Consider the following 72,089-nt stretch of genomic DNA (forward strand, 5'->3'; position numbering starts at 1 on the left):
GGAAATGTGCTGAGGCATCGCTGTATTTCCCTGAGGAGTCCCTATGTTTTGGGGAACATTCAATCATTAGGCCATATTCAAAGAAACCAGGTTCATTTGAATGTCTAATCACTACATCCCACATTCATGGATATGCAGCCTCTCTGAAAGGCTGATCATCAGTGCACATCAAATTTAAATAAACAAGGGCAAAGTCAGGACTTGGGGGATCATATCCTGGTACAGAACATAGGCATAATTCAATGAAAATATTTTATTCTTGTCAGCTAATAAACTCACATTTAGATATTCATGTTGATATTTGGCAAAGGGGTGGGGATCACAGAATTAAATTAAATGCAAAACTTAGATTTATTTTATTCCATTTACTGATTTTTTTAAATCTTCAAATTAAGTGTGAACTTCCACAGAACATTATATCTTAATTATAAGGCTATTATAAGTAGAGTGTTTTGACACTAAATTTTATATAAATATAATCAACCTTCAAAATAATCTTCAGTTGGACTTATTAAGATAAAATTAGATAAGGAAATCATTCTAGTTTGAACAGATAGCTTTATTTTTCCCTTCAATAAACTTTTACTTTATCTAATGTCTGCTCCAGAGAGACTTTTTAAATACCTAATCCCAAAGGCAATGAGAATTTCAGAAGTTACTGCCTTTATTTTTTTAATTATTAAAAAAATTTTGTTAGAATCGAATAGCCTCATGAATGACATCACAGATCTTTTGGTAGTATTGTAGCAAAAAGATTCCATGTTCATCTTATTTGCTTTCCTACTACAGAATCCCAATGAATTACTTCCCAATAATCTAAATAAAAATGTTGTTTGAACTTAATTTTTTTAAGTGCCCAATGGGAGACAAGGCAAAGTAGGAGAATTCAGATGTGTTGAATGTTGTTCCTTTCTCAAGCTATTCCAGTATATTTTCCTATTTGCTCAGAGATACTTTACCGTTTTTCTCTCAAGTCACATAAACTATTGGAACAGCAGATCTCCCTTTATAAATAATTTAACTATTACTTGTTTAAATGCACTGTGCTAAAAACATACTCCACCTTATGTGTAAAATAACAATGGTAACTTTGACCAGAAATTTAGTAGACATTCCATAAAAGACTGTTTTCCATTTTCACTTATTGTTCTCAAATATTTTATTCTTATGTGGAGCTGAACCAATGCCCTATGAACTTGAATAGTCTGGGCAATACACACAACTACTCTTTGAATGAGAATGAGATACAAAGCATGGTGCCACTACCAAGCTAAACTGAATATTTCCCTGGACTAGTGCAGCCCAGTTCAGTTTAATCTTTTATACTTTCATACTGATACATTCAGAAATAAAGAGATTAAGTAGCAAGCAGCTACTGGAAAAGAAAAATTATCTCTGCCAAAATCAAATATGCAATACTAAAATGAAAATACTATCTTTATCCCCTCAACTCCACTGCAACTGATCTAATTGTTACTACAGAAAATTACAGGGAGCTTTATTCTCTTTATAATTGTTTTCTATAAGATGGAAAAATATACACATGTAAGTGTATATACTATATAACATGTGTAATAATATGCATAAATACACACATATGCATCTAAATATCCACATGTATACATACAGCATGCCATGACACATGAATGCACATGTGGACATACATGAGTGCATATATGTAACTACAGAGAAGACCAACAAACCCACTACCACCTAGGTAGACTTTCCAATTGCCTTCACTATAGGAGGTGTGGTCCAAAACTTTGCAATCATAGGCAGGATCACTGAGGCTGGATTAAATGACCTTAGAGAGCCCATCCAACTCTGACAATTTGGTGAAAATGCAATCCTAGCATGAAGGGAGACACTCCTTCTATCTGCCAAGTTTCAGCCTGTTGTTTCACCTCCTTCTTTGACAAAATAATGACCAGTCCCCCTGCCCCCTTCACACACACACACACACACACACACACACACACACACACACACACACTCTTAGACACAGATCTGCGTCTGCTTAGCATTTCCATCTTCCAAGCTCTCCTCTTTCTTCTAGAGATACATCATGTCTTATTTCATTAGCTTTTTGCATTTTCACTCCATCCTTACCTCCAAAAGCCTTATTTCTAAGCTACCCAAAGTTGACCTGTATTTAAACACACCAACTTTTGCAGGCTTGCCCTTCCAGCTGTGCAAACCCATGGACCATGCCAGAAATGAAACAGAAAGATTACCTTTGCCTCTGCCAAGTTCTGCTATGGCTGAGGGCTGGGTCTCCCCGGTGGCTGCTGCTGCTGTTGCTGCTGCTGTTGCTGCTGCTGCTGCTGCTGATACTGATGCTGGATGTTGATGCTGATGTTGATGCTGATGCTGATGCAGATGCTGATGAGGATACTGATACTGGTGCTGGTGCTGGTGCTGATGCTGATGCTGCGGCTGCGGCTGCGGCTGCAGTTGCGGCTGATGCAGAGCTCTCAGCCGCTTCTGTAGGCTGCCTCAGCCCTACTGCATTGGAGCACCCCCTTCAATGCCGCCTCCAGGAGCAGTAGAGGGATTGAGGAGTGTTCAAGTTGCCACACCAGTTTGTTAATGAGCTCTTTGCTCAGGCGCCTAGTGATGTAGCCACAAGGAAAAGACGATAGAACAGCCACAAAGGTGGCGGTGCGAGGTTTAGGAGCCAGATCACGCAGTGAGTGAGTTGGGGGGAAACGAACTTAAGGGGCTGGTGGGGGGACTGTGAACAGATGCTTCATTACAATGACAAGTGAACGGGAACGAGCCTATTTGCTTTCTGATTTGTGGGGAGATTTGCATGTGGGACTTTCCTCTGGAAAGGTAAGAAAGGAGATCCCAGCACACTGTGAAGAAGAGAATGAATGCAGTGATGTTTTTCTTTTCTTTATAATTTGGGAAGTCTGCACAGGGAAACAGCAGCATCTCAGACCACGTGATTCCCCACATTGGTAGGCAATGGGTTTGCAAACTGACCTATGAACTAGTTCCATGAGGCCAGGGGAAAGGCACCAGAGTTGACCACGTTTCCCATTCAAAGTAATTATTTTCTCTAAATCCTAAAAATGCAATCAGAGTCATATGATATTTCTCACTTGTCTTCTTGCCACTTTTCCATTGCAAATCATCTCCATCCAATTGTTCTTATGCTGGCAAAACCCAAAGTGATATTACTCGTGGAGCGAGTATGATTTAGACCACTCTACTTTCACCTGTTGTTCTGAGTTTCTTTCTCCATCATATTTTTTTCTTTCTTTCTCTTATTTCATGATTTGCTAAATTATATGTCACAAAGATTGACTTGTATTGTTTTTTTCTTAAAATTTGAGTTCCAAATTCTCTTTCTCCCTCCACCAAAGCAAATTTACAGAGAATGTATGCCTATTTTTAATTTATTTCCCATGTCTCTTTGAATTTCCTTTGATCATTTCTTATTTTCTATACCTATCTTCCTTTTATTTATTTGAATTGGCATTGTTTAAGTGATATTTCATTCTACATTCTAGTCACAATATAATGATTCATCACTTTTTATCATTTTACATGTTGCTGTTTTATCTTTCTTGGTTATGTTCACTTTTTCCCCTTTGGAAAGGTTAAAATAATCATTAAAAATTATGTGATTTTAATCAATATTTTCCACTCATCCTTTATTTTTCCTTTTTCTAATTTTATTTCTCCTCATCTTTCTATATATCCTCTCTCCCCTTTCTTATTCCTCATAGATTTCTTATTTCTCTCCTGATCTCCTGTTTGATTGATTTTCTAGTCATCTAGCACTTGAATTTATCAGAATTTATTCAATTAAAAAACTGTCTTAAGAAGGCAAGAGTGAAAGTAGTCACTGTTCTCAAAAGCAATGGATCATTATGTGAAGTATATACCCAGCAACAGAGCAATGATGCTGTTTGGTCATGTCTGACTCTTAATGACTCCATTTGAAGTTTTCTTGGCAAAGATACTGGAGTGGTTTGCCATTTCTTTATCCAGTTCATTTTACAGATGAGGAAACTAAGACAAACAGGGTTAAGTGACTTACTCAAAGGTACATTACTAGAAAGTGTGTGAAGTCAAATTTGAACTAAGGAAGATAAGACTTCCTGACTCCAAGCCTTCCCCACCATATTCACTGAGCCATTTATCTCTCTACAGAGCAATATCCAAATTGAAAAACATATTCCAAGTCTATAATCCCATGTGAGGAAAAACTTAACTTATAGCACTATGTACTGAACAGTTCTTACGTAAATTCTATTTAAGAAACATTTAAAATTTTCCTTCTGTTCATAAGCAACTCTCAGGTAATGAGGATACAAAAACAAAATGAAAAATAGTTCCAGTATTCCATTAAATTTAAAAGTATATTAATTACCTTTATACCTTATATTAACACTAACAAGTCAAATTATTATATTTTACTTTTAAATACAGTCAACCAAACAGAGCATACATTTGGAATTTTTCAAAATAAAATAAAAGTGCAAAATATTTTTCCATTTATCATAAAGGTCACATAAAAGGATTCTGATAAATAAGGACATATACTGAATATATATTGAATATATTGAAATATATTTGAAATATATTGAAATAAACATAATTATGATATGCACAGAAATTTCAACTGATATTCTATAGAAATTTTCTGTAATCATACATAAAATGATACATTGGGAACCTTTAAAAAAGAAGTGTCATCATCAGCTTTAGAACTGTATATGAGTCGTTCCAAAGATAAGTGATCAAAAATGTTTATAGAGTTGCAAGAGTCAGCTTTAGGTTCTGGATTAGTCACAGCTGCCTTTGTCCATCCTTTTATACATATCCTCTATAATGTTATATCTGTTCCTAAAGAAGAGAAAATGGGAATTACTGGTATAATTTCTCTTTCAAGTCTGGAAACTGTTAGACTCCTTGTCATCACCATTATTTAATAAGTGATGCTGCTCAAGCAGATAAATTCTTGGCGCCCATCCCTAAGTCATCCTAGTCTTTCTAGTGAGATCAGAGATACAAATATTACCATTAAAGTCTTTGGTTTCATTTGGAGCCTTCTAGAATTCTGCAGACTCGGTTGTATATGGTATGTATCCTTAAATTAAATCATACACATCTTCAAGCAGTCAACAGACTCTCATAAATGCTTCTTCCTGTTGCTGTCATTATCATCATCATTATTGTTTTGGGAAGTAGTCTCCCTACTTTCCTCCAGCCTATAAGTGCATTGACCTCTCTCATGGACCTGATCGCACAATTAATTAGCACTTGAACTGTGACTTTTTTCTATTTTTAAATTGGGTGGGTTAGTCCCTCCTTAGGAAGCTAGTTACCCTCTTCTCCTTTTCCTAGGTACTTATTGGCTCTGGATTAAGTTTAGGTAATCAGTTTACCCTTGTGCTGATCAGATCTCCTGAGCTCAAGTGATCCACCAGCTCAGCCTCCCCCAGTAACTTTGAATAATGGTATGTACCATAACTCACAGCAATTTAGTACTGTGCTTCTTAGCTTTTTATCAGCTCTGTGCCATCTGGGGATACTGAGCAAGAAAAATAATCCCTGCCCTTGGGAAGTTCACAGGTTCCTTCCAGGTTAGGCAATAAGCAAAGACAGAATTTTATATTTGATACCTGAGGTAGCCATTGGAGTTTATTGAGTAGAGAGAAGGGGAAAACTGTTCAGAGGTGTGTTCTTCATAGGATTATACATTTAGAGTTGAAAGGGACTTAACAGTTCATAGAGGCTGGAAGTGACAGATGTGTGCCCTGCCCATGAAATCTAAAATGCTCATAAATGGATCCTGAAGCAGATTCAAATATAATTGAGAAATGTGTAACAAAATAAGTAAAAATATAATAAAACATAGATAATGCTAATATGTGGTTATCTAAGTCAAAATAAGCCTATAGGGAGCCTCCATTTCTACATGAATTTGACTCCACTAATCTAGTGGAACCTTTCTATTTTATAGATGAATTTCTGAACTTCAGAAAGATAAGTGATTTTCCTAGGTCCCACAGTCAGAATTGGGATTTATATTACTCATAATTTTTTTTCTTTCTTTCTCTTCTTCCCACTCCTTCCTTCCCTCCTTTATCCATTTCTTTTTCCTTCCCTTTCCCACTCTCCCTTCCTTCCTTCCTTGTTTTTCCTTTTCTTTCTTTTTCTTTCTTTCTTTCTTTCTTTCTTTCTTTCTTTCTCTTTCTTTCTTTCTTTCTCCTTTTCTTCCTTTTTTTCTCCTTTTTTACTTTCTCATTTTTCAGAAGCACAACAGTAAAGTAGAAAAAAGCATTGGCTTTGAAGACAAAATACCTCAGACATAATTCCAGTTCTACTACTTTTATCTTATCATTTAGGGCAATTTCCTTCACCACTCTGGGATTCAGTTTCCCCACTGGAGAGGAGAGAACACTTATTAATAATTATTATAGATTGGGTGGCTAGGTGGTACAGTGGATAGAGCACCAGCCCTGGAGTCAGGAGTACCTGAGTTCAAATCTGGCCTCAGACACTTAATAATTACTTAGCTGTGTGGCCTTGGGCAAGTCATTTAACCCCCATTTGCCTTGCAAAAAAAAAAGACCTAAAAAAATATTATTATATATCAACCATTGGGCCAAACACTACAAATAAAAAAAAAAAACAAGCAAGCCACACAGTCTTTGTCATCAAAGAGCTGAAATTCTAATGGAGATAAAATAATAAGAAAAAATGCGTGGAAAGGAAAGGCAGAATGGTCTGGCCCAAGATCTTTGGTAAAGTTGGCTCAGGAATGGTTTGGGACTTGGAAATGGGTAAGATGAAGTCAAAATTTACCTTCAAGGGTCCTGAGTCCAGGATTCTGGTGAGGAAGTTTAGAAGGTCAAAGTGCAGATAGCATAATCAGAAGATGCCTGGGCATTGGTATGAAGGCTTAGTTCCTGACAAGCCAAGGCAAAATTTCCCCTTTCAGAGTCCAGAGATGCACCTGAGAAATGTAGGAAGCAGATTAAACACTTTCTGAAGTCCCTTCCATCCCCAGGTTTGTCCACCTTCATGCCACCTTCAAACACAACAAAGGTATGTACATCTAAGCAATCTCTCTTTGATAAGCAGATATCCTAACAAATCTATTGAATTATACTGAGAGGAATTTGAGCTTGATTTTTATGCTTAGTGACCTACCCAACTTAGATGGAGAATGAAGCTTATCTGGGCAACCACTATTGGTTGTAATCAGCCTGCAACTAAACTACCTCATTCAACACTTCACCACTCCCCTGGATCTAATAATGTTACCAAAAATCAGAAGCAGACCCTCTGAGTTATGGGACTGTGATAGCAGTTCAGGGCTTTTACCTATTTGATACTTTTCCTTCCCTACCTACAATTATCTTCCCCATCCCTTCTGCTTTTCTCTGTAAGCTTCCTACAAATCCTTCAGATTCTATTCAGATCTCAACTCCTGGGACTTGACCAGGAATAATTCAGTAATAGAGAACATTCCTTCACTAAATTAAATAATTTAGTGTTTGTACCATTCATTTGACAGCAAATGAAATTTATTAGAAACAATAAAGTCGATAGTACAGAGGGTACAAGCTTGAAAATGGAGTTAAGGTGCTTGGCTTGGGTGATGGTGTTGCCAGTTCTAGGTAAGTGAACCTTAAATTTTCAATTCACTTATCAAATTAATGGGACCAATGAGACCAACAGGCATTCCTGTCCTCTCAAAGTTGTTTTGAGGATTCAACCTCTAAACCTTCAAATGATTCAATAAATATGAAAAATTATAAAAATGGAATGTTTGATCTAAATGTATGATCACTTGAACTCAGATATTCTTTCCTCCAAGGATAGCCCCTTACTTTTATGATCCAAGCTGTCTCTCCTCTAAATTTTGAAATGAATACTTGTTTTTCCATTTTCTAAGCTTCAAAAATGCTATGTGAGATTGAGTGTAGTAATAGCATCTATCCATTTAATGTCACTTTAAACTTTGCAAAGGACTTTTACCAATATTTTTACCAGCATTTAATGTTCCAAGGAACCTCTGAGGCAGGTACTACAGTACCATGCTCCCCCATTTTCAAATCATAGATCGACAGAATCAGGTTCTGTTTCTCTGACAGAAGGGTGTGGTCTTTGCCCTGAAAATGAAAGATCAAAATGTCCAACAGGGAAATGATACCCAGTACCATAAAGAAGAAAGTTAAAAACCATCTAACACCTTTGGAAGACTCAAGACATTGGCCCACATGAATGAATTCAATCCTCAAGGACAGAAATAACTGACAAGTATGACTGCTAAGCCTCTATTAACACTATTAAAAAGAAGGAAGCTGCCAGAGGGATTTCATGTCCTGATCTTCAAAAAATGAAAGACAAGTCTAAATACTATGGACCAGTGACCTTAACTTTAAATCCTGAGCAACTTCTAGAGGGAATCAATTAGAGCTACTTAGTTAATATCTGGCAGCAGTAACCAAGAGTCAGCATAGTTTCATGAAGAATATTACCTTTTAGACTACATTTACTTCCTCAATGGACATAGTTACTATCCGGTAGCTTGAGACAAATGAAAAACACAAGGCATCGAATTAAATGGGTAATTAATAACCAATTTATTAATTAGGCTGATTGATAATTAGTAAAGTGATGGGTCAATGGTTTCTTTAGGTAATCAAAGACAAAACCATGAAGATACCTAAGTGCTCAAATATTCTTGGAAAGCGGGCTGTCCCTGACAGGTGAAAATCAAATCAGATTGATGAGTAGTTAATGAAGTGATAGACTTTCAAAGGAGGAGGTTAGCTAAAAGCAACTCAGGTGGAGAACATGGTTTGATCATGAGACTCCTCCGACAATCTGGACAAAGGAATCTATTTCTACTCAATACTCTGGTTGGCTTTTTCTTTCATGAACTGGGTTACCCTAAACTTCAGGAATATAATGGGATGAGTTCATTTGGGACAGAAATTCACCTAGATTAGATTTTCTGTTTATGCTCTAAAAAGAAGAAAACTATTCTGCTTGAGTGGGGTCTTGACCAAGAGAGATGAGAAGGTTCCTGGAGGATTTGAGCAATCTCATCTATCAGCAATGTCCCTCAGAGACTGACTGAATGAACAAATAAAAAAGCCTGAATCCTAATTAATAACAAGTTATTAATATAATAGAAAATAATTTCTCTCATGATCTAGGAAATGCTGCGCATAGTTTTATCCAGACTTTGGCATAGAATTTTATAGAATCTTTATACTATTCTTATAGAAAAATATGGAGAGATATGTCTTATATGATGACATAATTCTATGGTTTTAGAACTAGTTGAATGCCTGAATCCATAGAATAGTCATTTAAAATTAAATATCAATTTGGCAGAAAGTCTTTTTTGAGTTCTCCAGGGACCCTGTCCTGTTTAATTTTTTAAAATCAATTTGTGTCAAGACATGGATGGTGGGCCCTTAAAATCTTCAAATGACACAATCAGAGAGTGGACTGCTAACAAATGATGATAGAACGAGGATCCAAGAAGATATTGGCAGGCTATCACATTGGTCTCAATCTAAAAGAAAATTCAACTAAAACTGCACTTGGGTTCAAAAAAAATCAAATTTGCAAGTATGAGATAAAAAAGGCATGGTTAGATAAGAGCTTGGTAATTTAACTGGGAGATGAATCATGGCAGTCAAAAATCAAAAGTGATCTTGGAATTTAATGAGGCTTGACTTCCATAAATAAGGAAGCAATAGTATCTCTATATTCCATCTTGGTCAGATAAGGCAGTTTAGGAAGGACATTGATAACCTGGAAAGCACCCAGAAGATAGCAAGTATTGTGGTAAAGGACCTTGAGTTCATATTATATGATTACTAGCTGAGGAAAATTGAAGATATGAATTTGCCTGAAGAAGAAATGTGAGGGATTTTCAGGAAACTATAGCATCATTAGATGAAAGTTTATTCTTTTGCATTGGAAAAAAATTAGTCTTCCTCAGATTGTCTAAAAGTAAAATAGCACTGTCTGGCTGAGAAATCAGACCTGTTGCTTAGAGACCAGAGAAAAGTTTAACTCAGGAAGTAAAATTATGCTGACAAGAAACATACTCATATCAAAGACTGATATAAGGAATATGTGTTTTCTTCTCTTTATGTACACTAAGCAACCTACAAGTCTTATATGGAAATTGTCTCCATACTAACCAATTGTTCCTTTGATTGAATTTTATACAATATGCAACTTACAGACACAGGAGTGGGAGATAGTGGCACCCCCTCTTTTAACTCTTTCCTCTGTCGGATGATTAATAAACTTTTTTTCTAAATTATTTCTCTTTGTGAGGTTTGTTCTCAGCTAACAAGATTTTGTTAGTACTGTCATATGAAAGTATTCTTCTTGGACCCAGAGGGAAGAACTAGTAGCAGTGGATAGAAGTCTGAAAGAACCATATTTGACCCTGACATTAAAAAAAAAAAAAAGCTTGTTAACAATTAGAACTGCTCCAAAGTGAAATGGGATGATTCTGGGGAGACTGGAATCTCTCACTGTATTCTATCAGAGCTAATTTTCTGAATATTGAGTTTCCTTTGTTGCAAAAGAAATCTAGGACTTAAAAGAAAAAAATTATTTGAGATTAATTATAAGCAGTATGAACATTTCTCCATCAATTTATATTTCCTTGATTCAGAGCTTATAAAAATTATCCAGTTATATATGATAATGTTTTTGTCTAGGAATTTCTCTTAGCTCGGAAATGCCCTTTGAAACCAGTAAGGGTCAGATCAATGCTGTGGGATAGATTCATAAAATGTTAAAGTTATTAGTAACTTTAGTGATCAACTTATCCAAAACACTCATTTTTAAAAAATAAATTAGTAAACTGAGTCTCTAAGAGGACAAGTTCATCTAGCTAGTCAGTAGCACAACCAGAAATGAGAAACCAAACATTTTGATTTCACTCTGGCTTCTGTCTCCATATCAAAGTCTATCAACCCACAATACCACCAAATTCACTTTCAGTGATGCTTATATTTTAAAATATTTTGAGAGGTCCAAAATATTGACCAAGTCCTCAAAATGAACAGGAAGTTGTTCAAAACAAGAATATTTACTTACATTGGAGTCTAACCTGTAGCCTGTTGTTGGTTTCCTTTCTCAAACAAAGCTTGCAAGTGAGGAGGAATTGAAATTGTTCAAGCATAATGTACTTTATTCAATTGGGCCTCTAAATTCAAATTAAGATCAGAGTTAGTTCCATTGAACACTTTTTGGGGGGATGTGGTTTGATTGAATTTGTAATGTATTTTAATGCATGTTTAGCTATCACCTTCAAGATCCAGTGGGAAAAGAAGCCAAACAAAATGAACTTTCTTAGATGAAAGTTTATTCTTTTGAATTGGAAAAATCAGTCTTTCCCAGATTGTCTCAAAGTAAAATAGCACACACAGGATTTAATGTATTAAAAGTAAGAATCCACTTAGAAAAATAGGCAACTTCAAGAAGGGAAGTTATTGACATTTAAGCTATGATCCTCACAATTCCAAACAATTATTTTAATCATTTTTTTTGAAAGGATCGACCATTTGTTTAGCAAATTTTCTCATTTCGAATCAAGAAATAGATTTCTTTTTGCTTGGAATAATAACTTTATAATCATGGTATATTGAAAACAACGGGACAATTTTGTGAATTTCGCCTAAAGTTACAACTTTTCTGAAGAATATAATTCAACACTAATTTCAATATATATTTTCAAGGTATTGCATAAACGTTTTCTTGTGAAAGAGATTTTTTTTTTGTCTAATATTTCACCCAACTAGCAGTTTTCAAACAAATAGTGACACAGAAGGACAGAGACTCTAAGACTCTAAAATTAATAAATGGGAGGGAGTTTGTAATTATTTCTTGCCTTCTGACTTCTAGCACCAGATTTGCTGTTAATAAAGATAAATGTAACATTTCCTGGGAAATAAGAGCCAATGGAGGCAAATAAACAAACCTACAATGGAGACCATCTAAGTAAACACTAAGGTTGTAAAACCTTCAAACTCCAATATCCAGAGCCCTGCAAATTAATGCTGTACACAATAGACCCTTTGGAAGCAACTTAATCCACCCCCCTGTATCTACATGAGGGCAATGCATAACAATGCAGGAGCTGAATTTCCATTAGAGTTTCCTCTGCAGGCTGTCAGTTGTTTGAAGAAATAACAATTTCCTAGGCATGGAAGCTTTTTTTCAGAATGCTCCCACTGATGTGTAATAAAAGTGACTTTACTATTTTTCCCCTTAAAAAAAAAAAAACTCAGATGTGACTTTGAGGGGAGAAAGGGGTGGACTAAGGCCATGGGCCCCCTACTAGTTTACCTTGCCTGGATTATCTGAGCAGGTGTTAATATAATTGAAGGTGTGGTATAAGATACAGCCCTCTAATAGCTTTTCCTATATGGAGATTACCTAGGTAGAGAAAGCCAGACTACCTGAAGAATAGGCGAGTGAGTGCCTTATTAACATATCACCATTCAGAGGCAGCTGCATATCTGGAAGAAGAAAAAAAAAACCTTTAAAGAGCCTATTCATCTATGTTAATGGGCCCATTGCACAGTACATTGTCTGAGAAATTAAGTCTCTGGCTGTGAACTTCCGGTGCTCTGCAAGCTGCCTTGACTCTTTTTTATTGCTCCAGTGTTATTATCTCTTCTTGGAAATAAAAACAATCACGTTCTCACATTGGAGGAGCCAAAACATTCTGAGATCACAAACTGGGGATGCTAGGAGAAAGTTTCTTTTGTTTCCCTTAAGTGAAAAATATGTTTTGAAATTAAAGCCAACCCTAAATTAACATCAAAGACCATCAAATTAGCAAAGCTGTCACAGACCCAGACAATGCTGAGTCGTTTTTTTTCTTGTAAAATACGCAACTTAAATGGCTCCCTTATTTTTTTTGTTCCTGCCTCAGAATTAATTTTTGACACAAAATATGTTAATTTATTCAAATTAGACATGATTTTTTTTGAATGTGTAACTGGCAAAAGAACTGCTTTCCTGAGGGAAAACTAAGAGAAAAAATAACGTGGATTTTTTAACTTTAATTTTATTATAGTTATTTTAGATATTTTCCCCTGAGTAAATATGTTTAATTTCAAGGAAACTTGATAAAAAAAAAAAATGGACAAAGCAGATTAGGGGGAAAATGATCTCTGTTTTTGTGCTAAGCAGAGTGCTTTCCTAAACTTGGTCCAAATCTTGTAGTAACCACATTATATAAACCGGGGTTTATTTACCCTGAAAAGAGATTATCATGAAATTATTGGAACCCATTTCCCTCCTTTCTGTGGGCAAACTGAATCATTATCATCATCATCATCATCATCATCATCATCATCACCACCACCATCACCAACATTATCATCATCATCAACAGCCTCATCAAGTTCATAAAAGAAATGGCTAATGATCAATACTGATTGCAACTCAATTAACAGAGATCCAGTGCATTTTTAAAAAATCCAGCCTCTATAGTCCTTAAGCATTTTGAAGTTAGGTTAATATGTTCCACTATTTAACATGTTTAATGAGCCTGTCAGAATTTAAAGAATACCATAATTCAATCTGCTGCTGCATCACTTCTCTAACGCCTGTTCTTTTTCCTCTGGCCAAAATTTGTCTAAACAGCACAATAATTATTAGCTGATGTTTCCAAGGGAAGTAATTATTAATTTGTGCTTTAAAGTACAGTAAAGTCAACACAAAACTGAAAGTCTAGGTGGGAGAAGGATGACACATAGTGAGCAGAGAAATTTTCAGTAAACTTTCTTCCTTTCTTCTTTTTGGGATTTTTTTTTCCTTTTCATAAGATAAGGAGGAGGAGGAAGAGATCAAACAGATCAATCAATGAATTATGTAATGACTCTCCAACTGCCTTTCATTTGGATAATAGTTAAATGCATCTTATAATGAAATGATATACCTTTTCATCTTTTTATAGATGTGGAAAATCTCCAAACATAGGTTCACTTCAAAAAGGGAAAGGGAAAAAAAGGAAAGAAGAAAATGAGGAAGGGGGAAAAAAGAAGGAAGGAAGGAAAAGGAAGAAAATGGAAGGGAAGAAAAGAGGGGGAAAGGAAAAGGAAGGGAAGGGAGAAAGGAAAGGAAGGAAGAAAAGAGGAAAAGGAGGGAAGGAAGAAAAGAAAGAAGGAAAGAGTTTTAGTGTTAGCAGTGGAATCAGTTGATTTCACTCACTGTAGATTGCCTGGAATTGTCTATTTTGTTGAGTTCCAGAAGGGATTATTAGCAGGCTTCCCACCCTAGAAAACAGACTTAGCAAATTAGAATGCAACAAGAAGAAAATGGCACTTTCATTCTTCCTTTAACAAATATTTTGTATTTGATTCGCTACAGCAGTATAAATATAGCATACAGTAAAAAAAAAAAAATGTACCTTGACTTCCTACTTCTTTCTGATTACAGGATTTATAAACTCAATGTCTAGTATGCATAGTTTAAATTCTAAAAATGGATTTTTTAAAAGTATTTCGTATTCAAGGGAACTGACATTCCATGGAATTATAAGACTTGTTGAGTGTTTCAAAATATACAATGAAAGTTCACACTGAGTATTGTCATTTGGCTACAACAATAGAACTATTGGCATTTCAGAAATCATAGAGACCAAAAATATGGAGGAAACCCCCCCCAAGATAATTTAAAATAATTCCTGTAAAGTTAATTTAGATTAATAGGGCATTTATGGTCCTATAGTCTACTAACCAAGTATACACAGTGTGTTGAGAGACATTGTTGCCAGCACAAAAGTGACATCTCGTCATCAGAAATTTTCCTCATTGGCATCAGAAATGCCAGCCACATCACCTCTAACTGTGTGGCCTCTACATCTATTAACCTTATTGATTTGAAATCATGCTGTGCCACACTGGAAATCTACTCCCTGCTGAAAGGCAGAAGTGGATCAATCCTGAATCCTGAACAAGAATTCAATAATACAACACAGTGAGGACCTTTAACCATTAAGTATTCCTTAAAGTAAATCAAATTAAGGACCAAGCCCAAGATGAACCTCCCTAAAGTTTCTGAGCAACCAATTGATTCTATGTTCTCAAAAGTAGATTCTATTGATAAGGATTATGGGAGCATTGGAAGAAACAATCGTAATATGCTACAACATAATTAACTCTATATGATAATGAACATTAGTTCATTTTATCATAAAGTATTAAATGACGTGGGAAAAGAAGTGATTCAAAAGTTAAACTTGAACATCCCAGCATCATTTTCGTTACTGAAAGAATCTAACAAATTTCTGCTTAACAAAGAAGGCAACAATGAGATTGTAAAGCTTCCAAACAATTGACAAAAGTCAGAACCAATCTACAAAGGGATAACCAAGATATCTATATTTTAATGTGATTGGCTTTGGAATTCCTTTTTCATCTTTCTTAATAATATGTCCTCCTCATTTCAGATTAGTACTGGAACTTCTATAATTTTTTTTGCTTGTGTAAAAAAAAGCAATATGTTTCCTCAATGAATGAATCTGGTAGTCTAATATCTATCAAGAAAGATCCCTTTTGAATCAATTTAACTCATCTCAACTCAAGCAAATTCAATTCAATTCAACAAATATTTATCAGAAAGTTACCTGAATCAGAAAGCTTCTTTTTGATTTACAAACTCTCATGCTCATGACAAAAGTTTCTTTGAGAGTTTTGATTAATCTTAAATCATCAAAAATTTCACTAAATTTTTTTCAAATTGTCTGCCAAAGTATTTCTATTTTTACTTTTTTACTTTTTATTTATGTTTTTGCAAAGCAATGAGGCTAAATGACTTGCCCAAGGTCATACAGCTAGGTAACAATATCTGATGCCAGATTTGATGCCAAAGTATTTTTTTTAAAAGCAAAGGATAATGTTCACAATAATCCAGTGTGTACCTGTTCTGGTATATTTGATCATAAAAATGATAACATTGGGTTTCTAAATTTAGCATTACTTATTCTCCAATAAGAAGAATGTAATGGGAATAACTATGCAGAACAGATGCAAAATTAACATTTTAGAAAACTGAGTTTTATTTAATTGAACTTGAAAAATAGCTGATCTATCCTTTTGGAAACTGACCCTAATATCCAATTACCTTGGCAGAATTAAGGCCATTTATGTAGGGGAAAAAACTCCTAAGATTTCCACGTATTTCTCAAGTTCTACATTTGTCTTTATGCATTAACATACAATATGTGTTGAGAAGAAAGCATTGTAGGGTGTACATATATCATCTCTATTTAGAGCCTCAAGGCAAGAAGAGTGTAAGGGGGAAAAAAAATCAAAATTACTGTTTTTCTTTACTGACAGCTCTCTAAGGAATGCATTGGAATTAGTTCTGTCTGCCCATCTAATTGATAATTATTTAATTAGCAATTTATAATGACAATGGGATTTTACCCCCCACCAGTCCATCTTTTCTGGAAGATAGAAGTAGACAATCTTACATGTTTTACTCTAACTTGAGGTAGTTGGCACAGAATGATGGATGCCAGCAACCAGATTCCCCCAAGTGAAACTGGGAAAGCATCAGCCCCCGCCAGCTCCTTTCATCCACAGTGTTTCCTTTTCCCATTCCTGGGAGTGACTGGCGTGTTCACAATGGGTGTGGGTGCACAGCCCTGTTGGGTCATTGTGGCCAGTTCTAACAGCAGCTTCATTAGTTCCTTTTCCAACAAAAGAGAGGGGTTTTTCCTGCCTTTTTCTTTCTTTCCCTTAGTTGGCAGGCAGTTTGAATTTTTTTTCCAGGGACCCCCGCTTGACTTTCTCTCCCTCTTTTTTTTTTTCCCAGAACTCCTTTAGAATGGCCCAGCTATTCGACCTCTAAGAATTGTAACTGATAAACTGTTTGCAGGAAGACTCTGGAAGAAAGTTCTCTTTGTTCACTTTCCATCCCTCAGGTTTGCCAGTCCCTCCCCCCAACCCCAACCAAACAAGGAAAAGGAAATCCACTTTTAATTATACATTGATGGGAATCACTGTAGAGGGAAGTTGTGGGGACTGTAGAATGCCCATTTATACTTTGTCACCAGCTAAAAAGAGGCACTTGCTTCTGAAGAACAATTCTTGATTCCTGAGAAGGCCCAGGTTATTTGACATCCTGTTCTTCAACAGGATTTCAATTTGCATAACAACTTCTCAAATTAAGAAGGACTGATTTGTGACTTAAAATAAATACATACCCAAACAACTGCATTCATTAATAGCAAGAAGCTTATTTTATAGAGTATGGTAAAGTCTGAGCAGCACTTTTCACCATAGTCCCTTAAGGAGAGTATTATTATGATTTCCATTTTTTAGATGATAAGTGAAAATGATTTTTGTTAATAAAATTCTATAGGTTTCTGAGGCAGTTGGAAACTTTTTCCTGACTTCAGGTCTATAATATTCTAACAGTTAATTTATACAGCTCCTTGTGCAGATTGTTTGGTGCATGTGATAACTATAAATCTGGTTAAATCACTAAACTAAATTGATAATATCTTATGAGATTTGACTGCATAAAGACTTCCTTTTTCTGTTTTTTGCAGGTAAGAGCATTGCGCAAGATCACACAGATATTTCCTAAGACTAGAATGGTATCAAGTCTTCCTGACTTCTGAGCTTTATCCACTTTGCCAGCTAACTGCCCCATCTTTCCCTTTCTATGTAAAGGAAGAAGTATGTGATGATGATGATGATGATGATGTTTGTCCTTGAAAGAAGAGGTATGTGGGGGATGATAATGGTGATATTGTTTGTCCCTCATTTTCAATGAAGACCATAACATGAGGGGAGGTGATGCCATGACAAGAAACTGAATGGAATTTGAGTGAGGAAAGCAGGGCTATGTTAAATCATCAGCCTCAATTTGGCCTCCAGAGCAATCTGGATCCAGTGACCAGAAATGAATGAAGATGATTGGAGATGACCCTGGAAGTGAGACAACCAGGGTCAAGTGACTTGCCCAAGGTCACACAGCTAGTCAAGTGGGGTTGGATTCAAACTCCTATCCAAAGTCAGTACTCTAGCCACTGAGATACTGAGTTGCCCTTAAGTGCAAGATACAGTTAGAGAAAGAAGAGTAAAGGATATGCAATTTTAATCAGAATTTATTAGAAAAGGTTATTTTTTTCAAAAGCAAAAGAAACACTAAAGGTTAAGAGATGGACATTTATATGCTCAGTTGCATTTATCTACTTATATGATGAAAGAAACATAAAAGGAATATATCCATTACCACATGACTTGAAATTACTGTCTTAATTTCCTACCTTCTTAAAGTAAGTTGGAAGAGAGGACAAATAAAGGAAAGTCTAGAAAAAATAATAGTTCAGATCAGCAAATTTGTCTCAAATTGGGAAGCAGTTCACAGGTTTCATGTGATCAAAAGGCTAGAGCTAGAAGGGACTAGAGTTGCAACCTAGTCATTTCATCCTTCATTTTCTAGGCAAGAAAATGAGGTACGTGGAAGTTAACTACATAAAATATACAGACCCTAGAAGCAAAATTCAAAGCTATCTCCTGTGACTCCACAATTAGCATCCTTTCCACCATACCACAGGGTGAATCAGTAAGTGGGAAAGACTTAAGATCATCTAGGCCAACCTTACTTCATACACACATACAAAGAGGGGAGTCGAGTGCCTAACCTAAATTAGTGAGAATTAAGATTTGAACCCATATGCTTTGACTCCAAATCAAAAGCCCATTGCATTATGCCAGTAGCAGACAAATGAAAATAGAAAACTAGAAACACGTTTCGGGCTAATCTCTTCAGTACTTTCAGAAATAAGTTCTTCATTGCAAATAGCCTTTTTCCTGAATATTAAAGAAAGGCAGGTGAACCGAGTCTAAGGAGCAAGAGATCAGTGAGATTAAAGTACACAGTGGAACAAATAACTGCTCCCAAATATGTAGTGAACTCCTTACTATGTGTCTCAGTATGGTGTCTCCCTTCAATGAATTTTAGGTGTAAAGAGTTTTGTAAACCTTGAAGTGCAATATAAACCCTAGCTATTGTTTTTATAGGCCATGATCTCTGTCCTTTAGAAGTTTATAATATTCTTTGGGGAGAGAAAGTTACTAAGTTCCCCATTTACCCAACCAGGTCATATAACATAGCCAATAGATGAATGGAATTTCTATTACCAACATTTTAATGATTTGTCTATTGATCTAAATGTCGGATGTAGAAATCCTCTTACCAATACTTGTCTGTAATTTGCCTTAGTAGCTTGAGGCATTGAGAAATTATTTAACTTATCCAGGTTCATACAACTTTATATCTATATAAGTGGATTCTAAAATCAGGTCTTTCTGACTCCAAAGCCAACTTTTTATCCAGTATAGCAAACTGAATTTACCAAATATCTCCATAGCAACAGACTTTTGCTTTTAAAAAAAAAACTCCTTATATTTTAATTTTGATGTCAGTTAATTAATTAATCCCATTTAAAATATGAGATTTAAAAGAACAAATGTCTTAGAAAAAGGTCTGAGCATTTTTTTTGACAGTGACTTCCTCAATAGCACATTAGGCCACCAAGATCAAAGAAAAGAGAGGGAATGCTTTTTATTTCCTGTACACTCAGGTGTTGAGCCCAAGAATTTCTAATTCAGCTTTTAATAACCAAAATATACCAAACCAGAGAATATAAGAGTAGTGAAAATTTAAAGGACCTAAATGATAGCCTTTCAGAGCTTCAAAATAGTGGATTTCTAAAGTTATAGTATAAAGATCTAGAACAGGAGTAAACTTGAGTTTGGGGATACAAGGGTTAATTATAGTAAGTACCAGTGACTCAGGGGGCAGTGTGATATGGTGGTTAGAATGATAAACTTGAATTCCCTGAAGACCTGGATTTGAATCCTGCCCTATACACATACTATCTGCCTCATCCTAAGCAAAACACTTCTCTTTGGGGTCCAGTTTTCTCGAGTGTCTCAAAAAGAGTTTGGGTTTTACCTCCAACATATCTTCCAGTTCTAAATCTGGAGTGGTCATGAAAATCGTCTGAATTTGGCATTTATTGAGATCATGAAAAATTTAGAGAAGATGTAGGCTGTATATTGGCAAATAGAAGAACTTAGATTCAAATTCCAGTTAATAACATAAAGGAAGGATGCCATGGGAAAAAAAAGCACACCAAAAACCAGTTTCCAAATTATATTTCATATACTGGCAACGATAAACTCTGTTATTTTCTTTCACTGAAGTTCTGCTTCAGTCACCACTGCCCTGGTTCCCTTACCCTTATTTTTACTTGTATCTCTTTTCTTTCCTAGTCTGGTTTGATTTTCCTCTATATCCAGTCTTGAAAATGTTTACAGAATTAAACCGAACACACTCCACAATCTCCCATGTCAATGTTGAACTAATTAATAATTAAGGAAGCATAACATGACATGGTAAATAGAACAATCGACCTGCAATTCAGGTCCTGCCTCTCGCAATAGTTAGGAGTTCCTTTTTAAATTTTATTTATTTAAGGCAATGGGGTTAAGAGTGACTTACCTAAGGTCACACAGCTAGGCAATTATTACATGCCTGAGATCAAATTTGAACTCAGGTTTTCCTGACTCCAGGGCTGGTGCTCTATCCACTGTACCACCTAGCTTCCCCAGTAGCTAGGACTTCTAACACCAATGCCAACCCTATCATACAGACATACTAGCCAAGGAAACTTTGCTCCCACTTTCATATTGTCATAGCTTTTAAATATATCTACAAATAAAATTCCCATTCCTGGAAACACCTATTATTTAATTCTTCCTTATTTTTTCTATTTCTTATCTCCTATTCATTTTCAGCATCACTGGGAAAGACAGGAAATTGAGATAGTTTCATCCTCTAAAATTTGTAAAATATAACTTCAGTTGGAACCATCTTGCTACTCAACTGGCATTCTTACCTTATACATTACTTTTATGTTTCTCTCTAAGGAAATTATTCTAAACCTGATTCTCTTTCCCCTCACCCACAATCAAACTTTCACCTCCAGAGCAATCATTTTGTCTTCTACTTTTCAAATAAGATTGGGATTGTGACTCCATTTTTGGAGGGGATTTGTCAGCAAAGAGTGTTGAGTGATTTGCCTTTAAAAAAGAGGAAAAAGAAAAGAAAGAGAAAAGGAGGGAGGGAGGGAGAGAGAGAGAGAGAGAGAGAGAGAGAGAGAGAGAGAGAGAGAGAGAGAGAGAGAAGAGAGGAGGAGAGGAAGGAAGGAAGGAAGGAAGAAGGAAGGAAGGAAGGAAGGAAGGAAGAAAGGAAGGAAGAAGGGGACAGAGGAGAGAGGAAGGAAGGAAAGAAGAGAAGAGGGGAGGGAAGAAAGAAAAAAGAAAGAGAAGGAAGGAGAAAAGAAGGGAGAGAAGGATGAAAGAAAAGAGGGGAAGAAAGGAAAGGAGAAGGGGAAGGAGGGAGAGAGAAAGGAACGAAATAAGGGAAAAAGGGAGAGAAGAAAGAAAAAAGAAAGAAGGAAGGAAAGGAGGGAGGGAGGTGGGAGGGAGGAAGGAAGGAAGGAAGATATCAATAATGTGTTTATAGCCTTTCTAACTACATCTATGACTTATATCTTTAATCTTCTCCCAAAAGTAAGATAAAGGCTTAAATAAATTCTTCATTGAGTTGGGATTTTTTTTTCCCCCAGAATATCTACAATGTTCCTGGTCACTTATTTATTTTGACTACTAAACAAATTTCAGAGTTTGCTATATTGACAATTTAGGTACCAAAATCTTTTTATTTGATGAACTATTTTGTCTTTCATATTAGAGCCAACTCACAACACATTAGACAGAAAGGGGAAAGGGAAGGGAATGGCAATCTACGCCTGGTACAAATAGTCAGGGTTGCCAAGTGGAGACTGAGTTAGTCAAATGGTCTGATCTGGCAGCTGTCACCTCTTGGATCTCCTCCATTTCATCCTTGAACTATATTCATTTGATTTTTTTTGAGTTGGATGTTAGCCAACAGCTTGATCTTCATTTGTATATTTATATACTCCAAGTATCACTGCTGGTTGTTCTTCAAGTCCCTGATTCAACCATCTTCTAACCTCTGCTGACTATACATACAGTTAGGAATGAATCTGGTGTCCCCAGTGATCCTTCTATTCTAAGAGGGGAGTCCTACCTATTGTACCTGCATCAGGGCTTACTTTTTTCTACTTCTTAGGCTACTGGGCACCCCATGGTTTGGGAGAAGTTATTTCCACTTTATTGTTTCAGTTTGAATAAATTAAAGCAAACAATAAAAATCAGCACCAAATGCAAATAGTATGGAGAGATGCATTTCATTAACTAGCCTGGCTATATTAATATAGGTATGGAGCTTGGTCAGATCTATATATCTAATAAGTAAAGAGTGTAAATTTGTCTCATCAATTCAGACAGTATATGCAATCTGCATAATTTAACATTAAGGAAAAATAATCAGGGATTATGACTAGCTCTATATAGGTCAATAGAATCATGTTTTATGGGCTTAATTTGGAGGAAGTTTTAAAAATTGCCTGTTGCTGAAAAGTAATAGGTATAGGAACAGGACCTGTAATTTCATTGACATGGACAATTTAAGAAAGTTTCATAGAGCACTGAGAAATTGAATAATTTACCCAGGACATGAAGCAGAATATTTCAAAGGAGGACTTGAATTCAGATCTTCTTGGTTTTAAAGTCAGCATTGTATCTATCTACTGTGACATGCTGAAAAACCCTCAACATTCCATATGGTTGAACTGTTATTAGAAATATCTGAATTTCAGAACTAAATCCTGCCTGTCCTTCATTCACTGATTTATTCATTCATTCATGCTTTCTTGTATTTGTTCAACAACAATTATGTATCTACGGAGAGAGGCATTAAAGTATAGTGGATGGAGACTGGCCTTAATGTGGACAACACCTGTATTTCATCTTTTACTAGTCCAGGAACCTCAATAAGACTAGAAGCTATTGCTGGGTTGCCAGTCTATCTAAATGAAAGGGATATCTATACCAAGGGTTCTCTGGGTTGTTAAGATCATACAGAGCCTTCTTATAGTTGCTCAATCATATCTAATTCTTCATGATCCCATGGATGATAAAACTCCAGGTCCTTCCATCCTCCACTATCTACCAAAGTCTGTCCAAGCTCATGTTCGTTGTTTCTATGACATAGTCTATCAGTGTCATCCTCTGCCACTCCCTTTTTCTTTTGTCTCTTCCAACCTCAGGATTTTTTCCCATGAGTTCCAATATCTCATTATATGGTCAAAGTATTTAAGATTCAATCTCAGTAATAGCTCAAATTAATGTTTTTTAAGTATTGACTGATTTGATCTCCTCGTTGTCAAAGGGACTCTCAAAAGTCTTCTCTGGCACCGTAATTCAAAAGCATCAATTCTATTGTTCTCAGTTTTCTTGATAATCCAAATCTTATGGCTATACTTTGTTACTGAAAGAAAAATTGTAGCTTTGAAAAAATTGACCTTTGTTGGCAAGGTGATCTTTGTATTTTATTATGCTGTATAGATTTGTCACAGCTTTTCTTCCAGGGAGCAAGTGTCTTTTAATTTCATATTTATGGTCACCATCTTCAGTGATATTTGAGCCCAAGATTATAAAATCTGACACTGCTTCCATTTCCTTTCCCTCTATTTGCCAAAAAAGTGAGGAGGCCAGGAGCCAAGATTTTAGATTTTTGATGTTAAGTTTCAATTCAACATTTATGCTTTTCTCTTTCATCAAGAGGCTTCAAAATTCCTTTACACTTTCTACTATGAAAGTGATATCATTTGGATATAATTCCAGGTTTTTGTTAATCCAGTCCAACATATTTAGTTTTGTTATATATTTATTTATTTTTGAATTTTACAATTTTTCCCCTAATCTCGCCCCCCCCACCACAGAAGGCAGTCTTTTATTTAGTCTTTAAATTGTTTCCATTCTATACATTGATCTAAACTGAATATATTGAGAGAGACATCATATCCTTAAGGTAAAAAAAATAAAATATAAGAAATAGCAAAATTACATAATAAGGTTATGATTTTTTAAATTAAAGGTAATTGTCTTTGGTCTTTGTTCAAACTCCACAATTATTTCTCAAAATACAGATGATAATTGCCATCGTTGATACACCCAAATTGTCCCTGATTGTTGCACTGATGGAATAAGCAAGTCAAATTAAGATTGATCATCAACCCCATGTTGCTGTTACAGTAGACAATGTTCTTCTGGTTCTACTTCTCTCGCTCAGCATCAGTTCATGCAAATCCTTCCAGGCTGCTCTGAATCCTATCCCTCCTGATTTCTAATAGAATAGTAGTATTTCATAGCCTACATATGCCACAATTTGTTCAAACATTCTCCAATTGATGGACATTCACTCAATTTCCAATTCTTTGCCACCACAAACAGGGCTGCTATGAATATTTTTGTACAAGTGACCAAGTGACATTTTTACCCATTTTCATAATCTCTTCATGGTATAGACCCTAGTAGTGGTATCGCTGGATCAAAGGGTATGCACATTTTTATTGCCCTTTGAGCATAATTCCAAATTATTCTCCCGAATGGTTGGATGAGTACACACCTCCACCAACAATGTATTAGTGTCCCAGATTTACCACATTCTTTCCAACACTGATCATTGTCTTTTCTGGTCATATTGGCCAGTCTGAGAGGTGTGAGGTGATACCTCAGAGATGCTTTAATTTGAATTTCTCTAATAAGTAATGATTTAGAGCAATTTTTTGTATGACTATGGATTGCTTTGATTTTCTCATCTATAAATTGCCTCTGCATATCCTTTGACCATTTGTCAATTGGGGAATGACTTTTTTTTTATAAATTTGACTCAGTTCTCTATATATTTTAGAAATGAGTCCTTTGTCAGAAATACTAGTTGTGAAAATTGTTTCCCAATTTACTACATTTCTTTACTCTTGGTTACAGAGTTTTTGTCTGTGCAAAAGTTTTTTTAACTTAATGTAATCAAAATTATCTAGTTTGTTTTTAATGATGTTCTCCATCTCTTCCTTGGTCATAAATTGCTTCTCTTTCCATAGATCTGACAGGTAAACTATTCCTTGTTCTCGTAGTTTGCTCATAATAGTATCTTTTATTTCTAAATCCTGTATCCACTTTGATCTTATTTTAGTTGTAAACATTTTTCATGATAAACTCTGTATATAACTTAAATTAATATCATGACAATATACAGCCTTGTCATAGTCCTTTCCCAATCTCAAACCAAATCATTTGCTCCATATTTGGTTCTAATAGTTGCTTCTTGACCCACATATGGGCTCCTCAGGAGAAAATTCCATCTCCCCGAAGACTTGTCACACTTTGCTGTGATCCACACATTCAAAGACTGTAATGTAATCAATGAAGCAAAAGTAGTTGTTTTTCCAGGACTACCTTGCTTTCTCCATAATTCAGAGAATCTTGGCAATTTGGTCTCTCATTCTGTTATCTCTTTGAAAACCAGCCTACTCTTCTAGTAATTCTTGGCTTTATCTTACAGAATCTTAAGCATAACTTTGTTGGCATGTGAAACCAATTCAATTGTTCAGTAATCTGAACATTCCCTTGCATTGTCCTTCTTTAGACTTCAGTTATAATTTGATCATATCTAATCCAAATTTGCTGGCATACTGTGTGACACTTTAACAGCATTTTCTCTAGGATTTTAAATAGCTCAGTTGGAATTTTGTCTCCTGAATGAACCCTATTGCTCACAATGTTTCTTAAATCCCATTTGACTTCATTCTCCAGGATAGCTGGTTTTAGAGCAATGAACAATCAGTTTTATTGGTGATGTGAAGATCTTTCTTGCATGATTCCTTCAGGTGTTCTTTTTATCTCTTCTGCTTCTGTTAACTCCCTCCAATTTTTTTTTTGTTTTGCCATATCCATTTTTTCATGAAATGCTCCTTTGTTAACTCTAATTTTCAGGAAGAGATTTCTTGTACTTCTAATTTTGTTGTTTTCTTCTATTTCTTTGCATTGCTTAGGCAAGAATATCTTTGTTTATCTCTCTTTACTGTTGTCTTAAATTCTATTTTTCATTGAATCTCTCTTTTCCTTTCTCTTTTACCTTTCATTTTGCTGTTTGCCTTAGGTATTTGTAAAACCTCGACAGACAATCATTTTACTTTCTTGTTCTTTTCCTTCGGAGTATGTGTAGTTGTTGTCATTATTATTGTTGCTGCCTTCTGTATAATATTGTGAACTTCTTTCCATAAGTCTTCGGGTACTCTGTCTATCAGCCTGTATTCCCTCAGATTTAAACATCCATTCCAGGCCACTTCCAGTCTTCCTGATTTATGTCACTGGTCCCAGATGACTCTGGAGGAATGAATGAGACTGGTGACATTACTCAGTTCTGCCTCTCTTGAATCCAGTTCACCTGCAAGTCACAACAATAATTCATGACCTCCACTTCATTTTCACAAGGGTCTGGTGAGTTCCTCCTACAAAAAAAACCAAAAATTATGCAGATCCCTGTGCTAGGTGATGTGAAATGATAAAAAAAAATAAACTAAAATATAGTCCCTGCCCTCCAGGAATTTATACTCTCTTGGGGAATGTGGTACATACACAGAAGTATAAATTCCAGATATTAATACTTACAAATAAGGGATTGCTTCATTTTTGTCCTAACATTTCTATAGCCCAGAACAGCGCCTGGCTACAATGTAAGCACTAATTAAATTTGTGTTGACTGAATATTTGATTACAAATTACAAATGAGACAGACTATGATGAGCATATCAGAAAAGGGAAGGGCCATTCTGAATTTTACCCCATTCTGAATATTACCCAGTAATAAACCTGTGTTCCAGTTCTCCTCAAGATGGTCTAGCACTGCTTGTGGGCTAGTGAGGGGGTCCCTTGGATATCTGTAATATGTAGGCCTGACCAGAGTGTATCAGTGATTTCCACGATGAATTGTAACTGGTTAATTAAGTACTGACCAAGAGTTGTTAAGCCTTGAATCTTGAACTAAGAGTGAGGAGGATTCTTCCAAATAGCATCAATTGGCTCCCCAGACAGCCTGCATCAACTCCTCAACCATTTGGTTTGTTAGTATGCTGTATTTCTTGCTTTAGTATGCTGACATTTGAATATAAGTAGAAAGGGAAAGAAATCTATCACCCTATCAGCTATGGACTCAAACTTCAACAGAACTGAAAGAATGATTTTTGATGCATTTTATTATAGTAAAGAAATGTGTAGCCATAAAAATGTCTCAGAGTACTTTTCCTAAAGAAACAAAATAAAGGATAGTAATAGCCTTTGGAGAATAAATAAGTAATGGAAGAATTTTAAAAAGGTACAATGTTATTTATGACCTATCCAATCTTCTGTCTGCAAAATTGTGCAAGAAGAGAGAATAGGTTTTCTCATAGGTTTTCTTCCAATCAGGAGGAAAATATCTCTAGGAGAGTCTTACTCATGGATTTCAACATATCTAATCACACACCTAGGCAGAATCTGGAAGTGAAGAAAACTATGAAAAATTCATGGAAGAATTTATGTTCCTATCTACGTCCAAAGCAAAGACATTGAAATAGAACACATAAATCTTATTTAATTTGAGTTAGTTGATGCCTAATAATTTTAAAATTCTTAGTATGTATGTGTCTTGAAAAGAAAAGAAGTCTGAATTTCTAGATTCTATTTCCTATAAATTTTTATATAGCATATTGTTAGTATTATGTTACTTTTACCGTTCTGTTCATATTCCATGGGTTATTTTTCAAACAGTCAAAGCATTATATTATGGACGCTTAAATAAACTGGTGAAAACCAAATGTTCCATTTTATATGGAAAAAACCTTTTGAGAATGGAATGATGTCACTAGTCAAAAGTAAACTATTGCTTTTGATTCCAAATTGTGCATACAAGAATATAAAGGTGAATACTAGATAATAAAAAACTTAGTATTCAGAAATCTTTCTGATAACAGGACATGCAAATTTGTTCTGGATACTTCGTTAAATTTTTCTCAATTACACTCCACTTCTTGTCACACTCCTGAGTTAGATTCTTCTATTTGAAATCTTCTGCTGTAATAGCATAGATTTCCAAGAACCCTGTGGACCCCTTTGGCAAGATGGGACATTAGAGTAGGACCTTAATAGAAGCTATATGCACAATGTATTGGATTCAATAATTGTTTCTGTCTTTACTGCTACTCATTAACTTAAGGACTACTGGGTTCCTCATTAATAGAATTCTTTAAGCAAAGAATGGATGACAATAACATAGTTGAAAGAACTCGATATTATGTACAGTTTGGGGTAGTTTTGAGGTCCTTTCTAACCCAAAATTCTGTGATTTTGTTAACAAATTCATGTAAATTCATACAATGCAAAAATGTATTTTATGTTCAAAAAGTCTCTGTGATAGTGCTGAAGTTCGACTATATAAAACACACACACACACACACACACACACACACACACACACACACAAACAAACACACACGCATTCTGTCCTGTCCACAGGTATACACATAAAAATTATAACAATACATAAATATACAACAAAGTAATACTATTCAAAGTGTAATATTAATGTTCAGAACTAGAAAGGGACCATCCCTCCCTCTAAACATCTAAAAAGGTATGTGCCAAAGATCAGCGTGGAATGTTTAAATAGAAAGAGGAAGATGCCTTGGGAAATTTACTTAGCAGGTCAGCGGAAGTTGCTCTAAACAATAAACCATCAGAAATATATAGGAAATTTTAAATAGGGAAGACAATAAAGATGAGAACAGTTGATAAAATATTATGGAAGTCTAGATAATGGGTAATAAGAGCTAGAAAAAGGGGTAGTGGAAAGAGGAAGTGGGTATAGGTATTCACACAATAGAATCCAATGGAACTTTCCAATTGATGGGATGCAGGAAAAAGGGAAGAGTCAAAGGAAACTCAACTCCAAGATCTGTACTTACTGGAGATAACTGGAAAAATGATATTGCTATTACTTAGACTATTAAGGGTATCCAGTATTGAACCCTCCCCCCCCAAAAGAAGATATGCTGTTGAGAAAAGAATTGAAAGCAAAATGTGTAATTCAGTCTTTTTATCCCCTTTTCCTCTTCTTGCAATTTACAGGGAGTAAATAGAAGAAATGTTTCAGTATATATGAACTATCTTTTAACTCACTTTGGGAAAAAAATTAAGATTTTTGCTTGTTAGTTTTTTGAGATTGCATGCATATATTGAAAAAAAAGATTAGTTTTTGTTTGTTTTTGTGTTTTTTAAAGAAGGGAGGGAGAAATTGGACCAGACCAGGACCTCCTATTGATGAAATATCCTTTACCAATACAGATCAGTATCAGTCCTGACATTTATAGTCTCAGAGTGAAATCTGAAGACACTTTAGAACTCAAAGTGACTTGTGTAGGGCTACACATACAATTTCTCTGAGAGGTAAGACCTGAATAAAACTGTAACAAAAAATTCCACTATGCCAAAGTTAAGTAATCAAATAACAAATTATTGTGTGTGTGTATATGTATGAGTGAGAGAGACAGATGGAGAGAGAGAGAGAGAGAGAGAGAGAGAGAGAGAGAGAGAGAGAGAGAGAGAGAGAAAGAGAGCAGATTTCTCCTTGAAGATGGTGGTTGATAATATGCTATTGCTACAATATGGCAATATTCCAAAAGTACTCTGGAAAATGTCTGTATCTTAAAAGGTCTTTCTCACTTCTTCCTGTATACTTAAAAAAATTAATTTGTCCAAACTGCCATCTTAATCATTCATCCTTTCCATCTCTCTCATTTATATAATGCTCTAAGATTTGCAAAGAATTTTTCTTATAATAATGCTGTAGAGCATAAGTTTGTGGAGGACAGAGACTATTAAACCCACTATCTGGTATCATATCCTATACAGAGTAATTTTTTTTCTTTTTTTAAATTGAAATATTTAAATAAATGGAAAATAAGGAAAAAATCATTTTCATCTGTTCAGCAAAACATAGAAGATTCATACCATAAATAATTTAAATATTTAATAAGCTTTTATTAAATTAATGTTATATATTAAGACATAATGGAAGGCCAGTAAAGGCATATATTTTTGCTATTATATCAATGTTCCTTATATAATGAAAATGGTTTCTTTACTTAAGTACTGGATCTTCTTTTGATTATAAAATCATTTATTTACAATCCCATGTAACTTTGGATAATTCAATTAAATAAATTATTAAACTAGGTATTGTATATCCAAAGACAAAAAGAAAATAATCTATCTGGTGAATCACTTTATAATCCCTTGCTGACTAGACAATCTCAGAGATTTTACATATATATATATATATATATATATATATATATATATATATACATATATATGTGTATATATATATACATATATATATATAATCTATGAATGTATGAATCATATCCCTTGCACTTTTTGTTGAACTAAACTTTAGAATTCTGTCTATATAAAGATGAAACCAAGATGACTTTAGATTTCCAGATCTCCCATGATGTCAGAACCAAAGATGATTGGCCAGTCTATTGAGTGAATCCAATCTTTCACTTTGAATGTTTTTCCTGATTATTCTACCACTAAATGTTCAGACAGTCACCCAAACCTGAAGTATAGCCTTTGTTTACATTTCACAATTTTGAAAATAAATGCAAATTCTGGAGTGTCTCTAGGAAGTCCTCTCCTCTACTCATCTCATCAGTATCAATCCTGAGTAGCTTGTGAAATTAAAAAAAAAAAACAGCCTGAGGTTCTATGTCTAAGAAGGTTTTCCAGCTAAATTTCTGGCATGAATTATAAACAAACAAGTCAGAGAAGAAAATAAACTAATAGCATCAGACATGACTTTTACCTGAGGCCATTCGGATTCATTTTGAAAGTCTGTTAATCTGTTTACTATTACAAAGTCAGTAAGCACATTAATTTTTTTTCCCAGGCAATCTCTTTTCACAAGAATTGTGCTAGAGGAATTAAGAGGCAGAGATGGTGCTGATGTACTTGTAATTGAACATGGGTCCCCATAGCAATGACGCTGGGCTTTGTCTTCTAATGAGTGGTTGGGATGCTCAGTGGGAGAAAACTCATTCTGCCTTTGTCTTTACTGATCTGATAGAGCATACTCTCCTGCCAGAGAGTGCAGAGCACATAGCCTTTTCTAGTTTCTTATTCCTTTTACAGAATACTCATCCCCTTCTATAGCTCTAAAAAGGAAAGTTTTTTTTTGGCCACCTGGTCTGGTATTTTGAGTGTAACTTTACTTGCAAATCCTCCTTCCTCACTTTGTGTGAATCATTTTCATGCTTTCAATCAAATAATAATAGAACCATGTTAAAATATTATTTCTTTGGGAAATATTAGTCCCACATAAAAGGGATTTGTTTTCATTTATACCAGGATATTTGAACAATATATGAGGATGAAAATATATCATAAGGACTTTATAAAAATCACATCTATATTCCTGTAATCTGGTGATATTTCAGCTATAATGAATGCCCCCCCCAAGGCTCACTAAATTTGTGTTTTAGGTGATCTGTTATCATGGACATTGAAATAATATTTTAAAATTATTCGTTCTTTAGCAGCAGCTTATTTTAGCCCTTCCAAAGGGACAATTTCAATCATGCTAGAGACATTGGCTTCTTGAAATTTTTAGAGTATTTTCATTAACCAAATTAATGGTGATCATAAAAATCAATCAGTTTTAAAATGATAATTAACCATGACACAAATGTAAATTAGAGGGCACCCAAATGGGCACAGGAAAATGGGTGACCTTGATTACAGGCATGGTGATAATGGGCAAAAGAGAATTAACAGAAGCCAGCTGCTCCCAAGAAAACAAAACTCAGAATCAAGATAAGGATAACAAAAATTAAGCAGGCAAGATCATGAAATGACAGAAAATTAATAATAAATTTAGATTTTTATAAACTAAATTACCATCTCTTATTCTAATTAAAGGAAATGGATAATTTTCTCTTCTTTTTGGAGGGGGAGTATAGGAGAAAGAAGAGCAATAAAATTGGTAACTTTTTAAAAAATCAATTCCCAGTATAGTAAGTTATTATATATTTGTTTGGATAGGAAATGTAGTGTCATTTAGACAGTTAATAAGACACATATGTTTCTTTTTTCTTAAATTAATTTCAGAACTGGTTTCATAGGTTTGTGGGATTGTAGTTTTAGAGCTGAAAGGGATCATAAGGATCATCTAATTTAATCCCTTCATTTTATCGAAGAAGAAATTTTGGATCAGAGAATTAAAAATGACTTTTTCAAAATTCCATTGGAAGTAAATTTAAGAGCCAAAGTTCAAATCCGGGATTTCTGTCATTACATCTAACAGTCAACATTCAGTCCTTCCTCATACATTAATGTAATTCCTGCTATATTCTGAATAGCATGCTAAGGGCTTCTTTCCAGAACTTGTCCAATTTTGTCCAATTCCCCTCCCCGAGAATTTTTGAATGGAGGAGTAGCAAAGAAATGGAATTGGCTCTATTGTCTGTCTTAGATAGCCTTGGATCTGCAGATACCTTAAGACTCAGATACCAGCTGAAATTAGGTAAAAGACAAGAATCTAAAGAAGCTATTTTATACCCAAGAAAGACTTGAAAAAGAAATGAAAGCAAGGAACTAGGATAGTATCAAGGACTTTGAATGCCAGACAGAGAATTTTACATTTCATCTTGAATTAATAGGTAGCCACTGGAGTTTATTGAATGAGGGGTAGGGTAGGGTATGGCAGGAGATAGGATTTGTATTTTAGAAAGATTAATTTGACTGAGTGGATAATGGACTAAAATGGGAATAGACAAGGAAGGAAGACCAAACCAGCAGGCTATTGCCTTGTTTAGCTATGAAAGGATCAGAGCCTACACCAAGGTGATAGAAATCTCAGAAAAGAGGAAACCTATATGAGAGATGTCAGAAAAGTAGAACTGATGATAGTTGACAATGGATTGGTTATCAATAGAGGTGAGGAACTAAAAAAAATGATACCTAGTATATGAGCCTGAATACTAGCTGGAATTGTGAGACTAGAGATCAGGAGAAGGTTTAGATCTGAGTATCATAAGCATAGGTACAATGACCAAGAGAAAAGTCATAGAGGAAGAAAAGAAGAAGGTATAAGTCAGAGCCTTAGAGGACTTCTGTGATTACTAGGTATGACCTGGATAAACATTCAGAAAGGCAACTGAGAAAGAGTAATAAGAAAGGTAAATAAAGAAGCAAGATACAGCAATGTCATGAAAATTTAATATGGAGTATTAAGAAGAAGAGGTTCATTTAATAGCATCAAAAGCTATGGATAGGGGTCAAGTACAATGAGAATTGAGATGATTCATTAGATTTCCAATGGAGAAATCTGGTAACTTTTGAGAGAGCAATGTCAGAAGTCAGATTGCAAAGAGTTGAGAAAAGACTGAGAGGTCAGAAAGTAGAAGCATCAATTGTAGATATCCTTCTTGAGGAACCAAGAAATTATCTATTTATCATCCTCCTGTCCTCTCTCTTTTGACTTCACATTTTCACTGACTGACTCCCATGACTACCATGATCTCCCTCCTCATTTTAATCACTTTAGAATCAGCTCAAATGGAGGATGTGAGAAAATTGAGTCATTAATGTATTGCTGGTGGAATTGTGAACTGAACCAGTCATTCTGGAAAGCAATCTGGAACTGTGCCCAAAGAGCAATAAAGCTGATCACACTCTTTGATCCAACAATGCCAATATTTAAAAGAACAGAAGAGACTCACATATTCAAAAATATTTATGACAGCTCTTTTTGTAGTGGCAAAGCATTGGAAATTGAGGGAATGCTCATCAATTGGGAATTTATGGTATGTGAATGTTATGGAGTACTATTTTGTTCTATAAGAAATCATGAGTGGTTAGACTTTAGAAAAACTGATACTGAATGAAGTGAGCAGGACCACTGTACACATTAATAAAATATTGTGAGATGATCAACCATAATGGATGCAGCTCCCCTCAGTAGTTCAGAGATCAAATACAAGCCTGAAAGACCTTCTAGGGACAATGTCATTCACATCCAGATAAAACATTTAATGCAGAGCAAAGCATATTATACTCATTTAAAAAAAACAAAAAACTTCTTTTATGTTTTTCCTTTCTTTCTCATGTCTTTTTGTTTTAGTTCTAATTTCTTTTTCACAACATGATTAATATGCAAATATATTAAACACAAATGGACTTGTACAATTTTACCAGATTGTTCACTGCCTTGGGTGGGTGGGGGAAGGGAAGGCGTTAGAAAAATATAGAACTCATATATTTGCAAATGGATAAATATTGAAAAACTGCCACTGCATTTAATTGGTAAAATAAAGTAAAATTTCAATAAAAAGAAAAAAATCAATTCAAATGCCATCTTCTACAACAGGTCTTTCCATCACCCCAACTACTAGAGTCTTATAAGATTGTCTTCCATCTGCTCTATACATATCTTGTAACTTCCTACTTTTATACATGCTTTCTCCCCTATAAAATGTAAGTTGCTTGAAGGCAAGTACTGTTCTTGTTTTTCAGGGGTTTTTTTGCCTTTTTTGTACTTTTTCCAGTACTTAACATCGTGACTAGTAATATTATAGACACATGAAAAAGTTCTTGTTGACTAACTGACCTTTCTTAGTTTAACTCCTGGAATATTCTGAGACATTCCCAAGATTAACCCTCTCTCATCTGTCTGGTGTACTAGTGTTCCCAGAGCTCTAAATTTGTCTTCCAAGTTGGGGTTGGGACCTTGACTGCTGGCCCCCATTGGTTTGCTGAGCTTTGATCTCAGCTGCACTGTGGCTAAGAGCCTCCCAATGGCTTTCCAGTTCTGCTACCTATTCTGGATTATACTTCCCTTTTACCCAGATGGGACTGACCTTTTCTGAAGTCCCTCCAGGATATCTTGAGTTGAGAAATTGTTTCACTCTGTTTTTTGGTGAAAATTGTAGTTTTAGGTTCTATGTAGAGGCTTCATTTAAAGTTGTTTTGGAAAAAGCTCGTTTAGATTCCTTGCTTCACTCCACCATCTTGGCTCTCCTCTCTCATCTGTAAAGAAACATACTTCACTATATGCATCTTTAGGATCCTAGAATATTATAGATTCAAAGAATTTAAGAGATCATTTCATTCCATTTAAAAGATAAGGAAAATGAAGCTCAGAAAAATGCAGTAACCTAGTCCAAGGTCACATAGTTCTTTTGCCTAAAAGGCAGGGCTAGAAGTTAAGTCTTTTCCTTCCCAGTCTGGGTGTTCTTTTCCATTGCTCCAGACTAAGGTCTGCAGCATAGAAAAGATGACAGACTTTGTGTTCCTCCTGAGAGCAAAGCTCCAATCTGTGAGTATAAATAATGAGGAAGCAGGTGTCGGAACACCATAAGGGAGAACTTTCTAATGAATAAAACTGTCCAGCAATAAAATGAGTACCTTCAATGGGTACTGTGCTTCCCAGCAGCAGGGCAGTATTAAGGCAGAGTCCTGATGACAGCAATACATCATTTTCAATGATTTGAAAAGTATTTTTCAAAGAGAAAGATAAAAGATTACTGTTGCTATTCAGTCATGTCTGACTTTTTGTCAGTTCATTGAAGGTTTTCTTGACAAAGTTACTAGAGGGATTTGCCACATCTTTGTCTACTTTCTTTTACATATAAGGAAACAGGCAAACAGGGTTAAGTGACTTGCTCAGGGTCACACACACAAAAAAAACAGATGTCCAAGGTTAGACTTGAACTCAGATCTTCTTGATTCCAGGTTCAATGGTCTATCCATTGTGCTGCCCAAAGACAAAAGATAAGTAGAATTTTGAAAAAAAGGAAAAGGAAAGAAAGGAAGGAAGGAAGGAAGGAAGGAAGGAAGGAAGGAAGGAAGGGAGGGAGGGAGGGAGGGAGGAAGGAAGGGAGGGAGGAAGGAAAGGAGGAAGGAGGAAGGGAGGAAGAGGGAGGGAGGGGAGAAAAGAAGGGAGGAGGAAGGAAAAGAAGGGAGGGGAGATGGAAAGAGAGAGGGAAAAAAAGTGAGGGAGGGAAGAAGAAAAAGGAAAAGAAAAACAATAGGCACAGTTTTTATTCAGGCTTGGGAATATTCTCCCTCTTTACCTGCACCTTGTAGAATCTAATGGCATTTAGGTGATAAAGTGCATACCATCACTGGATCTGGAGTCAAGAAAACCTGAGTTCAAATCAAACCATAGACACTGGCTTTTTGTGTGACCCTGTACAAGTCATTTGACCTCAATTTTCTCTGTTGTAAAATGGAATAAAAATAACATCCAATCAAAAGAGTTATTATTTGTAAGATGCCTATGTCATAGTAGCCATTACGTAAATTCTAGTTATTGCTATATTATTAGAGTCCCACTGGTCCTTCAAGACATGGTACAAGGGAAATTTCCTACACCCCCCCCCTCAACTCCCAGCTAACTGTGATCCCTCTAATCCCCAAATTACTTTTCCCAAATATTGTTGGTCTCTTCTCTGTCCTACCCTTCCCTTGCAGGTAGAACATGAGATATTTAACATTTTGGTAGAGTTTGCTTTTGTCCTTATATCAGGAGTACCAAGAGAAAACCTTGGTACCTGGTAATCAACCTAGCAGTCTTTGGCACAAGTGGGCTCCCAATAAATGATTGAATAAATGAATGAATGAATGAATGAATGAGTGAGTGAGTGAGTGAGTGAATGAATGAATGTGATGTCTATCACCTCCTGTTGTGCCTAATATGTAAAAACAAACAATAATTTCCTAAAATACATGAAGATATGAACTTACCTTCAAAGAAATGCTATGGTCAAAAGAGAGAGAGTGTTTTTCTTTTGGAGGAGATCATAGAGGGAGAATGGGTAGGGAGATAAGACTATTGACCTAAAGACAAACCTGTGACATTATTGGTGAGCAATCTTCTCTTAAAAACAAAGAAGATAGATAACTATTTTGTAATTTGTAGTCTAGGAATATTCATGGGCAGTGATAAGTTAAAAGATGAATCCAGGATCACCTGAGGCAGAAGATATCAACCTGTGCTTGGTGGGGATGGGGTGAATCCAGGATTTTGTAACACAAAGGCAAGATATCCATTACACACCAATCTGCCCTAAATTTACTGTAACTAATAAAAGCATACTAAACATTATTTTTAAATGAGAAGATACGCTTTTATCTCATTTTTTTTTCAGAAATTTCAATTATCTTTATTTTTAGTTCAAAACTGTTGGATATTGTTTTGTGATTGTTAAATTGGTTTGCTTTTTAATATTTGGACACCCAAATTGGTATCTGATTTACTGGAGTGATTAAAATCCACTCCCAAATAAAGTTGTTGCGTGACATTTCAAAAAAGATTTATTATAAAGATGCTTCTAAGCATTTTATAAAATCCAGTTGCAATGGGTGAACAAAAACCATTTACATGAACAAAACAAAGGACATATTTTTCATTTAATACCTAGGGAAAACTAATTGAAATGTAGAATCCGGCTGCTTTCCTGTAGAGTACTAAAAGGGATTGGAATATGAAACAAATCTCTTAAATCTAACTACTCTATCCTTCTCTTTCTCCCATTCCCACTGTCAACTCTCTTCCTATCTGGTGATATTTAAGTCTGCATTAATGGATTAAAGCCCATATTGATCTCAGTTGGAAAATATGAATCAACGTTGCTGATCACCCTTCAATGTTGCCAAAGCTGTCTCTTCTGTTATAAAGTCAGAGTCTATTGAAGTCTATCCCAAACAGTCATCTGTATAAACAATGATATGTGATTCTAAGCTTTAAACACATTTCCTAACCAGCTGTACTAACCATTTTTATGTCATTTTTATTTAAGGCTTGGCCTCCCATGCCATGATTTTTTTAAAAAAAGAAAGAAAGACAAAAAAGAAGAGATCATTTAGGGTGTTTTTTTAAAGATTTTTAAAAAGCATTTAGAGTGCCTAATGAGCTACACCAGTAGATACTTTTCTTTTAACACTGGTTCTTAATATTCCCTATGTTTGACCAATGGTCTCCTAAATCCCTTTTTTGTGGGATCCTTACAAAATCCTTAGAAAAATGACAAAAGAATATTTGTTCAATATGAATGGAATAGAACTATTATGGACTATTTAGTGATCCCAGCACAAACCTAGTTCAGAATTAGTTGTTTTGTTTTTAAATGATAGAGCCTAGTATAGTGTACTGAAAAGACCTCTAGCCTTAGAGCTAGAAGATATATGGAGTTAAATCTTATTGAAGTTAGTTTCAATGTGACTGTATCCAAGTAATTAGATAACAAAGAACCTGTGTCTTTTTAAAGTTAATTTAATTTTATTTAAGGTAATGGGGTTAAGTGACTTGCCCAAGGTCATGCATTTAGTACAGATTTGAAGCCAGATTTGTACTCAAGTCCTCCTGACTCTAGGGCCAGTGCTCTACCTACTCAGGGTCTTTATTTTTTTTAGTAAAATATACAAAATAATAACTCTAACAGGGTTAGAGCAAGGATTGTTGCTGTGACAATCACACAAGATCATGGTTGGAAAGATCTCTAGAAACAGCTCTTATGATTTAAAAAATATTAGAAAGGCAATGGATATTTACACATTTGTTATTTCACCAATATGGATATTTCCTCCAGTGCTGAAGATGTCAGAATTTATCTATGTCCTTTCATTCTAAATGAATCATCCATTTCCTTCCACAATTCCTCAGTGAGGAGTGGGGTTCATCCAATATACCTAAGACTTTTCCTTAATCCTCTTAACATAGGACTAATATCAATTGAACATCCAAAAAATATAAATTAACCCCAAATAAGCCATCTGTTAGGAAAAAAAGAAATACAAATCTCCTTTAAAGTTGTCTGCACTTTGTTTGAGATTCTGATAAAATCTGAATGTTCTCCATAATAGTTAAACAGTATTCCTTCTCTGTTTTTTAAAATTTGTTTTTCATCAGATCTGATCAAATTGTTGGGTCCTTAAAATTTATTTGCTCTATGTAACATTAACCCTTGTAACATTTCCACTAGCAAATAGACAAAATTGATCAAAATTGATATGAGAATATACAATAGTCTTAAGTTCAATAGATCTTTTTTATGTTAATTCCATTTCATCCCCTTCTACCCCTCTCCAACTGAACTCTCCTGATCCTTTGAACACCTCCTTAACCATGTCTTAGTCAGTTCGACAGCTCGTTAGGACGAAACCTGTCAATAGTCTGGTCACAATCCTGGACTCCTGTATATATTCAAAACATACCTCTGGTCTCTTGCCTATAAATAAGACATAGTATGGCCTTCCTATCGATAACTGGACAGATCTCTGGATTTTTGTCTAGTCTGGGGATAGGTTACAAACCTGCTGTCACTCATATTATCATCAATATAAGTCCTCCTGATGAATTTCTTCATATACTCTAGTCAACTGATTTGAACTCCCTTGTTTAATGTCCAGTGACTATTCCATAGATGTTGCCTGGAACAGGTCATAAAATAATACCAAAAATATCTAATAATTGATTTTATTTTCAAAAGCTCAATGTTTATTTTTTCTCCTTAACAGAAACAATGGAACAATGAAAAAAAACGTTTCTCTCGCTTTTCCTTTCTACCATTCCCATTTCCATTTTGCTCTCACCATTTCCATTCTAGTGATTTTCTATACAACAAATCCACATGTCTATATACTATAAAATTCACTTGGACCATGCTTTAGGAAATTTTAGAAAAATAATGTCTTTTGGGGTAAGAATAAAATGGATCTTTTCAACACTAAAACAGAAGCCACACATTGCTCACTTGATGGCTGTGTATCATTTTGAAACTCATTAACAGTTGAACTGCTAATCTAGGAAACTCTGGATTCAGGTTTAAGGCACTGCTCTTTCTAGAATCTACTTTTTCCTGTGTAAAGGAGGTATCCTTCCCTAATAAATGGTTATCAAAAAAAAACCATAAATAGTATATAAAATAGCTAAAAGTTGGCAAGTGTAATAGGATCATTGATTTATAGCTGGTAGGGACCTTAGAGGTCATCTGTCTCAACCCTTTTATTTTACAGATGAGGAAGCTTGATAAACTCATTTTAATAGACACCAATTTAGCTTCTAGTCTCCTAGGAATCTCTATTGCTTACTTGAAAATTACCTCAGTAATAATCCTCAGGATGTTTTTGTTAAAAGAGGGGTGTCTTAGTGTGTTTTCTGTACGTGTGTGTGTGTGTGTGTGTGTGTGTGTGTGTGTGTGTGTGCTTGGCCTTCACAGCAGATAAAATGCCCAGGCAAAGGTCATGACTGCATCTTAATTTAAAAATGGCTAGTTGGGAGATTTTTATTACGTTTTAAAGTGGCAAATAGTCACTCACTCAAAGTAACAGTGATTCTGGGGCACATAATAAAGTGCATTGATTTGATTTATTTTACAGCCTGTACACTTGCTAAAAGAGCAGGCCAATAAAATAAAAATAAAAATAAATCATAGGCTAACAAATCTTTAGTATTTATTTTATATCTATATCTATACATATGTATATAATATAGAGCTAAAGGCAGTACTGAGATTTTATACATGTATGTATTTATGTGTGTATATACTTATATTTGCAAATATACATGCATTTATATATAGAGAGAGAAAATATAGAGACTAAAGGCAGTGCTGATATATATATATATACATATATATGTATATATATATATATATATATATATATATATATATATATATATATATTACACACATGCAAAGACTCTCATCACTGCCCTTCTTTGGATGTATTCTTGCCTTTCAAAAGTGAACATAATGAATATTCCATTGTAACTATCAAATAATGTATACCCACTGATTTTGAAGTTTAATGTATGTATGTGAACAGGATAAAAGACCTTTATATCCACATTAAAAAAAACAGTCTAGCCCAATAGCTTCATGCAAGAAGGCAATAATATACTAAGAGGTCTGCCTAAGAGAATAGGCAGTTGAATTTGTATTCATTTCTGGATTATCTCAAGAAATGGATATTTGTAGTTCACCTAAAGAAGGAGCTTAATGTAGTGACCATAGAGTCAGAAAGACCTGCATTTGATTCCCACCTCTTTTACAAATTGTCCATATAACTTGGGAAAAATTACTTAAGCTCTCAGAATCCGGGACAGCTCTCTAAAACCACATTATCTTTGGTTTGGGTTGGTAGAGTTTCCTAAACCAATGAAACAATTCATCTTGACTCCCTCAAAAACATACCTATTACTATGTAAAGGTTCGCAACATTCCTTCCTATACCTATTACCTTGTAAAAAGTTGCGACATTCCTTGCTATTACATAACAGTTTTCATGTCTAAGACAATGGGGAGCCATGGCCTCATTCTTATGGAAGAGTTTTCCATGGAAGGATCAAGTACTGAAACTATGAAATGCATCTTCTTTTTTTTCAAATATAAGAGAAGAAAAATATTTCCTCTATCCAGAATATGGTGCAAGATAGAGTTGGATTGTAACCTGAATGGTAATAGTTTCCAGAGTTATTGCAAAATCAAAATCAGGAAATCTTTAGTAGACAATCAGAAAACTATTGAAATAAAGGCTATCCAGATAGCAGCATCCACAAAATGAAGAACTAAGCACATCATTAATATCTTTCAGAATGCTAATTTTCAAAGCCATAAGCTTCCATTATTGCTAAGGATGATTATCTAATGCTTCTTTTTCCTCCTGAAAAATCATGGTGACAGATCATTTGGCAGCCACTGAACTCTTGATAACCTTTACCATCTCCAATATTAGGTGGTTTAAGGAATGGGAAGACAGGGCAAAGGCATAAAAAAAATCAAAAGAAGGAATTTGTTACTCAAAAGAATTGAAAAAAACAGTTTTTTTTCCTCCTAAGTGAGCAAGATACCTGGTTCTAAACTCTCCTTCCTCTTCAGGTTAATTCTACAAATATTATAAAACAATATAAATATCTAAGTACATATTTAGTATTCTCTCACTATTTAACTGTTACTGTTATTTGTTTCTCCCTTTAAATATGTGATTTTCTATAGTTTGGTTTGCCTTTATTTTTATCTCACACATGGAGTGCATCACTCTCTTTTCATTGGATTCAGGCTATTTTCTCCTGTTCTTCAGGATAAAAGCCCTAATTATCTCCTTAGCCTTTCTTTATTGCTCTGTGAGTATTCATTGCTCAATCTTTATCCTTATCCAATAGATAAACTTCTTAATTTCTTCTTGACTTAAAGATCCTCTATTTCTTCTCTGCCTTGTGACAATGATTTGCCCTTTGACCCAATGTGAGAACACTGCCTAAAGCATGGTTCATCTTCATTCCAATTTATCTGACATCTACAGTTTATGATCTGCCAACATTTTTAAGGGGCCTTGATCCCCTAAACCCATTTTCCAGCTTTTTTATAATCATCAAGGAGTGAGGTTTAAATAGATTTATATAACCTTCATCTTAAATAGGCTTTATAACTTCCATGAAAACTGGCAATGCAGTGACCAGTTTTGTGGTAATGGAAACCCATGAATTGAGTTAAAACACAAAATATTCTTCAGTCCCGTGTGGTATTCTTTGGATTCTGTAAAGTCATAGACAATTGAAGGAATTGAGATATGCTAGGAATCAGTTTTGAAATACTTGTTAATGTAAAATTAATTATTAGTATCCTAAAAATGAGATCCTTTCTTGTTTCATGGTCAACAAAAGATCTCAATATTAGAAAAACTGAATCCTATTACCATTGAAATGAAGCTGGGAGACAAAAGTAATGACAGTTAATTAAAAGAATGGATCACACATAAAAATCCAGCAGGATTAGTTTTCTTTCGCATCCAATAAAACATCATTTCATGAGACATTTGTTCAACATGAACTGTAGTACACAACATAAAATTTAGAATAAAACCACCATAAATGTCATTGTAGCTTTTATCCCACTATCTCTTGCAAAGGGTAAGGAGCTAAAGAAATATTATGAAAAACTTGATGAGACCTTCTATGCGACTTCTTAGGTGACATCAGTACAAAGATAGACCTTTAGTAGGTGGGTAAAAAAATATGCTGTCAAAAAATGAATAGAAACTAATATAGGAAATAAGAAATGGCAAAAGTTTAAATGGAAGTCTCATATAGATATTTAATGTATTCTTTAAGGGAAAAAAATGTCAAGAAAGTTGTGTGAAGACGCAATCTCTATAGTCTTTCTAATCCCTCTTAATACTGGTTCCTTTTCTCTTTTAATTAAATTCCATTTACCCTCTGTCTACTTGATTTGGAGATTCACATGTATCTCCAAATCAGATATATTTACAAACACACACACACACACACACACACACACACACACACACACACACACACACACACACACACACACACACACACATTTGCTTGTTATCTCCCCTACTAAATTTCCAGGTCCTTGAGGGCAGAATTTGCCACACTGTCTGGCACATATAAATATTTAAAATGTTTGCTTCCTGGCTGACATGTAAAGTACTAAGTAACATCACAGGAAATTAAATTGATCATATTTAAACAGACATGAAAAACTTGGTTATGAGGATGTGAATCATTTTCAAACCAGGTATCTATAAGTCAAAATATATTACAAATTAAGAAAAAAGATTAAAGTGATAACATAGGTTGTGCAATTGAATCAATTCTGACTTGATGTTTCTAAACAAGATATTTAGTAAAGAACAACATTGATAAAAATTGATAGCAATGGATAAAAGAATGAAAAAAGACCTAGACTATCACCATTTCCAAAGGAAGCCTAATCATATTAAATAAAATGCAATAATGAGGAGATCAAATGAAACAAATCATCTCACAACACAGCTATTTGAACATTCTGCTAAGCAGAGAAAACAAAGGAATAATATTTTTTGCCAACCAATGTAAACATTTGCTAAATTATTACTATGTTACGTATGCTGTTTGAGACATTGTAGAAAAATGAAAGTAGAATTATCTCTGCCCTCAAAGAACTTACATTATATTGGGTTAGGAAAAAACAAATGTCTACTGAAAAATGTATTCAGAGCAATGTTAGGAGTAGAGGGCATTATTATTGAGGATTTAGAGAAAAGTTCCTAAGAAAATGGGACTCAAAATGACTTGAATATATCAAAAATGGTACAAGAAAATGGCACTCTGATAAATTTGATCCAGAGGTTAAATAGAAATTAGAAGAATTCACTGATCACCTCCTGAAAGACATTCCAAAATGAAAACTTCCAGGAATATTATTGTCAAATCCCAGAGCTTCCAAGACAAGTAGAAAATATTTCAAGCATCTAAAAAGAAATAGCTTAAGTATCATTGAGCAACAGTCAGGATCACATAAAATTTAGCAGCCTTACACAATAATGTAGTGGATGGCTTGGATTTTACTATTAAAACACAAGGCTAAAGATAAGTATAAGAAATAAATATGAAAAAGAAATCACAAGAGACTAAATAAAGTTAAATTGCTTACATTATGGGAAACAATGCATATAATTCCTAAGAACTTTATCAGTATTAGATTAGGGCAGCTAGAAGTAGTCTACATAGAGTGAATGGGTATGATCAATTATGTTGAAAGGATATTTTTTTAAAAATTGAAGCAGTGAGCAAGAGGGATGGATTTGGGAAAGGAGGAAGGGAGAGACAGATGTAATAAAATTATTTCTCGTATAAAAGAGGCATGCAAGAAAGAACTTTTTTTCAGTGGAGGGAAAAGGGAAAAGTGGGCTTTGAACTCCAGTCTCATCAAAACTGGATAAAAGAGGGAAGATTAGATACACAAACACACGCACATACATATAAGGACACACACACACACACAAACACAGTCAGTTGGAATAGAAATTTATCCTACCCAACAGGCTAATAGGAGATGAAGAGGATAAGACAAAGGGGAATGATAAAAGTGAGGACAGATTAAGGAAGGAAAGGAGTTTGGGGAAAAAAAGAGATTTTTGAAGATAAAAAGTGAGAATGAAAAATAAGAAGAAAATAAGAAGTAGTCAAAGACATAGTAATCATAATTGTAAATGTGACTGGGATAAATTCATCCAAAAGTAGAAATGGATAGCAGAATGGTTTAGCATTCACAATTCAATAATATCTTGTTTATAAGAGACACATGAAACAGAAAGACTTACACATAGAGTTAAAGCAAGGAGACGGAACAGAAGCTGTTATGCTTTTGTTGAAGTAAAAGAAAAAAAGGCAGGGCTGAACCTCAGGATCTCAGACAAAGCAACAACAAAAATAGACCCACTTAAGAGATCATCAAGGAAAATTACATTTTGATAAATGGTACCACAGACATTGAAGTAATTTCAAAAAAATTTATAAGTATATCTGATAAAAATAACCTCTTTTCTTTAGGGAACTGAGAAAATTCTTAGGAAAAATAAGAGGCCTTCCCCAACTAATAAATTATCAAAAAAAGAACAGACAGTATTCAGAAGACATCAGAGGTATCAATAGCCATATGAAACAAATGTTCTAAATCAATACTGATCAAATAAATGCAAATTAAACCAACTTCAAGGTACTACTTGACATCAAAAATGAGAAATACTGGAACAGATGAATGAAAATAGACACAATAATGACTTTTTGAAGGACTAGTGAATTTGTCTAACCATTATGGAGAACAATTTGTAACTAACCTTAAAGAACTATAAAATTATGCAAATACATTGAGAAATAAATGAACAATTCTGAGTATAAAATCAAGTATAATTGTCTCATTTTCTTTATTTTTCTTGCTTTTTGAGAATATGATTAATATGAAAATATATTTCTAAGATTTTAAATGTATAACTACTATCATATTGCTTACCTTCTCAGGAAAGAGATGAAAGTGAGGGAGAGACTTTGCAACTCAATGTTTTTAAAAAAAATGTTTAGGGGGCAGCTAGATGGCGCAGTGGGGGTGGCTAGGTGGCGCAGTGGATAAAGCACCGGCCTTGGAGTCAGGAGTACCTGGGTTCAAATCCGGTCTCAGACACTTAATAATTACGTAGCCGTGTGGCCTTGGACAAGCCACTTAACCCCATTTGCCTTGTAAAAACCTAAAAAAAAAATGTTTAAAAGAAATTAATAATAAATTATAAGTAAATAAGGATAAAAATTTTTAAATCAGCAGATGTTAAATGACCTGCCCAAGAACACCTGACATTCTTCAAGTCCCAACTAAAATTGCTTTTTTTGATACCTCTTAATTCTACTGCCCTTCACTTATTGATTATCTCCACTTTATCCTGTTGATAGCTTCTCTGTACAAAGACACTTGAATCATGTGTCTCCCATTAGACTTGGGGCTACTTGAAAGCAGGGACTATGATTTATTTCTCTTTGGTTCCTTGGTATGTAGGGCTTCTTAATCCCAAATTTACTTCTTTGCCAACTACACCAAGTTCCTGTTTAAAACTTATTATTCCAGGTAATACAGCACCACCTCTGGAGTAAGGAGGACCTATCACTTAACTACGTGACCATGGGCAAGTCACTTAAACCCATTGCCTTGATAACCAAAAGTTACATATCCATATAGTTCTCCAGATTCTTCAGTGTTGTAGATATTTCATAATAATTTTCATAATCCTATGGTATGCATTTATTGTCTATTTTTCTCCCTCACATAAATTGAAGGAACCCTGAATTAACAGGTGACACATGGATGTCAATTGAAGCTCTTCCATGCCTTCCACTCTATTTCTTAAATGAAATAGAAATTAAACATATTTATAAATAGACCAATGAATGAATAAATAAATAAAAGTTAGGTAGATTTCCATAATAGCTTGTCATTTCTTCCCTGAGTACAAAACCTATTTTCAATATAAATGATTACTGGTGAGGTGTGAGTGAACAAAAGGGAGTGTGGGCTCAAGAGTGCTTTTTTTAATTGCTTTGCTCTAATTACTGAAAGGGCTAACATCAGCTGTCATGACTTTTGCTCATGACATCTGAATCTATTTAAAGTTAGTCCAGAATATGGTTTCTCCTTTCTCTGGTTTAAGCTATGAAACATTGTCATGACAGGATTAAAAAAGACACTTCAGAGTTTTGCAAATATAAATGAATAATTTCATATATATATATATATATATATATATGCTTGTCTGTATATGATTATGTATATGGAGATAGAGAGAAGGAAAGAGAGACAGAGAGAGAGAGAGAGAGAGAGAGAGAGAGAGAGAGAGAGAGAGAGAGAGAGAGAAGAGGGAGAGGCCAATTCTTGGGGCATTTCTTTTCCTACACATCATGTGTTTATCTCTCATTACCATGTAAATACATAGAGGATTATTTTGTAAATCTAATCTTTTCGACCATCCTCCAAATCCTTGCATCTTGAGGGGAAAGACTGCATGTGCAGCCTTGGGGCCCAGGTAGTTGTCCCGCAGATGGTGTTAGAGCTGGGGAATCCCTGCTTGTGGCTGGTCTGGCTGGATTCGAACTGTGGTCCCCTCTGGTGCACTGGCCAGGGCGCCTTCCCCATCCCCAGCTCTGTCTGGCACTCCACAGCCAGTGTTCCTTGCTCACAGTTGGAGAAAAATGCTCAGCTAGGGCAAGTCTGTAAACAGCTGCTTAATCTGCATTGGGGAGAGGTACTGCCAGCCTCTCCCACAGAAAAAGCCTCCCAGACACATTCCAGCAGGAAAAGTCCCTTGAGTTTCTTACAAATGTTGGCAGATTTAGACTGGGAAGCACTGTCAATGTCAGAAGGTTGCAACAAGACAAAAATGTCTATTTTTCTTTTCTTCGAATTCAATCTTTAAAGGTTAAAAAAAAGATTGATAAAGCCATTTCCCCTTTATCTGTAGCTGCCATTCACACATTCATTTGGAATCATTTCATTTATTTAAACTGCCATTTCCACAGAATTACATTTTACCCTTCTCTCTCCGCCTCTCCTTTTTTTTTTTAACTGAAAATAAGTTAAAGTCACAATCTATCCATATTTTGTCTTCTGCTGACTAGCTTGGGTCACTAAGGATGAGAAGTTCCCATCCTGCCTCTTCCCTTGATTCTTGTAGCTTCGTTCCCTCATCAATTAATCAGAGGATTGATTAAATGATCACCAAATCTCTTCCTGACCATTATTCTAGTATTATTCTGGTAAATATACTAATATAAACTTTAGTAGAGGGGCAGCTAGGTGCCATAGTGGATAAAGCACAGGCCCTGAAGTCAGGAGTACCTGGGTTCAAATCCTGTCTCAGACACTTAATAATTACCTAGCTGTGTGGCCTTGGGCAAGCCACTTAACCTCATTTGCCTTGCAAAAACCTAAAAAAAATCAAAAAAAACAAAAACAAAAAAAAAAAACTTTAGTAGAGTTCAGTTCAACTAGAGGTATCAGGAGAAGTATGAGGAACAGGTGTGACTGCACTCATAGTAAAAGAAGAAGGAAAAAAAGCAGAAATCTAACACCCAATGTAATTAACCCCTCCCCCCAAACACTAGTTCTAGAGTTCTATCTATGAAAAATCATAATGCTAAAATATAATGAAAGGAAACCCCAAATCACTTGTTTGAGGTTTAAATAAATTAATCTAAAGGGAGCTAAATTTGGCTTCAGTCTAACTTTCTAAGCTTATAATTATTTGTCTTCATGTATTCTATATTCTAACCACATTGTGCTATTTGCTCTTCCTTGTAGGCTGCATTCTCTTTCTTATCTTTGTATTTTTGGTGGGGCAGGATTTGCAAGGCAATGCAGTTAAGTGACTTTCCCAAGGACACACAGCTAGATAATTATTAAGTATGTGAGGCAAAATTTGAACTCAGATCCTCCTGATTCCAGGGCCAGTGCTCTATCAACTGCACCACCTAGCTGCCCCATAACTTTGTATTTTTTGCACAAGGTGTCCACAATGTTCCCTTTCTAACTCTGTCTCTTGGGTTCTTCAATTTCTCCAAGTCTCTTCAGGTCATTTCTTGTTTGTCTCTTTACAACTTCTTTCCCTTTCTAGTACCTCCTGGGTGTTACCATTTTTCCATTAGAGCATAAGCTTCTTGAGGGCAGGAGCTGTCTACTTCTTAAGTGGTTATATTTATATATTTACATTATATATTTATCATTATTAAGTATCATATATTTATAGTGCTTAGTATATAGTAAGTATTCAATAAATGCTCTATCTACCTGTCTATTCTCCTTTGTGAAATTATCCTTGTTCCCTTCAATTATTTTGCTTTTACTTATATGTATATTGTTTTATTTATTGGGAACAGTCTATAATTCAAAGGAATTTCCTATGGTAGAGACTTGGTGCAGAATAGTTGCTATGCTAGACAGAAGAATATGCTTAATCTTATCTGTGGATGACTTCTATTTGTTTCTAAGATGTGATATTCCTAGCTTTTGTAATCCAAGGAGCTCTCAATCTACCTTTATCGGACAGAAATAAAATTTCCATTCACATGCATGTAGCATTTAACATAACAGAATTAAAATGGACATCCTTTTGACCTGCCCTTAAACTGAGGTTTCTAGTTTTATCATACTGGCACCATGAGATTTCAGCAGAAAGAAACAGGTTAAGATCAGTAGAGATACCATTCTTTGCCTAGGGGAAATAACGATAATTTAGCTTGCAGCAAGAAGATGCCAAATCAAATAAGACCCAGTGGGCACAAGTCCTGGGAGAACACCCTGATTACACCCCAGAAAACATCCGTGAAATTGCAGTACCAAAAGTATGAATTGACTAACCATTCATGACTCAGTCAATCAAAAAAAAATACTGTCTACAATGTATGAAACACTGTGCTATACAGAAAAAGATAAGACAGTCCTTGACCTCAAAAGCTTTATAATCTAATAAGACAAGAGGCAAAGAAATATATATATATACACATATAATTATATAAAATACATAATAAGTTATTAATAGAGGGAAAACTTTAAGACTTAAGAGAGATTGGAAAAAATCTTCCTGTGAAATCACATTTCAATTGGAATTTAAAGGAAGCCAATCCCTATAAATATATTTTTTCACTCATGCAACCTGGCCCCATATGTTCCACAAGTGTGTACCTCTTCACAATTAATCCCTTTGCATTTCCATGATTACTATTGATGATGCATGTGTTTGGGGGATAGGAGGAACATAGGAATTTCTTCTGTTCTTTGCTTTTAACTAATGGTGCTCTCTTAATGAAAAATTCAACTCGATGATGGATCCTGATTTTCAAGTGGATATGGACCCATATAATACTTTAAATTTGTGGTAGCTTTTCTGGGAGATTCTCATATATAAAGTGATATCTCGGGTACTACTAGTGTATATATCTAGAGGAAAATATCCTAAAATGCATGTGTGCAGGAGCAGACACATTAGTTACAGCTGTATATATTCACTTTTTTTAAAAAAGTGAAATATCAAGCAAGCCGGGTATCAGGATTAATTTAATGTCAGTGTTTACCAAAAGAGACAGACAGAGAGAGAGAGAGAGAGAGAGAGAGAGAGAGAGAGAGAGAGAGAGAGAGAGAGAGAGAGAGAGAGAGAGAGAGAGAGACTGAGACTACATCACTTGGGTATTTTCAAAATACCTGTGAAAGCACAGGTCCAATTTTTATCTAAGTGTCCCCACATTCTATTTTCAAAGAGCTGATAATAAGAATCAATGTCTTCAGAAAACCATGATTTCCAAAGTTTATGAAACAACTTTCTTAATTTAACACAAAATCTTTATTTGTGATGGAGGAAAACCACCCAGAAGTCCTTCTTTTCCTGGGGCAGTGGGGGAAGAGATGTAGAACAAATATCACCCTTCTGACTGCCAGCGGGAGTACTCAGCTGTTTCCAATGCAGGAAACCCTGGCGGCAGGGAGCTGTCAACAGTTAAGACCTGGGTACAAGATCAAGGGGGTGGTCTAACTCCAAATGTCAATACTTAAAGAATGGCGGCAGAATGTCCATGAAGTGAGGAAGTCAGATTGGAAGGTAAAGCTTTCAACTTAGCTTACAACTATTTTCTGTTATCTGGTTACATACCTAACCCTTGACCAGACCTGAACTTTGGACATGCTTCTCCCATCTCTGATCTGTGCCTGCTTGCTACTAGAATATTTGAACCTCATAATATGTTTTTATAAAACTTCATGTCTGTAGAAGATAGAGAATTAGGGGAGAGCTTGAAAAAATAAACCATTTTGTCCAACTCCTTCATTCCATGGATGAAGATTCTCAGTTCCAGAGAAGTTCATTTACTTTCCTAAAGTCACACAGAGCTGGGATAGACCAACATAATAGGTGAATCCAAGCCCTTAAACTCTCAATTCTGCAACATAACACTTGATATTGATTAGTATATCTACCTAGAGAGTGTAAGTATGTTTAAAAATTAGATCATTGATTCTGAAACTAAAATCAATTCAGAACTTTAGGCTGCAAGTCTGTAAATATACATCTTTAGGATCAGGTCAATCTCATAAATAAAGTAAATTAATGAATAAGCTTTCAAAATTCATATTATAATGGGCAATTTTTATTGGAAAAATTCCAATCTGGAAAATATTTTCTTGAATTGAAAATAATAAATGTGTAAACTCAGGCCCACCATTGAATATTCCCTAAAAGTTTACAATGAGGGGCTAGATTCAAATCAATCCACCCTAATTTTCATGTGTGAAACACAGTGATTTGGAAATATTTTCCTGAAATTTAAATTTAAACAAAAGCAAATATCTCATGCTTAAATATGGTTTGGTTTTGTGGATTTGCTCTGGCTTGAGAATCAAATTAAAATTCAGAGATTATAATACACTTTTGAAAAAATCTCAGCAAAAATTATAAAAGGGGCTGATGAAATACCCTCTAAGTTTCAAATTATTGAACTTTGCACTTATCCAATAATAACTGTCCCTGAAAATACAGTGAGAAGATTTGATTTCTTCAATCTAGGAAACTGGATGCTATAATTTTATGAATCTTTGAGTCATCCCCTCACTAAGTTTTTAAATGCTCAATAATTTGTTCAAGCTACACAGAAGTTAGGGGACTTGCTGGGTTCATATAAGTAATATCAGATACAAGATGTGGACAACGTCTTCCTGCATCCAAACTCATTCTTTTCTCTTTACCATATGCAGAATGCTAAGAGCTCCTACTTCTTAAGTTGTGTATATGGAAAAAGTATATGAAAAAAAAAAAAACCTTGGAGCATCTCATCAGAACTGCTGAAATTTATTTGAAATTATTTGGCTTTAATTTTCTGTATTAAGAAATTATCTCATTAAACAATATCATAATTAATCAACTAACTTCTTTGTGGTCTGTTTTTGTTACTTTTTTCTGCCTTTGTTTCTAAATATGATGTGATCAAAATGTTAGCTCCAATATGAGGTGTTTTTGTTTACCTTGTGCAACTGCAGCTTTCCTTCATTGTCTATCCTGAAAATGTAACCACAGGCCTAACAAGCAATGGTTTTCAGTCCAAAGAAGCTGTGTGAAAAAAAAAAACTGAAATGTATAAACAGACAAATCTTGGCTTAGTGGTGAATTTGAGAAGTGAAAAGCTAACTGCTCACAGATGCATAGCTTAATTTTATTTTTTCATCTGTCCTGCTATCTCATTGGTATAACAAACTCTCAGTGAGGAAGCTTGAAAATTAGTAATTCTTCTACAACTTAAAATCTCAGTAAGATGTCTTTGTCACTACTGCATAAAGTGACTTGTCCAGGGTCATCACACAGCCAGTATGTATCAGAGGCAAGACTCACTCAATCCCTGACCTCAGATTCCCCCTCTCAGTTCTCTATTCATCACCATATGTTGGCTTTGTAGTTAAAAATACTCAAAACAGTTATATGTTCATCACATAATTTTAGATTATGCAGTTTTTCAATCATTATTAATTCATTTTTAGTTAGATATAAATTTGCTTCCTCACAAAATGTCAAATTTAATGGTTCAGAAAAATGAAGTCATCTATCTGGTTTCTTGAATGACCAGGGCCTGTGAACTGTCAATCACAGATGCTTTTTTCCCATATAGTGGTTAGGGTTTGCATGGATGAGATGGTTTCATCCAATACTAAATTGTCTCCATCAATAAGCAACTGGCCCGAAGGCAAAAAGTGACAGGGCAATACTTTGAAAATTAATTTACTTAACTGACATTGCTGGTCTTTTCGAAGTGGTCACCTCTGAGGGCTGTTGCTCCATGCATGTCAGTGAAATCCATGTTTCTCACTGTTAAACAGATCAGTCATCACTGCCCCCCTCCAATATCACAGAACATCATAAATCTACTTTAAGTATGGCAAAGAATTGTCTGTTTCTATTCTAATTCTATGAACCTATATCTGGAGAGCAAAGTGTTTTTATACAATAAAACAAATAATTTCCCAAACCACTGTATATTATTCTGACTTTTACCCAGATGGCATGGTTATTTTTTTTCCCTCCCCAAATAATGTGTTCTAAACTAATAAGATGAAGCTACCTTTTGATGACTTTTTTTTTTTTATCTTTTTAGGCAACATCTTGACCCAGGAAACTCTCATCTTTTCTTTGCTTATTATGAGGATGTTTTTGTTTAGAAGAGAAGGAAGTATGTGTTTTCCTGGTCTTTAAAAAAATTCTTTTAATGTATTCCATAAACAACATTCTAGTTCAGAAAAGAAAGTCTGTGTTGGATTTATACTCAGTACCAATTTATGTTGTAACATTCCTGACATTGTCACTTAATTTGCCTAGTTGTTCATGGTCTAAATGTAGGTAATTTACCAACCTTTAACAATTTTCAGCTTTGCTAAATGGTACAGAGAACTACAATTACATTTCAAAAGCACTGGCGCTCTATATGTCAGAAAAAAGCACCTACAAAGACATAATTACAATGTAATTGCCCACAAGTTCATGAAGTAAACATACATTATTAGGAGGCACTCATCTGTTCAATTTAAGCAACATTACAGCGAACATATTGCATAAATAGGAAGCCATTTTGTGAATATTACTGTAATAACAGGAGTTTAAATTGAAATGTGGGGCCTAAGTCAATGTATTCTTAAGATCACTTTAGATTTGTCAACCAGTATCCAGTGGGGTTGATTTTGGCCTATTTTTCTAGATTCATTTAAAGCATTACATTTATATTATCTGAACGTGTATACTCAATGCAAATCATCACATTTATGGTGAGAGCAGTACATGATCAAAACCTCATGCTAATCCTTTGAAAGGATTCTTACTTGTCTTATGCATTTATGAACATAAAACATAAGCACAAAGCAAATTCATATTTTATATGTACATATGTACAAATCTATATATGTGTATATGTACACAGAGGTCTTGTATATTAAGTATCCAGTGATTTATATCCTTCTTTACATATACATATATATATATATATATACATATATATATATATATGAGACATTTTTATTTTATAATCCACTAATTTATTTTGGGCCACTTCAGCTAAATATGCTTTATAGTAATCTATTGAGTTTGTGGAAAATTGTCCGTCAGGAACTCTTAGAAGCTAGTTTTTGCTCGAAGCCAGAACATCATTCCCTTTAGAATGACTGGGACTCCCCTGTGTGAAGTGAAAATACCCTCCAAGCATCCTGCAATGAGTTAGGAGAGCAGCATGCTATATATTAGCTGCAATTACATTTATAATATGGCACCTTTTGTCCTGAAGCTTCCCCAAGCACTTTACAAACAGATTCTAAGTCAGCATCACCTCTCACACATCTTACACCTCTAGAATATGATAGCAACTGAATAGACAAGAACATAACCATTCTAGCCAGCTATATCAGAAAAGGGCAGTTTTTTTTAAGAATGAGAGTAAAAGTTTGGTCTTCTGAAAGGTATGTCTTCTACTCCTCCAAAGTTGTGCCTCTATGAACATAATATAAATATGCTTCTTGCTTCCCTACCTCTTCTTTGTTTTGTTCACTTGCTAAGGACTAAACAGTAGGATCACTCTATCTAGATTTTTGGAGACTTTGGAGGGCCAGTCCAATCATCCTGTAATTTGATGTCATATTTTACTTTGCAAAATTAAATGATTTAAGATTTAGATAAATTTTTGTGGTATTTAGTCATTTCAATCCTGTACAGTTCTTTATGATTCCATTTAGGGAATTTGTTTTAGTAAAGATATTAGAGTGGTCTGCCATTTCCTTTTCCAATTCATTTTACAGATGAGGAAACTGAGGCACACAAAGTTAAGTGTCTTTCCAAAGATCACACAGCTAGTAAGTGTCAATCTGAAGTCAAATTTGAACTCAGGACTCAAGGTTCATTGCTCTATCCACTCTACCATCTAACTTACCAAACAATCTCTATTTCTGATGTAGTGGGTTCAAAAGAGCATTTACAGCCCAGTCAAAACTCCAAACAAGGGTAAAAGTAATAATTCACTAGAAATATAAGCAGCCTGAGGAATGAACTGTTTCCTTTGCGACTTTGTTTTCATGCAATTCATATTTAATGAGTATTTACTGAGTTAATATATAATAACGATGATAGCTAGCATTTGATTCTCACAAGTCTGGGAGGCAGGTCTATTCTTATTATCCTGATCTCATGGATGAAGGTGAAGGAGGTGAAATGATTCGCCTCGAGTCACAAACTAGGAAAATTCAAATTCTGGTCTTCCTGAGTCTATCTTCTGTGCCACTTATCTGGTCACAAATGCACTAAATATTTACAGTTTTCCCCATCTCCTGTAGCTTTAGGTGATACAGGGGATGGTGCGGTTCTGAGGCTAGAGTCAAAGAGACTCACCCTCATGAGTTCAAATCCGAACCAAAACAAAAATTAGCCATGTGACCCTGGACATGTCATTTGAACTTATTTGTCTCAGTTTACTCATCTGTTATATGAGCTGAAGAAGGAAATCTCAAACCACTCCAGTATGCTTGTCAAGGAAACCCCAAATTCCAGTTATGGAGAGTTGAACATGATTGAAAATGACTGAACAAAAACAGGTTTGGAAAAGTCCACTCAAAGGATTATGATTAAGAGTTGAAAAAGATCCTTTCTATTTTATAGATAAGACAGCTGAGGCCCAAGGAAAATGAGAAGCTTGTCCAAAGTCACAAAGTTAATAAATTACAGAACTAAAATTTGAACTCAGGTCCTGTGAATCAAGGTCTATCACTCTTCCCCTTGCACCATAACTTTTCCATTGGATACTATTGCTTCTAGAATTATATAGAAAATATCATCCATAAGAATTCAGACAAAGTCTCATCCATTATCACAGTCTCAGCTACTACCTTATGCAGATCTGTACCCATCAGGTCCATACTTCTTCAGAAAACTACTATAGTACAGCTATCAGCAGAATTCAGCTACCTATATTTTCTGCTAGAATTTCAAACTCAAATTGTCCCAAACGAAGCTATATGGTCTTTCCCTCTAAAACTTGCCCCTTCCTCTGACTTCCCCCTTCTCTTTCATTGACACAATTTATCACTTACTCATTCTACCATATTTGAAAGCTTGGTGTTATATTGTCTTCTTTCCTATGGATCAACCCTAATAGTCAATCAGGGACCAAATCTCACCAACCCATTTTACCTTCACAAAATTTCGCACCTCCATGGTGCATTCCTATTTTCAGTCATTATCCTTGTTCTTATAACATCCCTGTCTTCCCAGATTCTTGTCTCAACCTCCTTCCAGGTCTTCCCACCTGTATTCAATATGACCTCCACTCCATCCTTAATACTGTTGTGTTCTTCCACTCAGAATTTCCACCTATTGCTTAAAGAGTCAAGTTCAAACTTGGTTGTTTGGTATTCGGTATTATTCACATATTCCTCAGAGCTTGCCTTACCTCTCCAGCATCATCTTGTTATTTCTTCCACACAAGAATCCTATATGTCAATAAAAGTGGATTGCTCCCCATCTTGTGTATGCTGTCTCCAAACTACTTGTGGAATTATAACTTTTTCTTTAAAATCTCATTCAGGGGATGGCTAGGTGGCACAGTGGATAGAGCACTGGTCCTGGAGTCAGAAGTACCTGAGTTCAAATTTGACCTCAGACACTTAATAATTCTGTGTGGCCTTGGGCAAGCCATTTAACCATGCAAAAAAAAAAAAAAAACCTTAAAAAATAAAATAAAATCTAATTCAGCTTCCCCTAACCCTCAATTACAACATATTGCTTGCTTCTTTTTAGTGACTAAAATAAGTACATTTATTTTCAATATAATCATTTTTGCATGGTTCATATTCATTTACTATATTATAGCCTTCATGAAAGCAGGAACTATGTCTTATGTAAAAAGTGTATCTTGTATGGTTCCTCCCCCTCCCCCCAAAGAACTTAGAAAATACATGCTAAATTGAATTGAATTGAAATTAGGGACTAAGATCAATATATTATGTATTTTTGAGGATCCTCCAATGTCTAAAATTTGACCATAAAATGCAACACTGAAAAATATCATAAATTTCTCTCCTTTCTCCTTTGTCAGTGTTGCCTTATATAATTCTGTTTAGGGGTATCAAACCTTTTTTTTATTTTCCAGTTTTATATACAATGACAACCCTATGTGAAATCAGAGAGGTCTAAGCAATGGCCACCTTTTTATGGTAGAGCCTTTTTATTGAATGTCATGTTCTTTTGCCCATCTTTTTTTTAGGCTTGATGTAGCATCTCGCCAGTACAAGTATATTGATTGAAGTTCATCTTTCATTCTTGAAGAAGACCATAACATCAGGGAGTTGATTCCATGACAAATGCATGAATTCGATTGGGAGGGGGTGCTAAGTCACCAGCTTCACTATCTCCTCCAGAGCTCATCTGAGTCCAGTGGCCAGATATGAATCAGAATGACTGGAGGTGGCTCTGGATGCAAGGCAATCAGGGTTACGTGACTTAGCCAACGTCACATAGCCAGTAAGTGCCACATGTTTGAGGTTGGATTCAAACTCCTTTCCTCCTGATTCGGAGGTCAATCCTCTATCCACTGTACCACCTAGCTGCCCCACAAGTTTATACCTGTAAAGTCATCTGCATATCCATTTGGACTGATCACAATGCCCCTTTTCCTGAATATTATTGGCAAAATAATACAAAATCCATATTCCTTGACTCCACTTTTTTCCTACATTCTGTGTACAGTCTCACATTTCATCTTAGCTTTTTTGCAGTTAATTAATTGAGAATTTTATCTGATATCTTTCTTGTAGGTTTTAGGAGATGCCTTTATCTCATTAATGATCCATTCACCAATCCTCTTTTGGGATGGATACTTCAAGAGCTAAGTGATTTCATCCATTTGTGGAAAACACTTGGAGCTTCTGTTTCAGATCTAAAAATTCTCCTAATGCACCATATTTGGGACCCTCTTCATTGATATATATGGCTCTTTCCTGGAGGTTGTTTTGAACATGGAAGAAGGAACAAGTATGTGGTAAGCATTGTTGGATGTGGGGAGAGGGTAATTTAAGTGGTGAATAAGGCCATAGGCAAGGATACCTAAGACATTAAAAAGAAATAACTCCTATTTCACTGTCCTTTGACCATCTTCCCAAAATATTTTTGGCTAAAACAGCAGCTGTCTCTGATGAAGAGAGCCCTTTTAGGTAAATGTTTCTTCCTGTCATAATTGACTCTGATGTTAATCCTAAAATAGTTAATTCCATATACCTGCTGTGTATTTAGAGATGATGTAGGAAGACTTCCTTATGAAGAAAGGTCATAAATAGCCTAAAGACTTGTTATTTACTGAATGTTATTTTTGTTAATGTACATGCCCTTTGAAGGCAGAAGTATCCAAGGGTTGGAAGCACCAAGCATTAAAATGATTTGGTAGAATCTGGAGACAAGTGAGTAAGTCAGGCTACTTGTATCTACTTCATTGTCACTAAAGAAATATAGATGTAGTCAAGTAGAAACCTACATTTGATTTGAAAAGCTAATCCAAGTGGGAATCTACTGGGAAGAGTTCAGATTATCAGCTCCTTGAGGAAAAGGATCAGGGTTTCTATTTTTTTCCTATATTTACCAAGATAGGTCAAATACGTTACCAAACTATTCCAAGAATAATCAATTATGTGAAAAAATGAAGTGCTTGTCTCTGGGGATTCAATGAGTAAATATAATTCTTTTCCACCCTCTCAGGTAACTATATTCTATCTGAAGGCTAAAACATTGATAAGTATATGCATGAACAATTGAGGAGAAAAATGAGAGAGACAGGTAGATAGTGACAGAGACAGAAAGACATAGAGAGACAGAGATAGAGAATTAATAAGCAAGGTTTATTAAGCATCTTATTTATTAAGCAGACATTTAAGAGATGGAACAGAGAAGAGAGGATAGAGAACAGAACATTCCAGGCACGAAAAACAGACTATTCAAGGTATAAAAGTCGAGGATGTAATCCTAAATCCCATGACAAGTTGTCCATCCATTTTGGCTGGAAAACAGTGTGAAGGAGAATGATGTGAAAAAAGATACAAAATGTGTCTCAACCAGGACAGGTTCTTACTGCCTAAGTCAATCCATATGCAGGAAATTCATAGGGAAATATAATATTCATATGACTAATATAATGTAAATGCATTTCATTATATAATTAAAGGTAATTACATTATGTGATATAAAAGTAAATATATAAAATAATATAATATACCTAATACTTACAAAGGAAAAAACTTTGGAGAGAATTTAGGCATCATAGATGTCATTATGCTAAAGCATCATTAAAGCTTTGAGTTGGAAGGAACTTTATATTATTCCTACCATGAAAACTGATCATCAAACTGAAAAAGAAGAGCAGTAATAAATATTAATAGAAAGTTAAAATAAAAAATAAATGATATGATAGTGAGAAACCATGTAGCTATTCTCAAATAGTTAAATTTATAAAGCCTATGCAAACTACTTCTGAAAATATTGAAAGTATTATTGAGAGTGATTTTTGAAAAATTCATGGTGAACAGCAGGGCTTGAGATGGGCAAAAAGGTTGGTCTGCTTTCTAAAGTAGGAATAAGGAAGATTTTTCAACCTATAAACATGTCTCTTAACTATCCATTCCAGGTGCAATTCCAGAAGCCATTAATAAGGGCAAAGTTTGTGAGCACTTGTAAAATAAAACTATTATTATTAGATATAAACTAGGATTCATCAAGAAAAATATATACACATACACACATATAATATGTGCACATATACTTTGCCTCAGTTTTTCAACAGTCTTTTTTAATTTATTATATTTAAATTATTCTGTAAATTTTAAAATATAAATAAGATTGTTAAATATGTATTAAATGATAGTGCAATTAAATAGATTAAAGATACTGGTTGAATTATGGTTTCAAAAAGTAGAAATAAATTAATTGTTTAATGTCAATGTGGAGAAAAATCTAGTGGTATTCTATGATGCTTTGTTCTGGATCCTCTTTTTTTTAATATCAATGATATCAATAATACACAATTAGCAACAATAACAAACTTGCTATATATTTAATGATAGAATTCATTTTATCTGATAAATATCTTATCAGTCCAGAATAAAGGGCCAAATCTAGTAAGACAATTTAATAAATATCAGTATTAAGTCCAAAAGAGGAAAAAACTTTCTATTGACATTAATCTTCTTCTGATAAGGATATGTTGTTGTGAATTCTGGAATACTGCAATTCTCAAAGAAATGAATTTATAGATTGCCCAAAATGTAATTGAGAGAAACATAGTAAGGATAAATAGATCAAAGGTCAAAACCTATTGTGACAGAGGCAAATATCCCTAGAAACATCTTCCAGGAAATATATAATCATTAAAGTAAGGGATAGAAAGAAACCAAGATCCACAGTGTTGTACAAGAACTCAAGAAATTATATTGAAAATACTATAAAAGGTCTCCAATATAGAATATATCATCTTTGGAAAATATATGAAATAATATGGATTAAAAAACCACACAAAATGATGTATAGATGGGTCGCAATCTTTATTCTTGCAAAGAATCTCCACATATTAAAATTACTCTATCCTGGAGGTTAAAACATAAAATACACAGGCATAGGATGAGGAAGACATAAGTAGGTAACAGTTAAGTGATTTGTTCCAGTTCTGATAACAATGTGAGCACTTGAATTGCAAACTTTTGGCTCCAGATAGATGGTTCTCTCTACTTAAGGAAGCATCATTTTGAATATATCTATATCTGGGACAACATAGATAAATGAATCAGTTGCAGGATTCAAAATCAGAAGGGTCTGAATTAAAATCCTGCCTTAGGCACTTTGATGATTCCAAGCAAATAATAAATAATGGTCTTACTAAGTTTGTTTCCTTTTCTGTAAAATAGGGATAATAATAGTAGCATGTAACTCATGGCATTGTGAAAGTGAAATAATATAGGGCTTTTCAAATTCTAAAATGTTCTATCAATACAAGATTATTAATGTCATTATTAATAAAATATATTTTCTTATTTTAAAATAAAGCTGTTTCTTCTATTCCCATCTTTTCTATTTGAATATATAATTGTAGGATAAAACATTTGAAACATTAATGAGATAAATGAATAACCCATTAATCTACACCTAAGAACACCTTCGTAGGTATTGTTTAAAAGTGACCAGAAGAAGTTAAGTTAGTAATTAAGTAAATATTGTAATAAGGACAGCTCTGACACACCACTTGAAGCTTATCACTCCCCAGGGAACAGATACTTAATTTGTGGCCATGATAATAACAACCTAATGAACCTCACATCTTGCCGGATAGCTTAATAAACTTCAAAGAAAACAAAACAAGACTCAATGAGTAAAAGTACATCCTTTGCTTTTCATTAAACAAAATGAGCATGAGTCAAGGCCCAGCGTGGCATCTGAAGTTAAAGCTCCCCAACTACAAAGCAAATGTATGCAGAGAAATGTACAACAAAAGCCATAGCTTGGAGCCCTCCAGTTGGGTCTCCATCAATGTTGCTCACAAAGCCACCATTCTCCCTGCTAACAAAAAGTGGTGGGTATGTTCTTCCCTAAATCCTCTTTGCTTCCTATAATCCACCTTGTACACTTTATCTCAAGTGTGTTTTATCTGATCTAATCCTGGGCTCATTCACTCTGCAGATAGAAGAAGGAACAGGATTATTTCTCACTTAAGCGAGGCCCAATCTTTATGTGATCCACAAGAGGACACCTGGGTGATACAGAATTATCTTTGAAGCAAAAGGTGTTTGAGTTGAATCATGATTTCTAAAGCAGAAATAAAGAATTTCATTAAGGTTCTTCAACAAGTGTTGTATTTGAAAAGACACCTTTTAGGATTTATGCAGATATATGTGTCTATATATATATATATGGATGTAAGTCTTTGAATGCATAGATATACAGATATGAATCTCAATATATTTGAGAGAACAATCTATATACTATAGAAATGTTTAAATGCTAGTCAAAAAAATCTGCTCATCTTCACATTCATGTCTTTCTTTTATATTACTGGTGCCCAAAGCTTAAAATACTTTGAATGGGGACAGGCTTTGTGGTTTAGTAAATTAGTCCTCTATTTATTTATTTTTTTCAAAGCATTGGCAAAGAGAGCTCCTAAAAAATAATCTAAGGCCCCCTAAAGCTGGGGACCATGGATTAGCAAGAAAAAAGCTGAGTTTCCCTGGCTTGTCTCAGCAGGTGTACACACACACACACACACACACACACACACACACACACACACACACACACGATGGATATATATATATGTATATATATATATGTATATTTATAAATATATATGTGGGTGTGTGTTGGTGTGTGTATCCATTGACTCCTAGATGCCTATTATGAATGTATTGAAGACTCAGATACACTTCAAATCCATCTTGCCATCTATTTTCAATGTCTTTCAGCTTGTTAACATAAAATATGAAGGGAAAAACCAGACAAAGCAGAAGTTTTCTTTCTAAAATCTACCTCTCTCTTTCTTTTCCTTATTGCCAATGTAGAGTTTCAGGAAAAAAAGTAACAGATATTTGGAGAAAAGAGACAATCTCATAAAGTAAGGGATTATTTAATAGATAGATCCTAAGATTAAGAAGGAGAACAATGACCAGGAAGTGTCAAAAAACATTTTTGTTTAAATCAGACAAAACTGAAATTTTTGTTTGCTCTTTATTTCTAAATATCTAAACAGACTCAGGGAAGGTGATTGTTGAAATCATTTTTTTTATATTTAGAAAAAAGTAAGAATTCAATGCTGAGATCTTGCAGTTTTTCATATTGCAATTAAATTACTCGAAAGAGTTTTTGTTCAATGAAACAAACAGTCCCTTCTTTGGCTCTCAACTTTCTGACCCTGCTGCCCAGCAAAAATGGGGAAGAGGGGAGAGGAAGTATATAAGAGGGTCACCAAGGTACCTTTCTACTCTAAAACTCTCTAATCTTTTTTTATCTTTATCCTTGGCAAATAGAAATAAAGAATTTAACATAAAGAAGGAATATAGTGAAGACATTTAGATTTTGCAGGAACCTTGTGACTGAAATGATTTGAATCAAATGGGAATATCTAGATGTTCAAATGTATTCATTTTGGTCAAAGTATCTCCATTCTTCTCAATATAGAGTCAGAGGGAAGGCAAGCTGGTATAGTGGAGAGAAAACTGGCTTTAGTCAGTTATGACTAGATTTAGGTACCACTTCTAATGCATATTGACTTTGCTTAACCCCTTCCTGCCTCAAGAAGAGTACAGTCAAACCCTAGAAGGAATGAGTTTCTTTGCTAAAAGTGATCTCCATTAATAAAAACAAGTATTTCTAAGGTACTTTAAGGTTTGCAAAACACTTTCCAAGTAAAATGCAAGCTTCATAACAACCTTGAGAAGCAGATAATATTATTAGTTCTACCATTTTAAAGACATTGAAACTGAGGGAAGGAGGAGTTAAATGATCTGCGCAGAGCCACAAAGTTTAGCAAGTGTTTGAAGTCATATTTGAACCTAGGTCTTATGGACTCCACATCGGGGCGGCTAAGTGGCGCAGTGGATAGTGTACCGGCCCTGGAGTCAGGAGTACCTGAATTCAAATCCGGCCTCAGACACTTAATAATGACCTAGCTGTGTGGCCTTGGGCAAGCTACTTAACCCCATTGCCTTGGAAAAAAACCTAAAAAAAAAAAAAAAGAATAGGTCTGGTCAAATAAAAAAATTAAAAAAAGAAAATATTTTGAATATTTTTATGGCCTATTCTAATTAATGAATGTTCTGGGAATGGAATTTTTTAATAACAAAGCCAGCCCTTCAAAGGAAAATCAAAATAAAACCTTTCTAATCATTTCATGAATGACTTTTGTGACTCAATTATCTCAATAGTATTGTATCCACTAAGTTGTAGAGGACATGTCAAATGTAAATCCCTCCACACATAGCTAGTATTTTTTCCAGGAACAGTCGAATGTTAATGAGCTTGATCCTAGGTAATACTATAACCATAGGAAGTCTGGTATTTATATTTACCTTGGGTATCTTCTGGGTCACCTTTGCTTCCCATAATGGCATTGACTTCATCCCTCCTGCGCCCACCCCTACCCCAGTACCTCTAGATACCCAGGACTATGGTCTCAAACTTGTTACCTTTCACACAAGGAAAGGATTATTCTAGGAAGAATTTTCCTTGATTGGTTAGTGTTAATGAGTTATCAATGTGTTACCTTAGCAATTATTGGCATTTCAAGGTTACTATCTCTAATTGTGAAATGAAGAGTTTTGACCACTAGTCAAGTGGGAAGATATTTTTAAGGCAGCTGAGAACCCTTGAAATCATGAAGTAAGTTGATCCTGAAGGGAAACTGGATTTTTATTCAAGATCTAGAGATCTTAAGAACTTGGATAGGGGACAGAGTTGTCTCTTCTCTCTAGACTATGATAACCTCATTATTGCCATCTCTAACCTTGCCTTTTTGAATGTGGTGGATGAGACAAGGGAGCTACTATTCACTGGAGGGGAACTCCAAAATGCCACAATCTCATGAGACCTTTGCCAAGATTCTAAGAAAGGAGAAGAGTTAGCAGAGAAAGACAATGTCTCCTTATAACTCAGAAGGAGATATTTGACAGAGGAGAGAGGGGAAAGAATGGAGTCCATGATGATGAATTTGTTATGAAATCTACTAACCCAGGATTACCATAAAAAAATTTGAGGTCCCTGGATACCACAAGGACAACAAATACACTTAAGAGACACCTATAGGTCAGCATGGTAGGAACTAATAACAAGCTGAGAAGATATAGCTAATTTCTTATTCAATTTAAATAATCAAATATATACTAAGCATCTAACAGGAGCATGCCACTATGCTAAGAACTGGAATTAAAAAAATACAAAAACAAATAAACAGAAAATTAGCCATGACTCAGGAATTCTATAAGCTCTATAGAATTCAAACATTTAAGTAGATTTTTATAAAAAGAATTATCTAAGTAAAAAAAAAGGTTACTAATCAGAAAAAACGATGATGAATTGCTATGCAGAAGAGTAGAGATTAAAAGTGACTGGTCCAAAACATCTAAAAAAATGGAATTTTACTAAAATTCCAGGCAAGAACCTGAGGCAAAGCACAGAATCAGAAAATGGAATGCAGAGGATTCATGGACTACGTGAAATCAATCTGGAAAGGCAAGTTGGAGTCAGAATTTAATGGGATTTAAATGTTGAATTGAAGGATTAGCATTTTTGTTCTAGGGGCTATGGAAAGAACCTAAATGTTCTTGAGAAGGACAGTGGATAGGCCTGGACAGTAAGAAGATGACCTTGTCAGTTATATGGAGGTTGTATTAAAGAAGACAGTGAGGGGAGGGGACAGCTAGGTGGCACAATGGAGAGCACCTGCCCTGGAGTCCGGAGAACCTGAGTTCAAATCTGACCTCAGATGCTTAATGATTGCCTATCTGTGTGACCTTGAATAAGTCACTTAACCCTATTGCCTTAAGTAAATATAATTTAAAAAAAAGAAAACAGTGGTTCTTACAAGCTGTTTGACCATAAGCAAGTCATTTATTAATCTCTCTGCCTCATTTTCTGCTTATGTAACATGGGAATGAAAATAGTAATCCCCTCCCAGGTTTATTGCAAGGATAAAACAAGATAATATTTTTAAAGTACTTTGCATCCTTAAAGTGATATAAAAATGCAAATGGATAATAATAGCTATTAATAGATATTAATTAAAATAGTGAGCTCAGAAGTTAATTACAATAATCTAAGCAAAACATTACAAAAATCTAAGTTCAGGATAACAGGTTTGTTTTATTTAATTTCAGTTAGTCATTTTTTGTTAATAGTTAATAAAAGATTTCACAACCTAACCATTCCCATTTTTCTAACGTTCTGGAATATAAAGATATTATTTACTTAATCACACAAGTTAACATAATTTCTCATAGTGAACAGAGTGTTTGACAAAAAAATTTGAAAAATATTGGTGAATTTTAATATGAACACATCATAGTTATAAAGTATAAATTGTCCTACAAGTCCATGAATAAAAAAGTAAAAAAGCAACCTTTTTCATGGCTTTTTCAACAAAAGGTCATGCTTAAATAGCTTAAAATAACCCCCTACCTGGCTCTTACTAAGCTTTGTGGAAATAGTCCTTGTCTATAGACTGAATCATAGATAAAAAAATAACATGGGACAAAGCAATTAGATGAATCATCTGAGAAAAATAAGATTCAAATTCTGAATCTCTTGTTTTAATATGAAAAATGTCAAGTTGGATTCTGGAAGGACTATCTGTCTAAAATGAGATCTGGAATTTCATCATGTATAAAAGAATAGATCCCAAATGAGTGTACTAATATCTATGTTCAAGCTAAACTGTAAAAAAAAATTACAGGAAAAATTAAATAATATAAGTTCAAACATCAATTGGAGAGTAGGTCCATGATAGATGAATAGACAAATGATAGATAAGATAGAAAGGAAATGGATGAATAGATGCTTAAGTAGAAAGAAAGAAAGAAAGAAAGAAAGAAAGAAAGAAAGGAAGGAAGGAAGGAAGGAAGGAAGGAAGGAAGGAAGAAAGAAAGAAAAGGAAGGAAGACAGGAGGAAAGAAACAAAAAAATAGAAGAAAAGAAGGGAGAAAGGGGGGAAGGAAGGAGGGAGGACAGAAAAGAAGGAAGGAAGGGAAAAAAACAAAGAATTAGGAGAAAAGGGAGAAAGGAAGAGAGGAAGGAAGAAAGGAAGGAAGGAGAGAAGCAAAAAAGTAAGAAGAGAGTAATGAGGAAGGAAGGAAAGAAGGAAAGAGAGAAGGAAAGGAGGAAGGGAGGTCGGAAGGCAGGAAGACAGGAAGGCAAGAGGGAAGGAGGGAAGGTGGGGAGGTATAAAGGGAGGAAGGAAGAGAGGGAGGGAGGAAGGAAGGAAGGAAGGAAGGAAGGAAGGAAGGAAGGAAGGAAGACAGGAGGAAAGAAAGAAGGAAAGACAGGAGGAAAGAAAGAAAAGAAAGAAGAAAGGAAGGGAGGGAGGGAGGAAGGAGGGAAGAAAAGAAGGAAGGAAGAAAGGAAAGAAAGAAAAGAGGAAAGAAATAAAGAATTAGGAGAAAAGAAGGGAGAAAGGAAGAAAGGAAGGGAGAGAAGAAGGAAGGAGAGAAGAAAAAGATAAGACGGAAGGAAGGAAGGAAGGAAGGAAGGAAGGAAGGAAGGAAGGAAGGAAGGAAGGAAGGAAGGAAGGGAGGGAGGGAGGGAGGGAGGAAGGGAGGAAGGAAAGAAGGAAGACAGGAGAAAAAACAAAGAAAAAGAAGAAAGGAAGGGAGGGAGGGAGGAAGGAGGGAAGAAAAGAAGGAAGGAAGAAAGGAAAGAAAGAAAAGAGGAAAGAAATAAAGAATTAGGAGAAAAGAAGGGAGAAAGGAAGAAAGGAAGGGAGAGAAGAAGGAAGGAGAGAAGAAAAAGATAAGACGGAAGTAATGAGGAAGGAAGGAAGGAAGGAAGGAAGGAAGGAAGGAAGGAAGGAAGGAAGGAAGGAAGGAAGGGAGGGAGGGAGGGAGGGAGGGAGGGAGGAAGGAAGAAAGGAAGAACAGATAGTTATCTAAAATGATCACAGTTGTTGGTTGGTATCATCCTGGCAAAATGAATAGATAACTTAGAATTTTAATGTTTAACCCATCGTGAAATCAAATAGGTAGAGGCAAAATAATCATTAAGAAAAGTAGGTTGCAGTGGACTACAATAGTATCAAATATTTCCAAGTAAACTTCAGTTAGTTCTACTTGCCAATATTTAGTCATAAATTCCAATAAAAAAAAAATGTGAACTGTCCATCAGAGTTATTAGGCAGGTGCACAAGTGCCTAGGGGGTATTTAGGGAATGCTTATCAACCTAAAGTGACATGGGGTCAGCAGGGGTCAGCCCTGGGCAGCCCAGTTACATTTTCATCAATGCCCTAGGTAATGGCGGGACCATTCTTTCTTGTATTTGCAGATGATACCTGTCTGAGCCCTGGAGGGGAGAGTTGAAATACAAAATGACCTTGTAAAAAGAATCAGAAAAAAGCTAGATAAGGACTAAGGTGATGTAATGGTCTGGAATCGGATGATTCTGTTTTGAATACTGACTCTGCTCCTTATTCTCTACATATGAACTCGAGCAAGAAATGGGACTTTTATGAGCCTCCATGTCTTAATTTGCAAAATATAGGGCTTAGAGAGATGACAACAAGGTGAAATCATAGAGAAGGAATATATGTACTCATATAGGCTGCTAGCATTGGATCCTTTTCCAAATTGACTTATTATTGATAGACGACATTTTCCAGGTTAAATAATATTTAATTAGGCTGAATGCCATTTTTTCATAGGAATCAAATAATCACATTACTTCCTTTACAAATTTAAATGAATTAGAAATAAAGGAAATAGAGAAATGAAGGGAATAATCATTTATATGGAAGCTACTGTATCCAGGTTTAGTGCTGAGGCTTAACAAATATTGTCTCATTTGATCCTCACACAACCCTACAAAATAGGCACAGTTATTATTCCCAATTTATCATTGAAAAAAACGGAGGCAAAGAGAAGTTAAATAACTTGCCCAGTAACACAGTTAATAAGTATCTGAGGCTGAATTTGAAATTGGATCTTGCTGATTCCAGGTCTAGACTTCTACTCACTGTGCCTCTGCACTGCTGCATTTGATGTGCATGCATGCATGCATGAATGTAGTGTGTATGTCTATATGTAAATGCATAAATTTGCATCATAGAGCTAAACAGCTAAATGTCTATAAGGGTTTGGTAAATTATTTATATATATGTGTGTGTGTGTGTGTGTGTGTGTGTGTGTGTGTGTATGCCTATACATATACATACGGGGAAAGCAATCTACACATACAAATCTCCACACTGATATGTGTGCATGTGCATACACATATAAATATATAATCATACAGTTACACATATACATAACTATAATTATGCATATATTCTCACATATGTACATGCATGTCCATATCCATAACAAAATCCTCATCTCCAAATATACTTGCATAGACATGTGTTTTTATGCTTATACATCCATATAATTCTGAACAATTAGGCTGCTGATGAAGACAGCTAGTCCACACGTGTAGAAGTGAAGAGATGCTTTACTAAAGGGAAAGAACTAGGGACCCTATAGTCAATGGTCCTTGACATAAGCAGAACAGCAAGGAAAAAGCCACTTCTCAGGAGTTCTACTCTTCCCCAAATCCTCTCAGCATTATAAGTCCCAGGTCCCAATTTACTATGTACATTGAAAGACAAGAACTATTAAAAATTGAGTGTGATATCAGTCAAAAACTATGTTTCTATGTTTATATTTTTTGTCTACTTATTACATCACCTGACATTTGCCTTTTCTAGAATACCCGGACTCTCAATTGCCAATGAAGTTCCTGGGACAAGGAAAATATGTACAGTAGATTTCAGAAATGTTGCTTATTGAGCCTATGAATTTTATGCTAAGAATAAAACATTTCATACAGTTAAGCAAATTCTATCATTTTCAATGGTGAAATAATGCCGTTTTTAAAGGCTCACATGCTGGATGCTCAGCAAAATCTAATAGTTTCAAGGAAAAGGTAGAATTCCAGCAACATGGGGCTGAGAACTGATACTATTTAGGAAATCCTTTTAGATTAGTGAGCCAGTGTAATCGTGTGGAGAAGAGTGAGATAGAAATTTTCCATTTTCTAAGTAACAGATACAACTTAGCATGTCTACTGAATTATTGAAATGCTATAATTACTAGGGATGAGTGAGGATCCCAGCTTCTGTCGCCTGTATATAATAAGATCATGTTAGTGGCTGGTCATCTAAAATTTTATTTGGTCTAGTCACTTCAAATTCTCTCTTAAGGCATTCTGAGTCCTATATGAGATATAAAACTGAGACTCCAATATAAAACTGAGAACTCAAAATATACCAACCACTAGAAACTACTAATATAAAGAGAAATGAAGAAACTGTCATATCAAGGAAGACCCTGAGTAAATGGAAATTGGTTAAGGAAATGAGTTAGTGAAAAAGGAAATGAGATTTACTTGGGAAATGAAATTTAAAATGACACACAGTGACAAAATGTTAACAATTTTCAAAAACGACTTCATCCTCAAACGACAAAGGGGTATACAAATGCCAGCTTGTTGAGTTGATCCTCCTTTATGATGGACTCATGGGAGGAAATTGTTTAGTTCGGTTGGGATCTGAAGTGTGAGGTGTGGTAGAGGGACTCAATGGAGTTAGAGAGTCAATGGTTTTTCCAGAATATTATTTATTCCAAATAACACCCATGCCAAGCAGTTCTTCCACAATAGATCTCCTAAATTAGAAACCAATCCAACACCACAAATCATCAAATGACTTCTATCATCCTACCCCATTTCAAGCCTATCTAGTATTCATGAACTCTAGCTCTTAATTATTCAGGAATTAAGAATTGTAGGGGTGGCTACATGGCACAGTGGATAGAGCACTGGCCCTGGAGTCAGGAGTACCTGAGTTCAAATCTGCTCTCAGACACTTCATACTTACCTAGCTGTGTGCCCTTGGGTAAGTCACTTTATTCCATTGACTTGCAAAACCCTAAAAAACAAAAAAAAAACCCATTAATTGTGATTTAACTATAGTTTTAGCTTTGTTTCTTACTACATGTGTAACCTTTGGAAATTCAGTTAGCTTTGGAATTTTATGTCTTGCTTTTGTTCCACTCTTTTTGGTGCCATTGAGAGATTTACTAGCAAGTTAGCTTCACACTGCTATGAACAAAATGAAACATGTTATTGTTTCTAGTCTTCACATCCATAATACAGATACTTGAGCCTAAGGATCTTCTAGTATATGTTTTAACAACAGGCTTTCTGGAAAGAAAAATGTACATATGGCAGACCTGTATTCTACCTTATTAACATTCTACCATCATTTAAAAAAAAACTCTAGATAATAAATAAAACTGATATTTATTGCTTGATTTGTAGACAGAAATGTAAAAAAATCTTGCTGAAATTTTAATGATTGACTCTGGGGAGTCAGTTGCAGCTGGTTCTAGCACAGCTCCTGGTTTAGGGTGAGGAGGGTACTTGCAAAATGATAATATACTCAAAATAAAAATTGATATCTTATTGATGTGCAAGTTACATCCAGGGAGGACCTGAGCTAGATTAGTTGATGTCTTTTTGATTTTTTTAAATTTATTTTTAATCTATGGAATGAAATAAGCATTTCCATATCACAGTATAATAAAATAAACATGATCAATGTCTTTTGAGAGGAATCAACTCTTGAGATTTTATGGGCATAGGAGATTATCAACAAGGCCGCTCCCTCCAACAAAATAGATCAGCACCTGCCCTGTTTGTTATAGTTTTCGAACACTATCTAGTTCATAGAGAATTTTAATGACTCATCCAGAGTGCCAGTATGTGTTGGTATTGGGAATCTTTCCAAATTTTTCAAATTGTGAAACTAGTTCCTTATTCACTGTCATACTACTCTTCAGTGACCCTGAAGTGTGACTTGGTGAAGGACTGAAGCAGTAATGGAAATATAATCTTGGAAATGGAATCATTTCCATGAA

General features: G+C 34.9%; 1 long non-coding RNA gene across 1 annotated transcript; it reads right to left on the reverse strand.

Moving 5' to 3' along the window:
- Positions 1-8,022: 8,022 nt before the first annotated feature.
- LOC141491640 (uncharacterized) lies at positions 8,023-16,584 on the reverse strand. Its single transcript, XR_012469689.1, has 3 exons — positions 16,499-16,584; positions 12,471-12,530; positions 8,023-8,138 (listed from the first exon to the last, which is right to left on the reverse strand). It is a non-coding gene; the product is annotated as an uncharacterized LOC141491640 (long non-coding RNA).
- Positions 16,585-72,089: the final 55,505 nt, after the last annotated feature.

This window comes from Macrotis lagotis, chromosome 6 (genome assembly GCF_037893015.1).
Source record: "Macrotis lagotis isolate mMagLag1 chromosome 6, bilby.v1.9.chrom.fasta, whole genome shotgun sequence".
Classification (NCBI taxonomy): Eukaryota; Metazoa; Chordata; class Mammalia; order Peramelemorphia; family Peramelidae; genus Macrotis; species Macrotis lagotis.